General features: G+C 59.7%; 2 protein-coding genes across 5 annotated transcripts in view; both read left to right on the forward strand.

The window, feature by feature from the left end:
* Window positions 1-6,629: 6,629 nt before the first annotated feature.
* PRR5 (proline rich 5) lies at window positions 6,630-51,554 on the forward strand. Of its 4 annotated transcripts, none has more exons than XM_019803441.2 (9): window positions 6,630-6,817; window positions 24,464-24,583; window positions 33,925-34,005; window positions 38,906-38,954; window positions 39,628-39,685; window positions 44,315-44,406; window positions 44,782-44,922; window positions 48,414-48,549; window positions 50,237-51,554. In XM_019803441.2, exons 1-9 carry the CDS (start codon window positions 6,798-6,800, stop codon window positions 50,710-50,712), a joined length of 1,173 nt encoding a protein of 390 aa, XP_019659000.2. In that variant the 5' UTR covers window positions 6,630-6,797; the 3' UTR covers window positions 50,713-51,554. The 4 variants fall into 4 exon arrangements, with proteins under 4 accessions (XP_019659000.2, XP_019659002.2, XP_034499489.1 ...); XM_019803443.2 differs by lacking the exon at window positions 6,630-6,817 and adding an exon at window positions 6,853-6,988; XM_019803442.2 differs by lacking the exons at window positions 6,630-6,817; window positions 24,464-24,583 and adding an exon at window positions 30,712-31,204.
* A 17,286-nt stretch (window positions 51,555-68,840) lies between these two features.
* ARHGAP8 (Rho GTPase activating protein 8) overlaps window positions 68,841-69,351 on the forward strand; it is a 66,241-nt gene continuing 65,730 nt past the window's right edge. The window contains 1 exon segment of the mRNA XM_034643597.1: window positions 68,841-69,196. The gene's annotated coding sequence lies outside the window, so the exon portion shown is untranslated.

A 69,351-nucleotide genomic window follows, 5' to 3' on the forward strand; every position in this document is an offset into this window, starting at 1 on the left:
ATGTGCTGGGAGACCCTTCATTTATATAATCTCACCCTGTGCCCCACGAGTGGGGGTCATCAGCTCCATTTTAGACACAGTCTTAGATAGTGTGATGGGCCTGCCCAAGGTCACACGGTAAGAAGGGGAAAGCCAGGAATACTTCCTGGAGGAGGTGGCATGGCACTGGGTTGGCAGGATGGGACATGTGCCTGAGCCAAAGGGCAGAGGGCTGGTGCTCTTGGCATGCTGAAGAGGAACGTGGGAGCTGTCCACGGGGCAGGGCTGAGCCCAGCCCGCAGCACGCAGCCCAGGGCGGGGCAGAGTATGGGTGAGGCTCAGGGGGCATTTGCTGAGCTGAGCTGCCCCGAAGTCTCAGCGGAACAGTAATTTGCTAGCGGTCTGGGCTCCTGACCCCACCCTGCACCCCACCCAGCCACTTCCTTCTGTCCGGGCAGGAAGGGGTGCTCTGCGGGCTCAGAGGCTGCAGGCACCTTCCTGGGGACTGCTCTGTGAGCAGTGATAAAATATTTATCAGAAACAGCGGCGGCCGGGCTTCCCTGCACAGGGTACAGCCAGGGGCAGCTCCCATCCCTAGACCTGCAGCCTCCCTGAGTCCTGCTGAGTCACGGGGGAGCCCAGTGAGCCACCTGCCTGCGCCCTCCTTGGCCCCTCTGCCCTTTGGCCATGTGGGTGCCTCCTAATGGGTAAGCCATTCAACTGCCCACGGGGCCAGGGCGTCCAGGCAGTTAGTGCTGAGGGCTGCAGAGCTTACCCAGAGGCCAAGGTCACAGGCAGAGGAGGCCAGCAAGCCGGGATCCCCCCTGCACTCACCCCTGCAGGGTCCCACCTCCTTAGTCCTCACGACAGCCAGCAAGGTAGGTAGGTCCTCTTGTACCTCCGTTTACTGGTGGGGATACCAAGGCTCACAGCAGGGGTGTGGCGGGTCGAGTCTCCAGCTGCTAGTGGCTGAGCAGAGATTTGGCCCTCGGCCGTCTGACTCCTGTCCCTGTGAGGCCAAAGTCAGTTCTAGCCCGGAGTCAGGGGCTGGGGTGTCTGTCCGTCCTGAGGCGACCCAGAGCTAGGACTTCGGGTTTGTGCTTTTGATTTTCAGAGTAACAGCAACAACGGAAAAACAGTAGCAGGTGGCTTCTTCCTCCTGCCGTCAGCGGGGGGGAGGAAGAGCAGGGCTTTCGGATTCTTTTGTTCACTCATTCATAAAATATTTTCTGGGTGCACCAGCCATAGGCGAGCATCCGTGGCCCCGTGGACCCAGGGGGAACACTGATGCCACAGTGGGGGGAGCCCACGGAACTGTCAGGACTGGGTTCAGCGCCCGGGCCCACTCACCGCGTACTGACGGGTTGAGTGAGCTCTGAAGGCCGCTCTGCCTCTCTGAGCCTTGGTCTCCAGGTTGTGACTTGGAGATAAACTGAGCTTTCTCGAGAGAAGATCACACCTGTGTCCTTGTTCTCTGTCACCTCTGCAGACCAGCCTGCTGGGCATTCATTAGCCTTTGGACGGGTTCTGGTTTCCAGAGAGGCCCCAGCAGGCTTTATGGTCAGCTCTNGTCTGTCGAGCTGGGCGTCCAGCTGCCTTGTTTCCTGATCTTCCTTCCCCAACACTGCCCCCTCCCCATGGCAGCTCTTCCTCTCCCTTTACACTGCCCCCCTTAATAGAGCAAACAAAGATGGTCATGGGAGGGAGAACCTCATTTTGGGGCCCTGTCCGGTTTCAGCGTGGGGCCCCACCCCTCTGGCCTCTGGCCTGGGCCTCCTGCCACCTTCCTGTGGGGAGCTGGCCCTGCAGAGCCCTGGGTGGGTCGGGGGTGCATCTGGGGTAACAGGTATATCTGAGGGCAGAGACCTCAGGGCTGGAGCACATAGGGTTCTGTGGCCTCAGAACTAGAGAGCCCCCCTCACATCCCTTGAGAGGAGGCCGGCAGTGCAGACTTGCCTGCGTCTGGGTCTGGGCCACTGGCAAAATCAGACCATGTGCTGGACCCTGTTCGCAGGAGCAGGGCCTGACGCTTTCTAAGACTGTTTCCAATGGAGCCAAGGTAGGGAAAAACTTGCTGGGCTCGGGGAGGGTCCCCGGCCTGGGGGTCACTGGGTGTGGTCTTGGCCCTGGCCAGCCAGGCCACTTCCTGTAGGCGGCCTCCATATCCCCATCCTTGCCGCGGGGCAGCCGTGAGATCGTATACAGCTGCGTGGAGTGGCCATCGCTGTCCAGGTGATTAGTGATGCTTTTGGCGAAAGCCTGGCTGGGCTGGAGTTCCCCGGGATTCCAAACAGCGTTCCCTGGATTGCATCTGGAGGGGGAGGAGGGCTCCCTGTGGCCTCACAAACTTCCTGCACCAGGCCCAGCCTGAGAACCCTTCCTGGAGGGGTTAGCTAGGGGCTCTGGGGGTGGGGTCTAGGACCACCAGATTGTCCTCTTCAATGACAGTGCTTGATAAAATGCCAATGCCTGGGGGCTCTTGTCCTGACCTCTGATGGGGGCACCAGGAATCTGTATCTTACAGCTCACCCCCCTCCCCCACCCCGTGCACATACAAATGTGAACACCACTGAGTGGTGGCATTGGATGAGGGCTCAAAATCCCATCCTCCCTCTGGCCCCGTAGGCCGCGGGGTGGACCCAAGAGCAGCCCAACCCAGGGGTGTGGCCTTGCCGTGTCCCTGAGCAAGCCACTCCCCCTCCCTGAGCCCAAGTCCCCATCAGTCAGCAGGTTACGGCCTCCCAAGGGTCTTTCCTGCCAAATGGTCTGGGGTTCTGAGCTGTTTGTTGGACATGTGGCGGGTGGGGGAGGTTCCGGAGTCAGGCAGACCCGGGTCAGTATCACAAGACCCCGCTGGCCAGCTGTGTGGTGCTAGGCAAGCCACTTTGCTTCTCAGAGCCTCCGTTTCTCCATCTGAAAGCTGGCAATCATAGTATTGCCACTCCTTACAGGTAGCCAGGGGATCACACGGCAAGCCTGCCGCGGACGTGGTGTGAGCCATGAGCGTGGTTGGCGCTGTCCGTGTTTCAGCTACCTTAACTCTCTGGTGATGCGACATTCACGTGGGCTTAATTTCTCATCAGCAGGGAAAGTGGATTTGTTTGTTTCTAACGGACGGATTAAAAGGCCTGGGGACGGCTGAGCGGCATCGCCTGGGCAGTCGGGCAGGTTCTCTGGGATCCGGCTGGGCCGCTGCTGCCAGCTCTTCCTCAAGGCGGGCACTGGGAGATGACACGCAGGTCTCCCAGGAGACTCCCGGCAGAGCCAGGAGGGACTGGGGCGAGAAGAAGGAAGGAGACAGCCTGGGGCCCTCTCCCCACCTCTCCGGGTGCCCTGAGTCCTGGGCGTCCGTGGACAGGAACAAAATCATCTTGTGGGACGTCTGTGAGGAGGGCAGGCTCCCAAGATGCCCATAGAAGGACAGGAAAAGCCATTCATGCCTTCATTCATTCCCTCGTTCGTTCTCACCGGCCTTCTCCAGGCAGATGGCAGGGGGCGTCCCCATTGAGGCAAAGAGACCCACACAGGAAGGGAAAGGCCACAGGTGCGATCTGAACGGGGAGCTGTAGGGTCAGACTGTGGGGTCCTTGCTGCTCAGGGTCACACAGCAGGGTCAGGATGTCCTACTTTAGGCTCACCCAGAAGCCTTGGGTGGCCCCGGGGTACGTGCCAGAGAAGACCCAGCCATGCCCCAAGTCTGAGTCAGGAGAGACAGATTCGAGTCTTGGACTGCTATGAAGACGTGGGTTTAGTGAAACAAAAAGGTAACTTCCTGGTGACACCATAACCCTCTTTTTGCCTTTTAACCACATCCCTCTTATCTGTCTCAGAACTGAATCTCAGTGGGGGAGCACCGGTGGGATGAGGGCTTTGAGATCTGTGTGTGAGCACAGTTCTGGTGACTCAGGAATCCCTACGCCTGGCACAGGGCTCCGGGCGGCAGGGAAGAGGAGCCAGTCAGGGCCAGAGAGGGGCCATGAAGGCCAGGGACCCCAGAGTCAGGTGCACCTGCTGTGTGTCCGTGGGAAAGTTGCCTCACCTCTCTGAGCTGCGGTTCTGTCATCTGCATTGGGTCGCTTGGACTACGCTCCAGAGATGATTAAAACCATGGGTTGGAATCCCAGCCGGACCTGTCCCCAGCTGTGCAACACTGGCAAGTCCCTAGACCTCTGCGAGCCTCGGTTTCTTCATCTGCAGTGGTGAGAATGGCAAGCACTTAGCGCATAGGGTTGTGGTGAGGGTCTGGTGGCTCCGCGTAAGGCCCTGAGAGGGACAGTCCCCGTGCAAGACTGGAAGAGTGGCGGTGCTGCCCCCTGCCCTTGCCGTCACCGTGCTCTGGGGCGTGGCCTTCCGCTCAGGCTGGCATCGGCCCCGGAGTCACTGTCAGTATTGCTATCAGCGTTAGCGTCGATGCCCACCTCTGGCGTCGCGAGAGGACTCGATGCCTGGCCCCGGGAAGCCTTCAGCTCATGCTTGTGTCTGTCTGTACCCTCCGGGGCGAACAGTGAGGTCACTGACTGTTGACACCCTGGGAAAAGTTGGGGGAGTGCAGCGACCGGACCTTCTGAAAGATTATCGAGAAAATACATGCAGCTCATTTCGACATGGAGGAGTGCTCTCCTCAGCTCTGGGTCCAGGGCGTGGGCTTATCCCCAGAAAGAAGGGGGGCTGCCATTTCCTGAGAACCTACCGTGTGCCTGGTCCTCCCTGCGGACTTCCCCAGGCACTGTCCCACTTACTCCTCCCAGCCAGCGCAGAGGGTGATCGTGGCCATACCCAATTAACAGATAGGCAAGCTGAGGCTCAGAGAGGCCAAGTGGTTGCCTAGAGCCCAACTGGTTGCCCAGAGACCCAGGCAGCAAGGAACAGGGCTGGGGCTCAAACCTAGGGTGTCCAGCGGGAAGTGTGCGTGCGCCCTTTCCAGCCCACCGCGCTACCTGCCTGAAGGTAAGAGAATGTTACCAAAACACCTCGACATCAGAAGCTACCACAGTGGGCTCCTCTGACCCCGGCGGAAGTCTTGTTCATTTTCTGGAAGGTTCTTAAGGTTTTGCTTTCTGTGCCATCAGCTGAACTGGGTAAAAACCTTCTATGTGTTGCCCAGGCAGTTTCTCCAGCTAAACCAGTCTGCCTGGAGCCCAGAGGAGAACCCAGGAGGAAAGACTGGGGGGAGGGAGGACCCAGGGGGAGGGCGGCCCCCATTCAGCACTAGGAGACCCGCATTCTGGTTCTGGTTCAGCGACATACCTTTGAGTCTGAGGGGTTATTCTCCGTGCCTCAGTTTTCAAATCTGTGAAATGGAAATTTCAATTTCTACCCTGCTTGGTTCCCATGACGGGGAGGGGTAAGGCAAAGCTACAAAATAATAGTCAACACATAGGTAGCCTTTGGGATGCACCCAAAGACAGCTTAGAAGTTTACGTATTTGCCCTCATGTAACCCTCCAAGGCCATGGTGTGATCCCATTGTATGAAAGAGGAAGGCAAGGCACAGAGAGGTCAGTCTCTTGTCCAAGGTCACACAGCTTGTTAGTGTTTAGGTCTGATTAAGATGGACTGAAAGCCAGCCATTGAGGCCACGTATTGATGATGATAAACATGATGCCCCTGCTTGATTATTTCCTGTGACAGGGAGCTCACTACCTTATGAGTCCCTAGGACTCTTAGTCTTGGACTTGAGTAGGTGGTGGTGATGGTCCCTGGCACAGTAGGCTCAGCGTGGAGTGGGAAGGCTGGGAGAAGATCCTGAGCTTGGCTTTGGCCGTGCTGGGAGACCCAACTGTGGAGAGGTGGGGAGCTGTGGTCTCCACCCTGTTACAAAGTGGGGGTAAGAACCCCGTGGCACAGGGCTGCTGGGAGGTGTGAACAAGGAGATGTGATGTCAAGTGTCTGGCAGTGGCAGGGGCTTGAAACAAGATGGTTGTTACTACTGCGTGTTGTTGACGCTGTGCTTAGTATTAGTAGTAGTATTAGTAGTAGTATTAGTATTAGTATTAGTATTATTTAGGTCCTGTGTCCCTAGCAAAATTGTGGACCCCTGCCAACAGGGGCCAGGTGCTGTATGTCCCTGGGTCCCACCCTGAGACATGCTCCATATTTATTGATTGGATGCCTGATGTTCAGCTCCCTCCAAAGAGAATGTCCCCATGTGGGTGATGTGCTGGGAGACCCTTCATTTATATAATCTCACCCTGTGCCCCACGAGTGGGTCATCAGCTCCATTTTAGACACAGTCTTAGATAGTGTGATGGGCCTGCCCAAGGTCACACGGTAAGAAGGGGAAAGCCAGGAATACTTCCTGGAGGAGGTGGCATGGCACTGGGTTGGCAGGATGGGACATGTGCCTGAGCCAAAGGGCAGAGGGCTGGTGCTCTTGGCATGCTGAAGAGGAACGTGGGAGCTGTCCACGGGGCAGGGCTGAGCCCAGCCCGCAGCACGCAGCCCAGGGCGGGGCAGAGTATGGGTGAGGCTCAGGGGGCATTTGCTGAGCTGAGCTGCCCCGAAGTCTCAGCGGAACAGTAATTTGCTAGCGGTCTGGGCTCCTGACCCCACCCTGCACCCCACCCAGCCACTTCCTTCTGTCCGGGCAGGAAGGGGTGCTCTGCGGGCTCAGAGGCTGCAGGCACCTTCCTGGGGACTGCTCTGTGAGCAGTGATAAAATATTTATCAGAAACAGCGGCGGCCGGGCTTCCCTGCACAGGGTACAGCCAGGGGCAGCTCCCATCCCTAGACCTGCAGCCTCCCTGAGTCCTGCTGAGTCACGGGGGAGCCCAGTGAGCCACCTGCCTGCGCCCTCCTTGGCCCCTCTGCCCTTTGGCCATGTGGGTGCCTCCTAATGGGTAAGCCATTCAACTGCCCACGGGGCCAGGGCGTCCAGGCAGTTAGTGCTGAGGGCTGCAGAGCTTACCCAGAGGCCAAGGTCACAGGCAGAGGAGGCCAGCAAGCCGGGATCCCCCCTGCACTCACCCCTGCAGGGTCCCACCTCCTTAGTCCTCACGACAGCCAGCAAGGTAGGTAGGTCCTCTTGTACCTCCGTTTACTGGTGGGGATACCAAGGCTCACAGCAGGGGTGTGGCGGGTCGAGTCTCCAGCTGCTAGTGGCTGAGCAGAGATTTGGCCCTCGGCCGTCTGACTCCTGTCCCTGTGAGGCCAAAGTCAGTTCTAGCCCGGAGTCAGGGGCTGGGGTGTCTGTCCGTCCTGAGGCGACCCAGAGCTAGGACTTCGGGTTTGTGCTTTTGATTTTCAGAGTAACAGCAACAACGGAAAAACAGTAGCAGGTGGCTTCTTCCTCCTGCCGTCAGCGGGGGGGAGGAAGAGCAGGGCTTTCGGATTCTTTTGTTCACTCATTCATAAAATATTTTCTGGGTGCACCAGCCATAGGCGAGCATCCGTGGCCCCGTGGACCCAGGGGGAACACTGATGCCACAGTGGGGGGAGCCCACGGAACTGTCAGGACTGGGTTCAGCGCCCGGGCCCACTCACCGCGTACTGACGGGTTGAGTGAGCTCTGAAGGCCGCTCTGCCTCTCTGAGCCTTGGTCTCCAGGTTGTGACTTGGAGATAAACTGAGCTTTCTCGAGAGAAGATCACACCTGTGTCCTTGTTCTCTGTCACCTCTGCAGACCAGCCTGCTGGGCATTCATTAGCCTTTGGACGGGTTCTGGTTTCCAGAGAGGCCCCAGCAGGCTTTATGGTCAGCTCTCCCAGGGAGGAACCAGAGTTGGTGCCCAGGGGGCTTGCAGATCTGCTGGGCTCAGCAGCGGCTTCTCCCAAGGGGCTCCGAGTTCGGAAGGCAGGCTCGGGTCCTGGAGCCGCACTGGCCGCCAGCAGCTGTAAGAGGGAGCCAGGTCCCATGCAAGCTGTTGATGGGGTACCTGTGGGTGGCCGGGGGTCATCTCCAACCCTCCCAGCCCCTGACCCCATGCTGGATCAGAGCCACTGTTGCCCCTCACCGCCTGCCCATGCACACAGGGCATCTCGCCCGCCTATTTGTTCTCTACCGTTCCCTCCTCTCGGCCTCGCCGTGGTTTCCTCTGCCTGGAACTCTTCCTGTCCTTCTTCACTGGGGGCTTCTGTTGGTTCTTCAAGGCCCCTGCTGGAAGGTGCCCTCCTCCTCCAGGAAGCCTTCTCAGTTGCCCTGTGTCCAACCAGGCAAGATGAGGTGGCCCCTGGAGTCTTTGCTCAGGTATTCGGGGCAGCACTTAGCACCCTGTGCTCATCTGTTCCCTGTCTCTTTCCCTCCAAAGCCTCCAAGGTGGGGCTCTGCCTGATTGATCTCTGGGTTCCCGGGCTCAGCCTGGGGCTGGCATAGACAGAACCCCAGGAGTGTCTATGAATGAACAAGTGAGCAAGCAAGCAAGTGACATCCAGGACCACAGCGGAGTTTTAGAAACACGTGGTAAGGGACAGGAGTAAAGCTAGAAGGTGTGCTCTGTGTGGAAACTCACTGTCTTTCTGGAATAGTCTCTGGGGACGCCGTGTACCTGACCTTCAAAGACAATGGACATTCAGCTGGACAGGAAGGATTCCTGGGGCCCGAGAGAGACCGGCGGGCGGGTGCTTGTTGCAGAGCCCTGGGGGTCAGGAGGGCTGGCCTCCCGGCCTGGGAGCTGTGTGACCGTGAGCAACTCATCCCATCTGTCCGGCCTCACGTCCATCCTGCGAACCCAGCCTTTACTAGTCAGAGGGAAGCAGGCAGGTGGCAGGGCGTGTTCACGGGTGTTCATTCAGTAACTGCACGTGTGTCGAGAGGCATGTGTTCAACTCTGGGAGGCAGTTGCCACAGAGACACAGCTCCTGCCTGCTGGGTCTAGCCCTCCATCGGACTGGCCTGACGCAGTCCGATGAGGGAGGCTGATGGGACACAGGCCCAGACTGTGATGGAGCTGTCACAAAGGGAAGCCCAGGGGAGGCCCCGGCGCAGCCATCAGCCTTGGGGAGCTGGCACCTTGCTGGCGGCTGGGTTTGCTAGGAAAGCAGGTGTGCTAGGCCAGTGGATGCTGCATGGCTGCAGCCCTGGAGGAGGGTGAGGTAGGGTGCTAAGGCCCTGAAGGAGAGGGCTGGAGGGGGTCCTGAGTGATGCGGGGGACGGGGGCGGGGGGCGTGCCACGAGAGCTGCCTCCCCCGAGCCCTGAGCACTCCACCCCGGCCGGTGGAGGCACTCTGCACAAAGGAGCCCCTGAGATCCTTGCCCCGACCTTGCGAGGCAGGCACTGCTATGTCCCCATCTCACAGAATGGGGAAATTGAGGCCAAGTCACAGTAAGTGACAGAGCTGTGCTTTGAATCCAGGTCTGTTTGTCTCCAGAGCCCACCTGGGAATATCCGGCCTTTCCTGCAGCCCCTGCCCCTCCTGGAGCCTCCAGGGCTCCTGCCGGGCGCTCTGCAGAGAGGGGATCAGCAGCTGAAGTCATACAGCATGAGTACGTCGTAAAGCTCACCACCTCGAGTCCTCCCTGGGGCTCGTTCTGCTGTCTGTGGTCAGAGCATCGCCCGGGGTGGCTGGTTAGGGGACGAGGTACAGCACAGGAGGCACCCTGGGGACAGGTGAACCCCCAGAAATGGGAAATGAGTGTGATGTCACAAGGTCCACCAGAAAGAGCTCCGAGCAGCCGTGGGCGCCTGCCACTGACGTCTGCCCACCAAGTCACGGAGGGGGCGGGCCCAGTGCAGGTGAGCCTTCCTCTGCGTTCCCCGAAGGTGCAGAGAACCAGCCAGTGAAGGGAAAGGCCTCTTCTGTGCTGACAGTCCAGGCTGGGGGCCATTGTCTCAGTCTGTCAGCCCCAAGGCCAGGAGTCCAGGAGACTACAGGCCCTGGTGTTGGGGGGTTGCTGAGAATGTCCCTGAGGCAGGTGAGTTTCTTCCCTGCATGTATGCTAACAGGCACCGTAGGCCCCGGGTGGGCAAGAAGGGAGGAGGGAGGAGGAAGAGGCCTGCCCAAGCCCCAGCCAGGGCTCACCATCCTTCCCTTGCTTCACTGGAGAGAGTGAGGGTCCCCTTCCCCCTTTTTCAGCTGGACAGGCAAGGTAGGGGTGGACTGGGCCCACCGGGTGTGGCCTAGGATGCTGGACGCCCAGTGCAGGCTTCCGTCCCCTGTGGATAAAATGGGGACTACTCCCTCCCCCCCAACATTGACTCTTCCTCCCAGAGCAGTTATGATGGCCAAGTAGACACCAAGGCTGGCACGGGGTAAAAGATTTGGCCAAGGTCGGATCCAAATCCAGCACTTAGCTCAGGGCCTGGCACATGCTAGGTTCTCAAGAAATACTCACTGAATGAAAAGGAGGGAAGTATACACAGCCTCTGGCCCTTCCCTCACAGCCCTGGGTCCCCAGTGAAGGGGCTGCTAGCAGCCTGCCCACCTGGGACTGTTGTGAGTGAGTGCTAAGTGGTACTTAAGACCGCGGGAGCCAGCCAAGGAAAGAGTCAGGAACATGTCCTTAATAGTGAGGGATCTCACTCTCAACCTCCAAGCGGCCTGGGCGGTGCTGTCCTCCACATGCAGGTGCATACGCACTGTGGTGGGACTCGTGGAGAAGACATTGCTGAGTGAGGGCACCCTGGACAGGGTTTTGCAGGATGAATAGGAGTTGGCTGACCAGGCTGGGCTTAGAGGAAAGTCTTCCCAGATAGTGTGAAGAAGGGCAGGCATGTGGACATGAACCAGGCCTGGCCTCAAGGACAGCAGCTTTCTCCAGGATGTTGTCCTCCACTTTCATTCATCTGGGAGGCCTCAGGGAGGCTCTTGACTCCCCTCCCTCTCCCCTCAGACATCCCCAGAGCTGACAGCCCGGGCTACCTGCGAGAGGCTGGGAGCTTACCACCTCATCCTCTGGTCTCGTGCCTATGGCGAAGCCCTAGAGACCCCTTCCTGTCACCTGCCCCTCTGGTAGGGGGAAATCGCTGTGGGTTGAGTCAGTACAGGGGAGCAGGGGAGCTTACAGGTGCTGCGAGGCGCCTCGCAGCCTCGGTTCCTGGGCAGAGATATCTTAGCTCCATCCCCACCTTATCCGCCACCCACTCTGGGAACCACAGAGAAAAAGCCAAAGCCTTGTTATGCAACACCAGAAAGCACCAAAAAGACCTAAACAAGGGACTCCAGGGGACCGGGCTGGGTGTCTGAGCAAGGCCGTCCTCCCATGCCCAGGACCCAGAGAAGGGCTCAGGGAGAGCAGGTGGTGGGACGCCATGTCCGCCTCCAGGTCCTGGCTCTGGCCCCTGTCACCCTGGGGTGACCCGTGGACCCACAGGGTTCCCTCTCTGATTGTGCCAGGCAAGTCATCTGGCTGTAGCCCAGAACCCCACCCAGCCCAGGAGCACACCCCTCCAGCCATTGCAGTCCAAGCAGATGAAATGGGTGACAGTAACAGGGACCTGGGCATGCCAGTGAAAGATGGGGAGAGCCCAAGCTCCTGCCATTCCGGAGCAGCCTGGTTTCCAGGCTCAAAGGACTCAGCAGATGAGCAGTGGGGACCAGGGCTGGGGTGACTGCATCATGCCCTTGGGGCCCCAGAGAGCCTGGACTGGAGGCCAGATGGCTGACCTTGCCCACAGACAAGGGGTTCCCAAACTGATGCAGGTCCAGGAGGGCTGGGGTCAGAGGGGCAAGCTGGGGACAGGCCCCGGCACTTTTTGGCTAAGCGAGCCCCATGTGACCCCCACCGCAGTGCTCACAGAGCCCGAGCTATGGGCCCGGCTTCATCTCAGCATCCCAGTGGGAGGGGGCCCCACGTTGCTGGGTGAGGTCACCCTGGGCAGGGTTTTGCCGGATGAACAGGAGTTGACCGATCAAACCAAAAGGCCCCCATACCTCATTTCACATATATGGCCCCTTCCACCATCACCACGACCCTGTGAGGTCCTCTCATCATCCCCCACGTGACATGTGCAAGTTCTCATACTGGTGATGGTGGTACCAGGTGGGAGACTCAAAACAGCAGAACCTGAGGGCCGGCTGGGCTTGCGGGGAGGGGAGCAGAGCTAGCCCGTGGCCTCGAGAGATCTGAACCCCAGGCAGTGGCCTTTCTGAAACCTTCACGCATCCCAAGGCCCGCAGCATGGTGCACACTCTCCCCCCAGCCTCCACATCCCCTGCCTGGTGGGCCTCTCACCCTTCACACGCCCTGTAGGTCTGGTCCGTCCCTGGAATGCCCGTCACCCTCACCTGGCTTCACTCCAAGCCCAGCTCTTAGGGTTCTGGGGACACGGGACAATCCTGGAGGGGGACCCTGTCTGTGTGAGCTCCAGCTGTGACCCCGCATCGGGCAGGTCAGGGGACATCAGGTGCAGTGGGTGAAGGGCACAGGAGGGAGGCCCAAGGGTCACCTCCTGACTGCCTGCATGGCCTTGCGTTTTCCGCTCCAGAGCCTCTCCCAGGGGGCTGCTGGGAGATTACATGGGGCAGGTGGAGTTGCTGAGCAGAAGGCCTGCCCCTGCTGAGGGCACGGCCCACCTGGCCCTGCTGAGGTAGGTTGTATTTCCAGGCTTGCTTAAGATGTCCCAGCTGCTGAGGGCTCTTCAGGACTCCCCAAGGCAATCTCTGTCCTCCACCCACTGCCCCCTCCGCCACTGCCCTCCCGTGACTCGCCAGGGAAGGGGGAACAGGCGGCCTCTGGGCACAGGCTCTGGCACCCAGTAGGTGGGCTCAGACCCCAGCCTTTTCCTTACCTGGGGCGCCCGGGGCCGGCCAGCACTCTCTGAACTGCGGCCTCCTCGCCAGGAGACGGAGCGGGCATTCTGACCGGTAGGGCGGCCCCACGAGGGCGGGAGGTGGGTGCCCAGCACCCAGTAGGACCTCAGCGTCTGCTCCTTTTCCCCACACTTTAGGACAGTCCTGCCTGTGGGTGACCTGTGTGCCCCCCTTGACCGCCTGAGGTCCCGGTCTCCCCATCTATAAAATGGACAGCTGGGCTCTACGTGAATTCCTGGAGCCCTTTGGCCGGGGCTTCCTGTGGGGAAACAGCAGAGTGAGGAGGGCCTGGGGACACAGTGTCAGAGCAGGGTGGCCCGGCACCCTTCCCTGGGGAGCCCGACTCTCATTTCCTCCTGCTTCTACGGTGTTGAAATGGCCGATTTTGTAGGAAAGGAGGCCCAGGGGGTTTTGGTAAATGCTTTTCTCAGACACTCTTTGTCAGTTCCCAAACTTTAACTGTGTTCAGGGACGAGGGCAGCGTAGGAGCCGTAGACACAGGTGTGTGAGGGGGGAGAGTGTAGGAGGGACCCCTTCCCCCCCAGACACCTCTGAGAATAGGATCCTGAGTCTCTCGCTCCCCCTCCCTGCCCCCTCCGGCCCTGGGAAGGGAGTCAGATTGTGGCGGCTGTTCCGTGGGCTACCCCGGGAAACGGCCCACTGCTCCCCCAGCCTGTGTGCCCGCAGGAACATCGCTTCGCCTCCCACAGCTTCACCAGCCTATCTGCGCAGTAGGACTCGTGATTCCTGCATCAGAGGGGATTGCGATGATGTGATTGTGTGTGGACCTCCTCGGGCCTGTGCTTGGCTGTTAGAAAAATGTTCATGAAGTCACACCCGTGGGGTGGCATTGCTATAAGATTATCAAGATTCACCTGGATTGAAAAATACGTAAAGAAAGCATGCCAGGAGGTCCACTATTCCTGTGAGATATGGACTGATTTTTGACTCTGAGCTTCCTAGCAACAAGAGCAAAGAGAAAAAGAGGGTCACTGGCTAGGTGTGAAGCCCCTTAAGATGAAAGCCCAGGTTTTCCTGCTAAGGACACCCGAGGGATGGCCCTCCTAGGGGCCCGCACGAAGGGGTCCCTGTGCAATGTGCTGAGCCGCATCCTCGGTGTTCTTGCGGTCTGGCTAGATCCAAGGACCTGGTGTCTGGAACAAGGTCCCCAGGCTCCTGTAACTGCAGAGGAGAGGGAGAGGGGCGTCCTCAGGGGGCCTGCGAGAGGGACCCAGTGAGGTCCCGTAACCTCGAGATGACTGAAGTGTCCCGGGTCATCGTCAAAATCCACAAGCGTTTCATCTTCATCTGTTAACAGAGCCACGTGCATTCAAGTACAAAAATAACATTTTCCCTCCTCCAAATGTGTCCCCTTGTGCCCACCTAGCCAGGCGCCCAGTAAGCTGGGACCACCGAGCCCCAGGCCCACGCCCAGGACGCTGGCTTCCCAGTAGACGGCCGGCTTTTATAATACTGTGCTCTGCTCTTGTTTTCTTGTATGCCTTTGACTGTGTTAAGCAAATTCACTTAACAGTCTCTCTCCAGTAGTTTCTTGGCTCAAGTTCTTGGGAGTTTTGTCCTGATAGCTATAGTGTGTGCCTCCTTCCCTCCTGGTGGCCTGTTTCCTTGGGCACTGTGTCCTTGAGATCATGAGTTTGTTTCCAGCCAGGGGTTATCTGTGGAGGCCTGGCCTGGCTTGGGGGCCTGCCCCTCCAAGACACCTTTAGGATGGCTCGGGCCGGCAGCCCCAGGCTATCAGCAGTCCGGTCAAGCCGCGTCCTCACAGGTTCCAGGAGACGTGCCTGTGTTTTCGACTCCCTTGAGCTCAGGTAGACACACACCAGTTTTCTTAGTCATCTGTCTTTGCCAGGGGGCAGATCTCTTTCTCGGTTACCCATTTATTAGAGGCACAGCCCCTCGAGAGCCCTGGCTTTGTGTGAGGAGCTCAGTTGCCTCTCCCACCAACGCGTTTGCTCAGTGTTTTCCCTCCTGATTGCTGTTTTTACCCTTCGTCTCAACACCCCAGCTTTTAGTGCATAGCCTTTTCCAGGAATTTTACTGTTATGCTGATGACAGCACAGTGAGCGGAGGGTAAGACTGAAGAATACAGCCATGGGAGCCAGACTGCCTGGGCTTGGATCCCAGCTCGACCAGCACGGGTGTGCTCCGTTTCCTCATCTGTGGAATGGGCACAGCAATGACTGAGGCTGCTGGAAGTGCTAGAGGGCTTTATCCACTAAGGCACAGAGAATGTCCCTCCGCTTGGAATGATTGCGTCTTTCAAGCACTCTTCGGGCCTTCAGTAAAATCAATACTAAATACGAGCTAAGTGTAGGAATAAGACAATCTGAATGATAATATGAGTTTATCATTTTGGCTCCTGGTGATTTTCTTCACTTTCTTACAAGCGCATACAAATGTTATGCATTTAGATGTATCATTTTTTTTATCCAGCCTTTCTAGGAGATATGCGTAGGGAGAGAGCTTTCAGGTTGTGTCATTCTTTAAATCGTCCAGCCTCTTGACCTTCGAGTGGTCAATGCAGAAGATTCCTCATGCCCCCAGCGGTGACTGCTTCTTACAGAGGATTTCCAGACTCTGCAAAGTACCTGTCCCCAAGGCTCCTACTAAATTTCAGGCCATCCTGGGAGTCCGATGGACTCCGGCTTAGTCACAGGCCAGCTCTGTGACTCAGCTTCCCCCCGGTGCAAATCCGCCATCGCTTATCTGAGACCCTCAGGGCCAGATGTGACTTGGGAACTCCTGCTGGATTTTGGAATGATGATTCAACCTGTGGACAACCGGCTGGAGACACCAGGGCGGCGTCCTGGGGACCCTGTCTATACCAGATCTACACTGAGAGGGGTGGAAAAGGACTCTAACTAGCTTCACATCAGGGCGGATCCAGATTTTGTGGCCAGACTCTGCAAAAACTTGAGTTTTCAGGGCTTTCGCCTTTTCTAGGTGCAGACAGGGATCTGCAGCGGGGGAGAGAAACTAGCCTCAGCTCCCCCTGCAGCAAGCAGAAGTGGAGGTTTACAGCCAGGGAGCAGGGCCAGGGTCACTGGGTGGGGAGGAAACCTGTGGGGTAAGGGGCACTCTTGTAACCGATTCTAGGGAATTCTTGCTGAAGGCGGGCCAGGGTGATAAGATACGGAGGGTGGGGGGTTGGGCTAAGCTGACCCAGCAGGATTCCTGCTCAGACTGGATCCTGCATGGACGGAAGGGAAGCCCAAGGTCGGTCCAGCGACCTCGGCTCTGAGCAGCCTGAGCAAAGTCTGGTCAAGAAGGAGGGTCTTTGTCCGTGTCTACCAGGCACTTACCTCGCACCTCTGCACGCCGCAGCCACAGCCTCCGCAAGCGCCCAGTCTGATAGAGGAGGCAGTGCCGGTCAGAGGGAGGACGTCCGGGGGGTTATTGGCTTAGTTAGGTCTGGAGGAGAAAGGCCTGCGTCTCCAGGGTGGGGGCAGCTGGTGATAACGGCTCATATGGAGGAGCGCCCACTGTGTGCCTGGCCCGTTCTGTATCTGTGGACAGACTGTCAGCCTTGGGAATCACCCAGGGAGGAGGGTGTTATTATGGTTCTCCTTTTACAGCTGGGGAAACGAGGCACCGTTAAACAGAAGTCGTCAGCCCGAGGTGGACTGCTGTTCACCGGTGAAGCCCCAGCCCATGCCCTGAATCCAGACACTCTGCCCCCTTAGTATTATTATTATCATCAATATCCCTGGAGAAGAAATTAGTTCGAGGAGAGGGAGGACGGGTGTCCCACGTGGAGGGCAGTGCCTGGAGAAAGGCCCAGGGGTGGGAAGCAGGCAGAAAAGTCTGGAGAACAAGCAGTCACTCTGTCTTCTGCTTGGAGGTTGGTGACAGAGAGGGGCCTGGGCAGTAATGGAAGGAATGGAAGGAATGGAAACTTGTGCCCAGATTGTGGAGGGCCTGGGACACCAAGCTCGAAATGTGGAAATCTTGCAGGCAGAGGGCTTCCTCTGAGCCAGGGGGCCCATCACATCTGGGTAGCACATGAGTGTGCTGTTGGCAAGGTGGATCCCCCAGAGGCTGCGTCTGGGGCAGGGAGGAGTCCTGAGCCTGTAGGGGCTTGAGGGCCCAGAGGGGCGGGCGTGCTGCAAGCACAGGCCTGGGACCTGTGCTTGTGGGCCCAGCAGGGGCTGGGAGGAGGGCAGGGGAGCAGTACCTGCCCAGACTTCAGGTGGGGAAGGGCCTGGCCTCCAGGCAGATGAATTCCGTCCACAGTCCACCATGCTGGAAGCGAGGGACTGGAGTGGGCACCCCAGTGTCCACCCTGGCCCTGCCCTTCACCGGCCTGTGACCCCGTGGGTGACACCAGGATCTGGGACCTCAGGGTCCACCTATAGTGGGGAATGAGGCTGCCCAGTGGGCAGGGGTATGGTGGGGTTATGTGGGCGAGGCACTCAGGAAGGGGCACCTCCCACCCGTATAGGGAGATGGAACCCACCCCCACCCCCCAACCCTTCCAGTGAATCTCAGCACTACTTTCCCCTTCATTAAATTCGTCCCTCGTGGACTTTTCACCACATTCTTGCAGGAGCGGGGGGGGGGTGGCTCATGGAACAGCAATTCCCCCCGCTGGCTGGCTGGACACCCCCTCCCCCGGGAGCAGAGCCCTGCACTTGGCAGAGTCCGGACAACCCAGCGCCACCTCCTTCCTGGGCTCTTCGGGCTTTATTTATGAAGCCAAGAACGCAGGCCAAGCTGGAATGCCAGCGCTTTCTGCATACCCTGCTGAATCAGAATGCCCCCTGGGACCTGCCTGGAGGGGCCATTAATGAGGGGTCACGAAGGAGCAATGAGTGACAGAGCACTTCCTCAGGCCCCCAGTCCTACGCCAAGCCTTCCTGTCCTCTCGGGCTCCCCTTCTAGGTCTTTGTGTTATCAGTGTGAGTTCTGATATCCCAAGTGGTTATTCTTTCCAAGGATTCTTCTAAGAAAAGGCTGCCAGCCAAGGAGGAGCCTGAGGGAGAAATAAAGCTGTCCACCGCACCCCCCCATCTCCTGGGGTTTGTGCGTTCCTACTGGAGAAAGCAGGGGTAAGGGAACGAAGGTGTCTCCAGTTGGCTGGCATTGGGGCCCGACCTGTCCGTGTTTGGATGTCGTAGGGTTCCCGGATGCAGAGTTCAAAGCCAGGGCCTGGGGGCGTGCAGACCCTGTGGGGGGGGGGAGGGGGGAAGGTGATGTGGTCATGTCTTATGTCTGCCTTAACAAAGGATCGCAATTTCTGGAGGGCTTGCAACAGAAATTCATTCTCTTGCAGTGCTGGAGGCCCGAAGTCTGAAATCAAGGTGTCGGCAGGGCTAAGACTCCTTCCTTGTCCCTTCCAGCTTCTGGCGGCTGCCAGCCATTTCATGGCACTCTTTGGCTTCTGGCCACCTCACAGACATCCGCCTGTCTTCACACGGCTGTCCTCCCTGTGTCTCTATCTCCGTGTCTTCACAGGGTTTTCTTATAAGGACATCAGTCATGGCATATAGGGTCCGCCCTCCTCCAGTATGACCTCATCTCAACCTGGTCACATCTCCAGAGACCCTATGTCCAAACGAGGTCACGTGCACAGAGACCAGGAGTTAGCACTTCAACATGGCTTTTTGGGGGACACAACTCTACCCACATCAGGAGAGCAGCTGGATACCCCCCAGACTCAGTCCGGCAGGTAGATTGCTGTGTCTGTATCCACATCGAGTTTGCCGGGCTGGATGGGGCAGGCGGGGTCGTTCTCCCCGGGGGAGGCTGGGAGGGATGGGCACCTGTGTGGCAGTGGCCCCCAGCTCTCCCGACCCTGCCTGCTGCCCGCCTTGCCTCTAGACATGATGTTGATGACGTGCGAGAAACAGCGGTGGCTGCTGTTCATTTTGGGCCTGCTCTGTGCTGGGCGCCCGGCCGACACACGCCACCTCATTAGCAAAGGAGGTCATTGAACGCACCATCATGGAGCCTGGGCAGCCTGGGTTTGAATCCTGCCCTGGCTGTGTGGCCTTGGACCAGTCATTTAACCTTTGGGGTCCCCAGCTGGCTTCCCTATAAACGAGGATGATGCGGGCAACTTCCTCTGTATGGAATTGCTCTGGAAAGTCAGGGTGGGTGCGGTAACAGACCGGCCCCTAGTGAGTACTCTCCAAGCATGGTCTGCAGCCGCCACTCATGATGCCCTCCCGCTCCTGTTGGCAGGCCCGTGGTTCTGTCTCCCCATCCCATTCAACAGAGGAGACAAGGTGCCAGGAGGTTAAGAGGCGGGCAGGGGAGGTGGCCCAGTGGGGAGCAGCCCCAGTTTTGGGGGGCCATGAAGCCTGGAGCCTCTGCTGTGCCCCACTCCTGCTCTGCCTTTACCCTCTCTGTGCCGCAGGCACCTTTTTATAGACCGGAATCGGGGTTATCCAACACCTGCCCGGAAAGGGCCTGGGAGGCTGGTTGTTCAAGACCTCATTTACAGATGGGCAAGTACGGTTTGGAAAGAGGGTCGTGTGACTGCAGGTGTGGGGTTATCGTGTCGGAGACAAGGGACCTGTGCTGCTCGGAACCTCCTCACCCGCCCCTAGAACTGAATCCAGAGCAAGTGGAGGAGTGTTCTGAGAACAGAGGCCGAGACCACCAGCTTGGGGAAGAGCTCAGGATGGGGTCCTGGTGGCAGTGCGATGGGGCTGGGGGCTCAGCTGGTAGAGAGAAGACTGGAGGGGCCCATGAAGATGTTAGGAGGTGTTGGACGGGACGGGAGCTCACTCCATGATGGCAGAGACCCTGTTCTTCTTGTCCCCCACTGTATCCACAACACCTACAACAGTGCCTGGCCTGTAGTGGTGTTCAGTAAACCTGTCTGCAGTGTTTGTTAAAGCACTAGGGAGGCAGACTTTGCCTCACCAGCAGTCCACTGTCCCAGCTCCAGTACTTCGTAGCTGACAACCCTTGAGCAAGCAACTTAACCCCACTCAGCCTCAGTTTCCGCATCTGTGAAATGGGAGTAATGCTAGTTGAGCCTGGCTCTGAGGCCACCGGAGGGACATTTCCTCCAGAGCAGCTCGAGAGTGGGATCCACCCGCCCCAGGCTTGGCGAGCGGGAGTCTCTGTGAGGTCCCGCATTCATGGAAGATGACAGGTGTCACTTCCAATGCCCATCCAACCTGGGATGGTGAGCAGCTGTCCAACCTCGGGACAGTCACTGAGAACAGCTCATTGCAAAGCCTTCAGAGATGACCAACCGAATCATGGGGGATGCTGGACTCCCCCAGCATCACAGCTCCGACTCGGGAATCTCTGCTGTGCCCCCCTAACCGGCAGCCGTTACAGGCCATTGGCCTACAACCTCACCCCCTCGCGGGGCAGGCTTGTGGCCATCCCTGTTCAGCCTGGAGGAGGGAGGAATAATCCGGGCACCCCTCCCATGGCAGTGGCTCCCTGTGCCCGGCACACTGCTAAGCCCCACCCTGGGTGTCCAAGACCCCAGGGTGCCGGAGGCACTTTCCCAGCCCGCTTTGGGGGAAGCACCAGGCTTCGCCACCAGGGGGCAGAAGTGCCCCCCAGAGCGGGCAGTGCCTGGAAGCGGGCAAGGCATGGGCCGGCTGAGGACAGCGCTAGTGACAGTGACAGAGCTGGCGGCTGTCCACCCTTTATCCCCCAAGCTGGCCTAGCCCCAGCTTCTGTTCTGCCACTTGCTGACTGTGACTTCGGGCATGTGCCTCGCCGCCCCCCCACCCCAACCTAGATGAGCCTGGAGGACACAGGACAGCTACAGCGGCCGCCCCCGCACCCTGCTTCCCTGCCGCTCCCTGAGCCCCCTTTGGGCCCGGCCGCTTCGGGGTGGGCTGGCTCCCTGCTTTGGGTGGTATACAGACACTGGCTGGTGTCCCGGAGCTCCAGAACTCTCCCTGGTGAACTCAAAGTCTGGAGGCCTGGGTTGCAGAACTGTCCGTCCCAGGCATCAGGCTGCCCACCTGGGAAGTGAGGCGCTGAGCCAGGCTCAGGGGTTTGCAGACCCCAGGGGACCATGAGAGTCCCCTCAGATGCTCGTTAGTAATCCCCAGGCCCTGCCCCCACAGGTCCTGACTGAGGTTCCCAGCAGGCACTGGGACGGGCATTTTGAACAAACCCCAGGGCGCTTTCTGATGCAAAGTCTCAGTGCCAGGAGCCCATGGACAGGGGCCAGGTCCATTCTGCAGGTCATTGCCGGTCCTGGTGCTTTCCCCGTGAAGACGAAACCTCTGGGCCAGCCCCTCGGCATAGTCATATCACAGGCATCAAGACACCTGGATCGCCATCTCTGGCTACATCTGTGGGGAGCACGTGGCCTCTAAAGGGCTCTATGGTTCTTATTTCCCCCGTCCTTCAAACTCACCCGTGGAGGCTTGGGGCAGGGGAGCGGTGGCAGGCAGGGCTCCAAACCCTCAATCCCGTCCATGTTACAGATGGGCAAACTGAGGCCCTAGGAATCACCTGACTTGGTGGCAGGGCTGGTGGACCCCAGCTCTGGGTACTCAATCGGGGACTCTCTCTCCCGTCCTGGGGTCCCTCTTGGTGACCAGGGCCCTATACCAACTCCGGACACCCCACTGGTGGGTGGGAGGGCGGACTAAAGCTTCGGTCCTGGGGGAGGAAAGGGCTTGGTTGGGGCCTTCTGGCCTGGCACAGATCCAGAGCAGTTTCGGGGACTGGGACCCCAGTCTCCCGATCCCTTTGACAGAGGGCATTTTCTTCCCAAGTCTTGGCGCGGATGGGCCCTGCCCAGGGCCGCCTTTGCAATACAGTCGCTCAATCCCCAACCCCTTATCAGGCCTGGAAGGGCCCATAAATGAGTGGAGGGCCTGGTGGGCGCCCAGAGCCCCTCTGTCTGCCCGTGGGGGCAGCAGCTCAGCAAGGGCTGTCACGTGGGGCCGCAGGCCCAGGAGGCCTGATCATCTGATGCTTCCCGGGAAGCCAGAAATCAGGGTTTCTATGTCAATCTCTCCATTGTAAACCCTTGGCTGCTTACAGTTTTTGTTTTTTGTTTTTTTCCCCACGCTGCAGGCTGTGCGGAACACATTTAGGGGCTTGACTTGGTTTGTGGCCGCCCCGTTGTCGCCTGCTCTGGGGGATCAGGACGGCCTGGTCTCCTTCTGGCCTCTGCGTCAGATTCCAGCCCTGGGCGTTCCTGCTCCCCTGGGCTGTCGAGCCCCACCCCCATATCCCTATACCCCTTGCTGCCTGTCACCTGCCCAAACACACGGCAGCAGCACCTTCATCTGAGTCCCCACTATACCCTGCCTCTGGGCACTTGGGTGTAGACAGATTTTACGGAGGTCCTGAGCCAGGACTAGGGGGCGGTTATGGCCAACTCCTTATCACAGCCTGCATATGGCCCTGAAGTCCCTCCACCATCCCTACCTCCGGAATTTCCTGCTGGCCACTTCTCCCAGAGCCCTGCTGTCCAGCACCGCTCCCAGAGCCCCCTTTCCACCAAAACCCCCTCCCAGTGCTTCCTCTTCTCCCTTCCTCCCTCCTACTCCACTAGACTGCCCTCGCCCCCATGCCACCCGTTTTCGCTTTAATTTCTCAGCCAGAGGGGTCGGCCTCCCTCCCCCATTGTGCTGGCCACTCCTGCCAGCCTGCCCGCCAGCAGCAGAGCCCGTGCTAAGCGCCAGCCACCTGAGTGTGCCGAGCAAACAAAGCCAGCCCTCTCCCCCCGCTTGGGAAACCACCATGCATCGCGTGCCACCCAGGGTCCAACCCCACGGCTCTGCTCCGCCCCATTTAAACCTCTGGTAGCTATGTGGCTCTATCTCTGTCGGTCCAGTGGGGCACCTTCCACAAAGCATTTGCACTCCTATGGCCGAACGTTGTCCCTCCACTCCTGTGGACAGATGTTTATCCGTCCATTCGCCTCAATCTGTACTGCATGCCTACTGCGAGCTGGGCTTGGAAATATAGTACGGAACCCATTGAATAGTCCCTGCCCTCCCGGCTCGTGGCACCAGGATGGAAAAGTCACCAGATGACCAGAGGGCAACCCTGGAGCCTAATGCAGGGTGAAGGCAGCCGGAGGAGGGGGACATGTCTGGCACTGAGACAGGTGTCTGGTTCCCAGCCTGGGCAGGTGGCGCTGCGGGTGGAGGGAGCACACAGGCTCGACAGGTGTTTCTAAAGGGGTGAGAAACCACCAGAGGCGTGGAAGGGGCAGCTCAGTCCTTCCTGGACTGTCGGCTCACACCAGGTCATGCAGGTCTCCGCCTTGGGGATGATGGGCTCTGCGGGAGTCCACGGTCTCTGGTCTCCACTCCATCGATTTTGAGCTCAGGGCCAGGGAGTGTGCCGGTCATGACTCTGCCTCCCCAGGGTGAGGGTCATGTCTGGCACATAGCACGTGCTCAGGAAGTGCCGATTGACTTTAACCAGGCCATGTATCCCTGCGAGGTCATCCACTGCTTGGTTCAACCTTGGCAAACCATCCCGCCTGGGATATTAGGCAGAATGAGCCCCGCTTTGGGGGCCGAGCCAGGCCTCGCCACTGCCTCCTTCAGGCCAATTCCTGTTTCCACACTGTGTCGGACTGAATTAGCTAGCCCCCACCCGTGGCACAGAAGGAACCCCTTTCTCAGGGGGCGGGTGCTTTGGTTCTGCCATTGAGAGGAGGCGGGAGAGGCACACACCCTGCCATAAGGGACCCAGTGGCCTCTGGGCCTCAGTTCCCTGTTCTGTACAACATGGGGGGGGCCTCTGAACATCCATCACCTGCTGAGAGTGTAGGATCAGCCCCTCGTTTCTCCCTGCAGATTTACAAGGGAAGTGTCTATGGGAAGACTGAGGGCTGTGGTGCCCTGTCTGATTTGGGGGGAGGGGGGACAGGGCTGGGGGAGGCTGTCGTGCGTGTCTGTGCCGTGTGCTTAGGACGCCTGGCTTGGCCCAGCTTTCCCATTTGCTGATTGTACGGCGTTGGGCAGGTTATTTCACTTTCTGGGCCTCGTCTACTCAACTGGGAAGTGGGAAGAAGCATTCCTACCTCTGTATCAACTATACCGAAAATATAAAAAATTAAAGAATTCCTACCTCATAGAGGGAGCTTGGCCTGAGACCAAGCATCTAAAAGTGCTGTGTAAAGCCTGGAGAGCCCTGTGGCTGTGTGTGTCCTCCCTTCACTGGGCTTACTCTCCACAACCCCCGGGGTCTTAAGGGACCCATTTGTTTTTATCATCCCTGATACCTGGAGGCGGCTGCTGGTTTCTGCGGTGGCGAGGCCACTCGTGATCCCCTCAGCCCCCAGTCTGGCAAGCCCGCCATGCCAGAGGAGGGTGACTAGTCATGCCCAGGCTGGGCTTAGGTGGGGTGGGGTCCCAGCCCAGTGCCCCAAGGGGGCCGGAGGTCTCCACCAGGTCTTCAAGAGAACCTGGGAGGAGTCTGTGTCCACGTGGCAAGGTCTTGAGGGATCTGTATGGGCACAGCCTTTGTGGGGAATGGCAAGGAGGGGGTGACTTTGGGTGAAGATTGGCAAAGAGGGTCTGGGCAGGGAAAGAAGTCTCTGAGGCGCTGTAAGTGTGGCTGCAGTGGCTGGCTCAGGGCGGACGCTTGGGGTTGGGTTGTGCGTCCCATGCGTGTTTCCTGTGGGCACAGGAGGCCCTTAGAAGACCTGAGGGGTCCAAGCGCGACCCGGAAGGGCACACCGAGGGGGCCGCGGCCAAGGAGGCGCCGTCCCTGCTCCCGCTCACGGCCACGCTCTCCAGGCCACGCCCCCGGGACACGCCCCTTTGCTTGAGGTCCCGCCTCAGCCCGGCATGGCCCCGCCCCTCTCCCGCCCCCGGNCAGGTTGAAGTTCATGAGTTCGCCCAGCCTCAGTGACCTGGGCAAGAGAGAGCCGGCTGCCGCCGGCGCGGACGAGCGGGGCACGCAGCAGCGCCGGGCCTGCGCCAACGCCACCTGGAACAGGTAAGGCCGCGCCCTCCGGGCCCGCCTGCCGGGTCCGGGGCTCCAGAGCGGGGGGAGAGGGAGCCTTCCATCGGGCCCGCAAGCGAGGAACGGAGCCCTGAGAGCCGCGGCACTTCACGCTCGCAAAGAACTTGCTCCGCCGGAGTTGTGCGGGCGGAGAGGGAACTTTAGTGCAACGTGTTTCTAGAGAGGGACGAGACCGCCAACTCAGGGCTCGACCCAGAGCGCCCAGCTGGTGGGCGACGGGGTGGGCCTGGAGCCCGCGTGCTTGCCTCCCACCCTGGGGTCTTCCCACGTCTGCGCCCCGGTACTCATGGCAGTCTGGGAGGTAGGGAGAGCAGGAGTCTTTTTCCCATTTCGCAGATGAGCAAATGAGCCTCAAAGGCGCAGTCGGTGGGTGGCCGCTGCGCTTCCTGTCTCAGAGTAAAGGTCCCTTTGGTCGGAGGGGGGTGGGCGGGTAGTTTCCCCTGAGTGGCCCCTTGTCCTCCCAGCTGTCAGCAGGGGTGCAGCAGCTGCCTGGCATTCCTGAGACGACCCTCCCCCCTGGGGGCCTTTCCCAGACTAGCAGGGGCGTGGGAAGTCCCCCCACCCCCAAGCTTTGTTTGAAGAGCAAGGCTGGGATCCGGAAAAGAGATGGTTTATTTAGTGGGATTCCCCAGCGTGTCTGCTCCTAATTCCTTTTCAAAGTAGACATTTCCACCAAAAGGAAAAAGGAGGGGAGGGGAAGGGAGTGAGAGGCTGTTCAGAGGGGCTGTGGATGCCGTCCCCCCCCCCACACCTGGCAGTGAAGTGTTGCCAGATGCTCCCCTGGCTGCGGTCCTGGCCCCCAGGAACCCTGCTGTCAGTGTGGCCACACACTGATTCTGTTCATGGAGAGTTTCATGAGCACCATAGTGGGCACAGGGCCACCAGCCTGAGACCCTTGTCTGCGCCCTAGGTAGGACCCCATCATCCATGTGCTTACCTTCTGTCCCCTACCAAGTTGCAGACTGCTTGGGGCTGGGTTTGCCTCAGTTTCCCTTTCTGTCAGTGGGCATGTGCATTCCTCCTTACAAGGCTGATGGGGAGACTGAAGGAAGGGGAATCTCTGGGGAATCTCAGTGACCCACTGACTGCACAATGTCCAGTTGATTTCTCCTGTCTCAGAGTTCAGGAGAGAGATGCGGATCCCCCCCCCCCACCCCACTTCTCTGCTTTGGTTTAGTGATAGGAGACAGACAGACTTAGTTCAGTTCCCAGCTCTGCCTCTTCCCTGCTGTGTGGCCTTGAGCAAGTCACTCAGCCTCTCTGGGCCTTAATTTTCATAGCCGAAAATGGGCTGATAAGGGTGTCCACCACAGGGCTGTTGTAGGAATTCAAAGCAAGCACACATAGTCAGACCCTCTGCATAGTGCCCAGCACATAGTAGGCACTCTGGAACTCATAACTCAAGCCCAAACTCATGCCGGGGTGGGCCTGTAGGGATGGGGTTGGTGGGGGCTCACAGGAGTCCGCTGGTTCCTGAGCTCTCACCAACAGCAGCTTTGTGAGCCCCTCTCCCCCAGCCCGGATCTCGTGCTGGGGGTGGCCAGACAGAGGGGAGGGCACTGGCTCAGGGGCTTAGACAGCCACCTGCCCGTGTCCCTGGGGCCAGCTCTGAGTCTCATGGTGCACAGGGAGGTTCCTGCAGAGAGGCCCCCCGTGTCCCTCCACTGCTTTTCGCTTCATGGAATTTAGAACTCCAGCACCTGCCAGACTTCAGAAGAACACGTTTCCTCTCCCCCAGCTTGAGTCTTCCATCCCTTGGGCACCCGGCCGCTCCCACCTGCCGTCTTGTACTCCTGTGCACCCGACCCCTTGGTTCACTTTGCCCAGGGAGGGAGTGATTTCTCTTATCCCCCCTTTGGAGGTGGGGAGGCAGACACAGAGCACCCAGCAGACCTGCCTGTGTCGCTGTCACCATGTAGGACGTGGCAGAGCCCGAGCCCCTGCTGTCTCCTCCCCAGGAGAGGGGCTACTGAGCCAAGGAGAGGCAAAGCGGCTTCCTCTGCCCGTCACTGAGTGGGGGCCGTGCAGGGCGGGGGTCTGCTCCGGTCTCTGCCTGCCTCCCCGCCCCTTCTTGCAGTGCTCCCTGCGGGGCCCCCAGGACAACAGCCCTCACGCAGGACAGCTGCGTCCGTCTTCAGGGTCTTCCGTGCTGCTCTGTGGACTCCTCATTTGGAATCCAGGGCCTTTTATCTGTGCGACCATACTAGTTTCATAGGGCAGCCTAACAAATTGCCAGGAGCTGGGTAGCTTGGAACAACAGGGATGTATTCTCTTGCGGTTCCAGAGGCCAAAGTCCTACAAAACGAAGGTGTCGGCAGGACTGCGCTCCCTCTGAAGACTCTAGGGGGGTATCCTTCTGCCTCTTCCAGCTCCTGGTGGCTTCTTGGCTCGTGGCCGTCTGCCTCCATCTTCACGCGGCCACTCCTGGGTCTCTGTGATCGAATCTTTTTCTCCTTTCTCTTATAAGGACACCAGTCATTGACTCAAGGGTCACCCTCATCCAGAATGATTTTATCTCAAGATCCTTAACTCACTGCATTTGCACAGACCCTGTTTCCAGTAGACACCAATTTCTAGGGGCCTCTTTTCAGCCCCCCACAGGGTCCCGGGGCACATCCCCTCAATTTCCTGTGCCTCTTTCCTCATCTTGACATGGGGCAAAAATACAAAGCTTGCTCTCAGCTCTCATGAGAACGGGATCCGTGCGTTCACTTAGTAATTCGTTGGATTCGTTCGCTCAGTCATTCCTTCGCTCCCTGGCACTGGGCGGCTCCCGGGGCTGAGTCTGGAGAGAGAGCACAGCCTCCTGAGCCTGGAGTTGGGGGAGGGAGTCAGGAGATAAACAGGGACACAAGTAAAGGAATGAGGTCACTGCAGGTCGCGTTTAGTGTCTGGAAGAAGATAAACTGGGACACAGGTGCGTGCTGACTGCGCAGCTGGCCAGCTACGCCTCATTCTTTCCTCCAGAATGTGTGGGAGATGTTTGAGTGAGCGGTGGGTGCCAGGCCCCACCGGCAAAGCTGTCTCCTCGGTCCTTACTTCTCTGCTCAGGTTTGTCCCCAACTTGAGCCAAGCCGAGTGCAGGGTCCCAGACAGGCCAGGGGCCTCCGGAGCCTGCCCTGCTGCTCGCACGTGGAGTCCCCCCTCCCCTCCTCCCTCAAGGGCCCAGATGTGGCAGGTCGTGTCCGGCTCTGTCCATGCATTCCTCCTGGGGGGCCTCTAGCTCTGTGAAGGTCATGCTTTTGAGCTGAGGGGCAAGAGGGAGCTCCCCAAACCTCAGCCCTAACGGCCTGCCCAACACGGGTCCCCCAGGCATATGTTTGGGCCACAGGTTATTAATCGTTTCGGAGTTAGTGTTAACTCTCATTCCTTGCGGGGCCAGAATCGGCCTGAATGCCTGGGGTTTAGAGAGCCCGGCTCCCACCCCACTGTCTAGCTATGGGAGGGGAGGCCCCCCAAGCAGGGTGGAGTGTGGGTCCCTGCGGAGCCAGGCACACTGCCCTGCGTGGGACACTCCCTCCCTCCCCATTGTCTCCCTCCAATGCTGGGATGATTGTCTCGGCTTACAGAGAGGGAAACTGAGGTGGGGGGGATGGACTTGCTCAAGATCCCACACTAATGTCAGGGCCTGGGGGTCTGACCCCAGGTCTGACTTGAGGTCACGGCCCAGGGACCAAGGGAGGTGGGTGGTGGTGGTAAAAACCTGGAGGCCAGAAGCCTTCCTCCTGTGCACGCCCCTGTCTTAGGCACCCAAGAGCTCTGCACTCAGAGTGCTGACCTGCGTCGGGCCCTGACCAAACCCCAGGCCTGACGGCACTCCTGTCATTCCCCAGCAGCCCTCAAGGTGGGGCTCATCGGCCCCATTTTGCAGGGGAGGACACTGAGGCTCGGAGAAGTGGGGGAAATGCCAGGGCCTCCACAGGGAGTCTGGGCAGAAGCTGGGATCTAACCCAGGTCCAACCGCAAGGCCTCTGGGTCTACCAGCACCTCAACGGGATCTCTGAGGGCCCGGAGGAGGTTGGCTGAAGGCCCCAGGGTGATCCGTCGGTTGGGGGTTGGGGTTGGAGGCTGCTGGGGGCCTGTGTTGGCTCCCCCTACCCCACCCCTGCTCCAGGTCCTGAGCCTCTTGCCCCCCCCCCAGGCAGTCTGGGTGTGGTCTGCAGAGTAATGGCCCCCAAAGGTTCCACACCCTGGCCCCCAGAACCTGTGAATATGGTCAAGGAAAAAAGGGACTTCGCAGGGGTGGTTAAGTGAAGGATCTCGAGATGGGGGTCCAGTGTCGTCACAAGGGTCTTCGCGAGAGCGAGGCCCGGGGCTCAGAGGCGGGGGAGGAGGTGACACGATGGAAGCAGTGGTGCCACAGGGCTGCCTGTGAGGATGGAAGAAGGAGCCTGAGCCAAACCGTGGGCGCTTCTAGAAGCTCGGAAAGGCCAGGAGACAGACCCTCCCCTAGAGCCTCCAGGAAGGAGCCAGTCCCACCGACAGCTCGAGTTTAGCCTCATGAAACTGATTGCCAACTCCCGGCCTTCAGAACCGCAAGCAAACACTGCATGAGTGGCATTTGTGACGCTAATATGCCTCCCTTCCCCCACACCACCCTGTGCTCTGGGCCACCGCCTCTCACACCACAGGCCGGGCTCAGGGCCGTGTGCCGCTCTCCCCATCATGGCTCTGGAACCTGCCTCACCACTGGGAAGGGGGACCGTGAAGCCCAGGCGGCCATTCAGGGACGTGGGCACTCCACTGTCCCCTCCGCAGTCAGGACCGGTGGGTCAGGGCCCTTGCCGGGTGCTCAGGGAGGAGCGCAGGTGGGCACGGGCCCCTCCTGCTCGGCCGGGAACCCTGTTAGGGCTGAGGGTTAGTTAGCATCCGAAGCCAGGTGGACTGAAACTGGGGTGTGAGTGGGACCTGTTTGCTGAGGAGCGGATGAAGTTGACACAGGGCTGGAAATGGCATTGTCACCCCATTGATTTACCAGAAGGTCACGTTGGGGCCTGGCCTGGGGGCACGGTTGGCTTCCAGGTTGCCTACCTCCTGTGCCTTTAACCTGGACGTGAAGAGGAAGCCGGTGGGCCCTGCTCCTGGGGCAGCTGGAGCAGAGCCAGGCGGCCCCCCCTTCATCTCTCGGGGCTGGGCATGACCCCCAGGTACCAATGAGGACACTGGGGCTCCATCCAGTCATCCTTGGATAGACAGGGCAGAGGGAGGACTAGAGCCTTGGCTGTCAGGTGGGGTGGCCAGTCCTTGGGGACCCAGTAGAGCCCAGCTCCCCTGCCCTTCCTCGTTCACCTGACCATCCCTGCCCACAGATTGCTGGCCAGAAGCCGGTGAGACACGCCAGGCCTGGACACCAGTGGGAGGGGCCCAAGGAGGTGGCCACCCTACTCAGGGCCTGGGTCGGCCTTCTGGGGTCACCTGATGTCCTCTGAGGCCTCTGGAGGCCATGTCCAAATCAAGGTAGGCACCAGAGAAAGGCAGGGCTCTGCCTCCAGGTCCCTGGCAGGGACCTTACTCTCTCCAGGGGTCCTTGGAGGTATATCAGCCTAACTAACCAGAGGCCTGGCATGGTGTGGGGCCCGACCCTTTCACTCTCTGTTGGGGCTTCCTGTATGGGCAGGTGGGCAACGTTGAGAAAGGTGATGGTGGGCCAGAGGCCCACACCTGGGGTCCCCTTCAGCCCACAACCGCACATGGGCTCCAGCCCAATTCAAGGTGGCCACAGGCAGGTGCCCCCAGGAGCCCTACAGTCTGCCCTCCCTCTCCCAGTTTGGCTAGGCCTCACCCCCTTCCTGGACCATGTACTTTCCAGGGCACCCTGGAGCCTCACCAGGGCTCTGGAACCTTCTTGCCTTCACCCCAGGCCCACCTAGGGCTCAGGCAAGAGACGCTAGACGAGCTCTGCCCTCCTGTCCTCCTGCAGTGGGGAGGGGGACAGGCTCCACGAAGGACTACCCAGTGGGGGAGGGGCCATGGGTCTCACCCGGAAGTGCCCTTGGAGGCCGCCTATGGTTTCCACTGGACCATCTGCCAGTGCCTGTGCTAGGCCTGCCCACCTCTGGTCGGGAGGCCACAGACCGGGGTGCCTGGGGTTTCACTTCTATTTTGGGGGGAAGATAAGTCACATGAGGGCCTCTTGCTTTCCACCCTTCCTCTCCCCAAATGGCTCACAGCAAGGTTTTTTTTCGTTTGCCCAACTTGGACTTGGAACAGAAGGGGAACTGCAGCCCATAGCTGGAGAGGAATGGAAGGAGCGGGGCCCGTCCGGCCAGGGGCAGCGTGGCAAGGCAGTTTCCAAGCCAGCGCCCGGGCGTTAGGCTCGCTGGCTCTGCTGGCTGTCATGCTCGTGTGACTCTGGGCTGTCCCTTGGCTCCCCAGACCCTCATCGTTTCCTTCCGTAGCCTGGGGTGTGACAGGCCCCCTGTGTGATGGTTAGAAGGGAGAGATTGAGAAAACCACAGAGTGGATGGTTGAGCTGTGGTGGGAGCTTCTGGGGACATGTCTCTCCTCAGCGTCTCTGCTGAAGATAGCGCAGCAAGTGTCACCGTGGGGCACACCGCTGCCCGCGCACGCTCTCCTGTGGAAGCCGAGGCACAGGTAGCCAGCGTTCACGCTGGGCAGAGGGGGACGGCGGATCTCAGGGTGACCCCTGGGCTGGGCCAGGGGCTGTCAGGTGCCGGGGTTGAGAGGACTGAAGGGAGGTGATCGGCTCCCTCACTGGTGAGCCTGGGGGTCAGGGACGGGGGCAAAATAGTCAAGCAGGTAGACCTCTCCTCCCCTAAAAGACGACTGAGGACAATTTTTTCCCACAACACAGGTGCGAGGGAGGAAGGACCCGACGTGGAGGGTCTGGGGGAGGGTTTGAAGTCCACGGAGCGGGTGGAGGGCGAGCCTACAGGGGAAGGGACAGCAAGAACAAAGGCCCTGAGGCTGGAGGGGCTGATCCATGTGCCGTCCTGAGGGCCTCGGGGAGGACCTGGTTCAGAGCCGCCTCGCCATCCAGAGCTGCGGGGTGCAGGGTCAGCTCTGGGCTGGGGTCCTTCTAGAAGGCTGACTGGAAGAGGAGGAAGGCCAGGGAGAGGCTGCTGGGAGCAGGGGTGTGTGAAGAGCAGGGGGGGGCAGCCCAGGGCTCGGCCTGCGCTGGCTTCTTCCTACCTCGGGGCCTCCGTCCTTGGTCCCCTCTGGGCCTCAGTAGCGGCTGAGGCCCGGGGCCCCAGGGGGGGACCAGGACAGCCGTGCCCCTCCAGCCCCCCAGCAGTCCCCACAGGGCTGGGAGCCAGCTTGCAGCTGCTGGAGGACCACTGGCCTCCCGGCGGATTTTTCTCTTTTTTGGCTGTAGATGGGGAACGGCCTTCCAGTGACACGGTAGTGGGGCTGGGTCACCAGGGACTCCCGACAGGTGAGCGTGGCTCCGGCCGGGCACTCCATCCCCGCCGCAGCCCAGGGTGTGCGCAGGCACACTCAGGAGCCCCTTTCACAGGCGAGAAACAGAAGTGGGGAGACGTGTATCTTGAACCCGCAAATCCGTGGCGTTCTGACACCAGACCCGGAGCGGTTGGGCACCCCAGGTCATGTGACCGGTGACCAGCAGGGTCTCGGCGAGCACTTGCTGAGAAGCTGATAACTCACAGTGGAGCTGGTCTCGGCCTCTGGCCTGGCCGGGACCAGCCGTGGACCTTGGATATGGCCCCTGCATGGCTCACACCCCCGGGGGGTGCAGGGCCCTGCCCCAGCCCTGCCCGGAGCCGGCTGCATGGGGAGAGGGGGCAGCTGTTGCGTGAGGAGCTCTGTGCCCTCCCACAGGGGACCTGGCCTCTGTGAGCCTCTGTCTCCCCATTTGCGAAGCGGGGGGCCAGTCTGCCTTACTGGGCAGGGTAGAGCTAATGCTGGCAGACAAGGGCACCAGGAGCTTGGTGGCTGCTGTCTGGTCTGTGATGGGAAGGGCAGCGTGTGGCCCGCTGTCCCCTCCATGCTGAGAATGACGGCAGCGGGTCTGTGAACTTTAGGGCAGTGACTGGGTCCTAGGTGGTGGGCGGTGGAGCCACCCAGCCCTGGTTCTCCTCCTCAGGAGTGTGTGGCCAGGAGAGGGTGGGGTGCCAGTAGGAAAGTGAATCAGCAAAGCGCCAGGATAGGAGTCTCCCTGGGGAAGGGAGGGGTTCAGGAGGGCTTCTTGGAGGAAGTGGCTTCTGAGCTGAGTCTAGTATGAATAGCTGCTTGCCTGATAGGGAGGAGAAGGGCCTCCCAGGCAGAAGGGGCAGTGGGTGCAGAGACCCAGAAGTGTGGTAGCTCTGGGAGGTCCAGCACTCTGAGACTCTGGTGTGGGATGCCCCGGAATGCAGGGAGCGGCCATTCCTGACAAGCCTCGAATGCCACGTCTAGGCCTTGGGCTCTGCGTGCAGGGCAGTGGATGCCTCGCAAGACCCTGGTCAGGGAAGTGACTCGGGGCAGTGAGGAGGCAGGCTGGTGCAATCAGGTCCAGGCATGCAAGGAGGAGCCCTGGCTAGAAGAGAGGGGAGGGGTGCAGTGGAGCTCCAGGAGCTAGAAATGGATCAGACCTCAGGGTTGATTGGCTTTGGAGGGTGAGGGAGAGTCAAGGATGAGTTTTCCCCAAATGCTTACAAACTTCTCCTTCAACAACAGGACTCTGTGCTCTTGGGGCTTATAGACAGTGATAGAAGCAAGTTAATCAAAACACACAGAAACATGTGGTTACACAGTGATAAGTCTGTAAAAGCTGGCAACAACATGTGATCTGAAGGGAGCAGATAATGGAAGTGGGAGAGGACCAACCAGCAGAAAGGGCACATGCAAAGGCCCTGTGGCTGGAGGCTGCTTCCCCAGTGGGGCACATAACACGAGCGGTCAGTGCTCAGGGACACCAGGAGTCAGGAGGGGCTGGCTCAGGGGCACCTGGAAGCCCATGGTGAGTGTCGGGCTGGGATACGTTACAGGGTGGGAGAGGTGATTAAAGGGTACCCTTGGGACTGGAGGGTTCAGGAACACAGGAGGGGGAGCAGCGTGGGTGCAGGCCACAGAAGACATCCTGGAGAGGTGACTCAGAGGTGACTGAGGCCCAGGGCTCAGGGGATGCTGGATCTTGAGGTCACATGGGAACTGAGTCTCTGGTGTGGACAGGGTCCCCTGAGGATAGCTGACCCCTGCTCTCCAGGGCCTGCCTTATAAGAGAAAAGACAGGTATGTGCTTCTGGCCAGGCCCACATCTGTTCCTCCAGCGATGCAGGGTGGGCTGCTCCGGAGAGGGCAGACAGGGAGGGCTGGTGGGGCCTCGATGACACTCCTCTTTCTCCCACCCGCAGCATCCACAACGGGGTCATTGCCGTCTTCCAGCGCAAGGGGCTGCCCGACCAGGAGCTCTATAGCCTCAACGAAGGCGTGCGGTGAGTGGCCACGTGTCCTGTCCTGTCCTGGACCTGTGAGTGGCAGGGAAGGCTGTGCCAGGGTGGGAGGCTGCAGCCAGGCCCTGCTGCCCCAGCCACTCCCGAGATGTCATTCTTACAGCCGCGGTGGGCAGTGACCCCTGGTCCACTGCGTGGACCTTGACCGCGGGCCCTGGTCTTGTGGCTGTCAGACCTGGTGGATCTCGAGGCCCCCCCCCCCACCCCGAGGACTTTCTTCAGGGGAAGCAGGGTGGGACTTGGACAGGGGCTCGAGATAACGCCCACATTCCCCGCTGGTGTTGAACATCATGAAGGATATTACTCTGTTAAAGAGGAAGGACCCACCTGCCTAATGACGGGAGTGTCGTTCCCGGAAAGGCAGTTCCAGCCTGGCGAACGCCCCTCATTTCCTGTGGATGGCCAAGCAGTGAGCACTGGTGAGGGAGCCCAGGACAGACCAGCCCCTCCAAGCTGCCGTTGTGAACGGGGCGCCATCCATCACTCGGAATCAGCAAGGCCAGCCCCATTAGTCCTGCTTTGCAGTGGGGGAGGCCAAAGCTCAGAGAGGTCAAGATACTTACCGAGGGTCACACAGCTGCCTCAAGGAGGCATTTCCTACCTCTGTGCTGTTCCCTGCCCGCCCTGGCCCGCACTACCCTCTCCCTGTGTCAGTATCTGGGAAAAGTAGGCAGCCCATCTCCTCATCAGCTCAAGATAGGAATAAAGGATAATGGGGACGGGGATCGTTTTCATACAGGGCACCACGGCCCAGCGTGGCAGGGCTGACAGGGGCCTTACAGACAGGTAAACTGAGGCCCAAGGAGGGAAAGGGGCAGCTGAAGTCACAGAGCGGGAGCTTGTTGCCTCTCCCAGGTCCTGTTTCTCTCAGGCTCTTTGGCTTCCCGTTTCACGGGTGAGGCAACTGAGGCAGAGAGCGCATGCTGCGTGTGCTCACAGGGCTGGTCAGTGGAGCCGGGACTCGGCTCCCGGACCCCAGGGCCTGTGGGTCCCTTGGGACCGCCCCCTGCCCAGCCCCCCACCCTCTCTTCCTCATCACGTGGCCGTGTTAAATCAAGTGAATTTAATTATGAGTGATACCCATTGCTGGTCATTAGCTTTGATCCCACGAGAGAGCCCAGAGCCAGGAGCCACTGATGGTGCTGTCACCCGAATGTTCCCCTTGGTTCTCGGGGCCGGGTGATGAGATGGGTTGGGGGCCACTGCTCGGCCGGGCCCAGGCAAGGCCAAGTCCAGGGACGTGAATAGTCACAGGACCCATGTCTGGCCATCACCCTTTCTTCCCCCCGTTTTTATGTATATACATTTGTGCATACGTTACATATAATTCACTCCTAAATTGTACAGTTCAGTGGTTTTTAGCACATTCCTCACCCCTCTTTGATTCCAGAACGTTCATTCCCACCTACTCCCCCTCCCCCATAAAAGCCCATCCCCATTAACAGTCACTCCCCATCCCTTATTCTCCCAGCCGCTGACAAATGCCAATAAGTGTCTGTCTCTGTAGATTTTCCTTTTCTGGATGCTTCGCATACATGGAATCACGCAGCATGCGTGCGGCCGTCTGTGTCTGGCTTCTTCCATGTAGTCTGACACCTTCAGGGGTCATCCGCGTCAGAGCCTGTGCCGGCCCTTCATTCCTTCTCATGGCCAGATAATATTCCACCCTAGGGAAACCTCATTCCATGTATCGTTCACCTGCTGATTGATGGCTGGGCCGCCGCCCCCTCGGGGCTGTAACGCGGCCGTGAACGTGCAGTGCAGGGCGACGTGCAGATGTGCAGACGTGTGGCTTCGTGTCTCCTGGGGCCACACCCGGGGTGGGTGGCTGTTCCACAGTGTCAGAGGACCGCCCCACTGCTCTGCACAGCAGCTGCGACACCTCCCTTCCCACTAGCATCTCAGCGGCCGGTCCCCCCACCTTCTTCCCGGACTTGCTACTTCTGGGGTTTGTGTTCTAACAGCACTTGTGGGGCTGAAGTGCCGTCTCGTGGCTGGGGCTTGCAGTTTCCTGATGACTAATGACAGGAACATCTCTTCACGGGCTCGTTGGCCATCTGTGTATCATCTTTGGGGAAATGTCTACTCGGCCCATTTTTAAATGGGATGATTTCTCTCTTGTTGAGTTGCAGGAGTTCTTTATATTGTCTGGATCTAGGCCATTAGCAGGTTCTGATGTGCACAGCTGCTCTCCCATCCGTGGGTTGTCCTCTCACGCTCCTGCTCTCTGAAGCCTGAAGGGTTGATGTTGGTGATGTCCAGGCTGCCGGTCTGGCCTCTCTCTCTTGACCCGTTCCTTCGACCACCTTCTCCTAAGGCCCCAAAACGTGCACACTTCGCATAATAGTTTTTCCAGATAGAGACTAAGTCACTCTGGGTTGTGAGGACACCTCTCCAGGCAGACGTCTGCCCCAGCATTCGCTAGAACAGCTCCAGGTCTGCTCGGGGCAGGAGCTTGGCCACCTGCTCTGCGCCTGAGCGGCCCCTCCGCTGCCTGCTGGGCTCTGGCTGGGGTGCAGGTCGTCTGGCCCTGCCCCAGCTCCAGCCCGGTGTCCCACTGGCCCTGTGGCTCCCGGGAGCCAGCAGACCCATCTGGACAGGGTGGCCCTGGCCTTGGCCTCTGTCCCTCCCCCCCCCCGCCCCTTTCTGTGGCCGTCTCTCTCCCCTCAGATGACACCCGGCTGTTCGCCCTGCAGTGCCTTTTCCAGGGGGTGTCCCGGGTGCATGGGCTGCCTGGAGGCTCCCTAAGGGTACGGGAGCAACCTAACCAGCAGGTCCCTCAGGGATGTCACCACTCGCACCCCAGGGCCTCAGTCTCCACATCTGCGGATTGAGCGTGGCTGTGCTACGGAACCTGGGAGAGCCGGTGGACACAGCACAAATGGGGGGATGCTTGGCCGGCCATGCCCCTCGCCCTTGCTCAGGGGCTCATGTAGTGAGTTAAGAGGAAGTGTCAGGAGGTGTGGGGAGCCCCTGGGCAGCCAGCAGTGGGGCAGAGGGTCCGCTTGGCCCTGAAGGAGATGTTCATTCATTCATTCTTTCATTCATTCATGTTCATACTCACTGTCACTAACCACGGGCCAGAGAGAGGGTGAGGAGGGCTTTACTGAGCACCTGCTGTATACACCAAGGGTGAGCCGTGATCTGACTTGACACCCCAGAGCCTCCCGCCCTACTTTCTGGTGTGTCTTGGGCCCCAGATGAGGGTACTGGAGCTCAGGCAGGGGAGGGGACTTGCCCGGCGGCACACAGTGGCCCGGCGGCACACAGTGGCCCAGCGGCATTGGGACTGGCCCTCTGGCCCTTGATGGGCTGAGGAGCTCACCCAGGCTCAGCCTTGACCTAAGAGAAGACCCTCCCTCCTTGCCCTTTGCTGTCTGGCCTTGCCCAGAGTGGCCCCTTGGGTCATGTATGTGGTGACCTTGAGATAGACACTGAGCCTGGACATAGGGGTCACACAGGAGCTAAGGTCACATTTGGTCCTTGGAAACCCAGACGATTGGGAGAAGGTGGAGGGACTGTAGCAGGGGGATGACCACAGGGGGCCACTGGCTTCACACCCCGTCGCTGTCTCAGGTGGAGCTCAGCCTGGTGAATGTCACCACCGTTAACCTCACAGTTACGTAGGGATAGCATCAGGCTGTGACATGGGATTGATCCTGTGCTAAGAGAAACTGCCAGCTGGGGGTGGGGGACAGGGTCCTGGGGCTGCCACCAGACAGTCGCAGTTACTCTGACCCTCGGGGTCCTTATCCATCCCATCCGGGGACCCCAGGACCACCCACCAGGCTGTCGTGAGCTTCGGTCTGTGACTGGCGTGGTGTGGCCGTGGCCCTGGAGCTGCTCAGGAAACATGTCCCTCCACGTGTTCCCCCCACACACACATCTTCACTGCACCTTCCAGATCCTGCCCTCGGCCCCAGGTTCCAGGGATGCCTGCTGGTTAGCTGCTGGGGTGCTGGACCTCACACAGACCACCTGCCTTCTGTCTCTCTGTCCCAGTGGGGACAGCCAGTCCTTGGGGGGAGGGTCCCGCTTTCAGCTCCCCAGGAAGATAGCGTGTAACCACCCCTAAAAGGCCTTTGAGAACCAGGGCACCCACTTAGCGGTATGGGGGGTGGTGAGTTCAGCACGCGTGTGCGTGCACACACACACACACACACACACACACACACACACACACACACAGCTCCAAGGCTGACAGAGATGCCCGAGGAGGTCGGGTGTTGGGCTGAACGTTGACGCTGCCCGAGTGTTTCAGGCACTGCTTGGTCTGGCCCGGGACGCCCACCGCTCCCTCAGCCCCCAGAGGTGTGCAGTGCAACGAGCTGTCCACATGAGTACAAGGGATGAGGTTCAGACCCTAACTTGGTGTGTGGTGTGTCCTGTGTGGCCTTGGACAGGTCACTGGACCTCTCTGAGCCTCACCTGTAGACGGGAACCGTAAGGAGCAGCTGCTGCTGGGTTGGTGGAGAGACGGAGTGCGGGAGAGCCAGAGAGCCGAGGGGAGCCCCCAAAGCTGGGAGGATGGAAGGGGAGGGAGCTGTGCTGCTGGCTGGGGGGCGGGGAAGAAGGGAGGCAGCTGAGGGTTGGAGGCCCAGCACCCCCCGTGTCTCCGAGAACGCGACAGACGCCTGTGGCCCTCGCTCTGGCTCTGGGGACGCTTCAGCTTCCTCTTACGTGAAATGGCGGGATCCTGCGGAGCCCCGTGGAGGCCCGGGGTCCCCCCCAGTGCTCCCCCCACGCCGGACTGGCCGGGCATGCCCACCCTTCCCGCCGGGCTGAGCAGTCCGCCTCCCACTGCCCTGGTGACCCCCCCGTCAGCACCGCATGGTCTCGGGCGCCTGCTGTCCCTCACTCCCTTGTCCCCTCCCGCCCACAGGCAGCTGCTGAAGACGGAGCTGGGGTCCTTCTTCACGGAATACCTGCAGGTGGGTGGTCCAAGCTGGCCAGAAGGGCCGGGGGTCACCTACTCGTGGTGGCTACATGGAGCCACCCGGCCGGCGGAGGGGCCTCAGTGCGTACGGGGTCAGGGCTGGGGTAACTCCGTGCAGTGCACCCACTTAAAGTGTACAGTTTGGGGGCGTTCAGTGTCCTCATACCACTGATTCATGTGTCCGTGCACGCTTCACTCTTTTTTGCAGCCACGTAATATTCTGCCGCCCAGAGACACCCCACGTGGGTCCACCCGCCCATGGTGGCCGCTGGGCTGCTTCCACCTTTTGGCTGGTGGTGGTGGCGCTGAGACCACAGGGTGGCATTCTCAGCCAAGAGCCAGGGGCAGCATGACCCTGCACTTTGGGCATCAAGTTACTAACATGGTTCACACGCCAGGACTTGAGGCTGCTCTTGCTTAAAAGGCCTTTCTTCATCGTGGGCTGCGAAGGTGGCCACCTGCCCTACTCGGCTTGTCCCTGAGGGCCTGTTGCTGTCCTCCCAGGGCCAGCTGAGGTTCAAGCTCTGTCGGGAGCAGGCTGGGGGCAGGGGGCATGGGTGAGTCCCCTCCGCCTGGGCCTCGGCTGCCAGCTTGGGGGGGGCTCCTGGGGGCCTTGCCTGCCCAGGCACCCCCGGGGCAGTAACGGCTGGCCTGTGTGTGCTTTTCAGAACCAGCTGCTGACGAAAGGCATGGTGATCCTGCGGGACAAGATCCGCTTCTATGAGGGTAAGTGTGGCAGCCCGGCAACTGGGACCGAATGCTGGGCCACGCCGCGTGCCAGTGACCTGCTGGGAGGGTGGCCCTGCCAACCTTGCCTGTGTCCCCAGGGCTGTGGGTGGGAGGGCAGCAGGGGCAGCAAGACCAAGATCTGACCCCAGGAGGGGACCTTAATGGGGAGAGCATCTGCCCCCCAACCCCGCAACTTGCTGGAGCCCAAGAGGGCTGAGAAATCAGGGAAAAGCCCTTGCCTCCCCTCACTGTCCCCGGGGCCTACTGGTGCCAGTGAACCCCATCCCAGCAGCCTGGGAGAACTCCCGACAGGATCTTTGGGGAACTAGCTTAGGCCATTCCTGATATTCCTGAAGGAGGTGGCAGGAACAGGGGGCTGCCACCTGGCTGGGAGGAGCTGTCCCATCAGAGTTTGGGGCCTGAGCCGGGCACTGGACCTTCCAGACGAGTTTTCTCTTTTGATGCTCATACCCACCCGTGAGGCCTTCGGGTCCCTGTAATGATGGCAGGCGATTTGTCCTCAGCCACACCGTGAGTAGAGGGCAGGGTGCGTTCTAGCCCAGGCCAGCCTGACCCCAGCGCACATGCCCTTGGCCCTGCTGGAGGCCCAGGAGCTCCAGCGCGCCTCTGCCTGGCCCGGGCCTCGGCAAGTAGGGAAGGGTCCTGGAGGGCTCCTCCCTCCTCCTGGCACCCTCCGGCTCCCGTGTCCCTGGGCCAGGGGCAGCAACCGAAGCGTTGTCTCCTTGTGGGAGTGAATTGGCAGAGAGATCAGGTTACGGGCGGACCCTACTCAAACCACAGTGCCTTTGCCAAGGCCTGTTTCGTGCCGCGCCCTGTGCCGAGTTCAGGCTCCATGAACATTGTTGAGCGTCTGCTGTGCGCCAGGCACTGGGCACTTGCTTACTGTCCGCCAGACCGTCCTGAGTGTTTTTCAGCTACTAACTCATTGGCTCTCCCAGCACCCTGCACAGGAGAGATCATGCAGCCACTGCACGTGCAGGGAAACTGAGGCACCCGGGCCCCCCAGCTCTGTGGCAGCCTCGTTCCAGTGCTACGTCAGTTCTTTCTTCAGTCTTTACTCTGATCCACAAAGAAGGGGCGTTAGCCCATTCCCCAGAGGAGGACACTGAGGCCAGGGGCTGAGTGTGCTGTGGATGAGCTCAGAGCTGCATGTCCCCTGCTGTTTCCACCCCTGCTTATATGGGGTGGAAGCTCTGAGGCGGGAGCCTGGCTAGGGCCACCAGAGCCACTGTCGAGGGGAGGGAGAGGCACAGACCGCCAGAAATCGAGGCTGGCTTCCTGGAGGAGGCGGCAGCTGAGTCAGCAGTCAGGGCGGTGAGGATCTGGCACCTGGCGGAGATGCCCTCCCACGGCCCTCTCCTTACTCGGCACATTCCAGCGGTGCCTCTGCCTCCACCGGCTCCAGCCCAGGGGAGCTGGGAGCTTCAGAGAAGAGAAGCTTTGTGCGGCTTAGTAGAGCCCTGCCTGCAGCGGCCGTGTCCACCAGGCCACCTGGCAGGGAGCGCCAGCCCCGTCCAGCCTCCTCGGGCCTCAGGGACAGGCACGGAGCCCCGGTCTGGGGGCCACAGGGCCTGGCCTCCAGTTCCCATCCAGCCACAGACCTCAGCGTCCGTGTCCGCGTCTTCGCACCATGGGGTTCAGTGGGCTCCACCCATGTGCGCACTGCAGGTCCGGCCCCAGCTAACCTCTGGGGGCCTGGAGATGGGGGAGATCCGGGCCTGCCTAGCAGGGACTGACAGTCCAGTCGGGGACATAGACGTGGACCGGACAGTGACAGTTCAGTGTGATGAATGTCAGGGTGAAGGGAAGCCCCAGGGAAGGAAGGGTTACTTCCATCTTGGCAGTCAGGGAGGACTCCATGGAAGCAGTGGCCCTTGAGTCAGGCCTCAGAATGCAGTCTGTCCGGGAAGACATTTGGCCTCCTTCAGTCCATGCCAGGGGGACAGTCGCCGACACCACACCCTGAGGGGCCGGCTTTGGAGCCTGTCCCATCCACCTCTGGGGCCGGTTTGGCTCCCGGGGCAGCTCTCCCTTGAGACCGCTCCCTGTGGCCGGCCACGTCCTCACCTGTGCCTCTGCTGGAGAGCAGTGGGTAGCCTCATGTGGGCCGGCCCCAGGACCTTGCCGCCCACCCCCCTCCAGCCCAGCCCCCAGCCCCCAGCCCGGCCTTGGACTTCAGCTCCTGAGCACAGCGATTTGTGGAAATAGGAGGCCTGGAGTCTACCCCCCGGGCCGCGCCTACGGCTGTGGTTCCGTGGTCTCCGACCCTGGCTTCCAGGGGTGGGTTCCGGCTGCCGCCTGGACGACTCCTCAGTGGTCAGACACCCGAGGACTCCAGGGAGGAGCTCGGGGGCTCCTGCGGGCTCAGGCCCTGGGCTCGGCCCTCTCTTGTCCGTCAGGAATCCCAGCCTTTTACAGGCCATCCGGCCAGACTCCCCAGTGGCCTTCACACACTGGCCCGCGGGCCTGACTCCGTCGGGCCGTCCTCCTGGCCGGCTCGCTGCCTCTGAGCCCCTGCTGGGTCTTTTCCACTGCCCTGTCGTCATCGTGGGGCTGAGACCCGAGCCAAGATCAGCCTGGTGTGCTCACGTCTCCCGAGCCCTCTGCGCTTGTACTGAACAGAGGAGGACAGACGGACCCACCCGCCAGGGGAGAACCTGAGGCCGAGCCTCAGCACGGACGCGGCCCACATGGGCCCACTGGTGGCCATGCCCACGGCCGACAGTGAGCGTTGCTATATGGCAGTCTTCCACCCAGTGCCCGTGAGGACGTTCACACCCATCTTACAGAGCATCACACTGAGGCTCTGGTTGCTGGACTCCGCGGGGGTCCCGCAGCAAAGCAGAGCGGGGCTCCAGCACCATGCTGCCTGACGCTGTCACCCCTGACGGCCGTGCCGCCCCCCTCGCCAGCAGCCCCAGACCACAGGCCCCAGTGGAGAACTTGGCCAGTGGGCGAGGCCGTGCTTCCTGGCCTCTCAGTCAGCGTGCCACTCTGACAGGGCCTCGAGGCTGTGTTTTACAACATCTGCTTTCCACAGCATTTCCACCCCGTGGGCTGGAGAGCAGCCTGCGGATGCCGGCCTGGCCCGGGCCCAGAGCCACCCCACGGCCTGCCCGGGGAACTGAGCCGCCTTTCTTCTTCCCGGGGACGGCGGGGGCCTGAAGGGACCTTTGTACAGGCAGAACTCCGCGGGCGGCGGCACCCACCCATCCTGGGTTCTGCAGAGCTAGGTGTGGGCCCCCGGGGAGGGTCGGGAGCTGGCTGCCGGGCAGAGTGCCCTAGTGCCAGCAGATCTGCCACGCACAGAGGCCACAGCATCTCACCGCCAGCTGGGCTGCATGGGCTTCCTGGGGCCGCCCCCGCCAGGCTCCCCTCCCAGACCCTCCACACCTACACAGATTTGGGGCCTTAAGGGGCAGGGAAAGTGTGGGGCCCAGAACCCAAAGAAAGTAAGAAGAGGCAAAGGCCTTTGGCTTCCTGGTTCCCATGGAAACCTCGAGCGGTCCCACACGAGCAGTGTAGTCTGGGAGGCCAGCCAGCATGTGGCACTTACCTTCCTCACCCAGAAACCCCCAGCACACCCCGTTTTTCTCCAGCCGTTCAGTAGTCTGACTTCAGGTGGGGTCCCACTGAGCAGCAGAGGCCTTGGTGACACATACCGGGACCTGCTTATCCGGACCTTGCAGCTTTCTGTTCATTCCAGGCAGAAGGACTGAGGGATCTGCACTCTGCATTTCCTGGGGGAGCCCAGACCCATCTCGGGGACACCTCATCTGTCCTCATCCCTCAGGGGCTGCCCGTCCTGCGGATGCCATGCTCCTTCCCCAGGGCTGGCAGAAATGCCCAGTACTTGACCAAATGTCTGCTTTCCACACATCTACTTGCGTGGTTCCCACACTGAGAATGTCCATCAACCTGGCAAACAGCCTCCTAAATCAGCTTGGATAGCACCTCCTCCAGGAAGCCCTCCTGCCTGATCCTCTCCACTTGTTCTGCTTCCCTCCCCTAGCCGGGGCATGCTATTCTTGGACGTGGTCTCCCTGGCTCCCCAGATCCCACCTCAGGCAGCCCGGGGTGGCAGGGGCCAGGGCCCTGGAGGGAAAGGACCTGAACCTCTCAGAGGCTGCGTCTCTTGGTCTGCCCACTGAGGTCATCCCTTCAGTGGGCAGATCATTGTGCTCACAGCGGCCATTCAGGGTCCTGCTTCCCTGTCCTGTGATGGGTCTGGGGATCTTGGAGGCTCCGCTGGGTCCCCAGTGCCCAGTGTAGGTGCTCTGCAAACACCTGCATGGGTGGACGGATCCCCTTTCTGCTGGGGGTCACCGTGGGTTCGGAGGAGACAGGGCTGTGTGCAGCAGCTGTCGTCGGAGGCAGCGGGGCGTTCCTGTGTGGGTCTGGTGGGGCTGAAGGAATGGGAACCAGCGGCCAGTGCTTCCCAGCGCTCCCGCTGCCCCAGGCCCTGTGCTGTGTGCTCTCGACCCGGGGGCAGGGGGGTGCCTCCAGGGCCCGGAGCCCGGCCCTCAGCTCCCATGTCCCCCTGCGGACGGGAGAGAGGACTCCAGCCTGGGAGGGCTGAGCAGTGACGGCTCCCTGTGCCCACAGGACAGAAACTGCTGGACTCGCTGGCAGAGACGTGGGACTTCTTCTTCAGTGACGTGCTGCCCACGCTACAGGCCATTTTCTACCCGGTGCAGGTGAATGAATGGCCCTTGCAGCCGTGGGACTGCCTGTCCCAGCCTTGCTGCAGGCTGCCCTGACCTGGGGATGGGCACGTCCCTGGCCCTCTCAGAACCGCCTTCCCACCCACAATCTGGAACCAAGGACAGTCCCCTCCCACAGGCCCTCTAAAGCCCTGAGCAGCACATAGTAGGCCCTGTCCAGCACACAGTAGGGGCTTGGTGTGTGACAGTAACTCTTTCCCTGCCTGAGGAAGCTGACTGGGGCCTCTCCTCGGAACAGGGGTCATCCAGGGAGGAGGACAGGGCAGAAGGGGGCCCGGGGGATGCGGAGGGATGGAGGGGTTTCACATGACGGCAGCTGGGGGCGGGCGCGGCCTCATGTGTCTGCAGGGCAAGGAGCCGTCGGTGCGCCAGCTGGCCCTGCTGCACTTCCGGAACGCCATCACCCTGAGCGTGAAGCTGGAGGACGCGCTGGCCCGCACGCATGCCCGCGTGCCCCCCGCCGTCGTACAGATGCTGCTTGTGCTGCAGGTGCGTGGGGCCCCCAGGAGGCCACTGCGCGCTCCTGCGGCGGGAACATCCCTGCACGCGAGGCCAGGCTCCCCAGAGGCAGAGCCTGAGACGCAGATCTGGGTCCTTGGGACTTGTCAATGGGGAGACTCTCGGGAGAAACTTCTCGGGAGTTCCAGAGAAGGCGGGCCTCAGCCTCATCCCATGGGGAGCCCAGGAGTGTGAACCGGTCCGGAGGTGTCCCTTGTGGGTGGGGCTGTGCCTTCACACCCCGCACTAGTCAGTCATCGGGGTTGTAGGCCACCTCCCCACAGTGGTTCCAGAGGCTTCTGGTGCAATGGCTTTCACCCGCCAGAGCAACTTTGGGAAGGGGGCAGCTGCAAGCTGTTGGCAGCCTCACTCCCAGCAGCCGCGGGTGAGTGGCCTGCCCAAGACGGCGGGGGATCTGATGGGTCACCCACAGCCTTTACCGCAAACGGGGCCTTTTGCCAACTGCTCCATCCCAAGCCCTGTGAGGGGCACAGCACCCCATAGTCTGCAAGCTTGTCCCACTGTGACAGGACAAAGGTAGGTACTGTTAGCCCCCCCCCATTTTACAGGTGGGAAATAGAGTCCTCATTTACCCAGAGTTAATGAGGCCTGGCCTCACCCACGTCTGACAGCCTCCAAAATCCTGTTCATTGTTCTGCATTTCTCGTGCACGTGGGTATCCTAAATGGGGGTCTGTGAGGTTGGTCCTAGGGTCCAGGGCAGCCAGTGAAGATTCCAGAGCAAGGAAGGGGCTGATGAATATACGTCTGAGGGTCAAGGGACTGCACTGGGCAGGAGCTGGTGGTCGTCCTGGCCACCAAGGAGGATACCGGGCTGACACTGGGATTTGGAAGGATTTTAGGTGAGATCTGGCTGGGTCGAAGCAGGGGACCTCGAAGGACTTTGTGTGTCTCAGCCTCTTTCCTCATCTGTGTGACAGAGTGAAACTTCCTGCCTGCGGGGCAGGTTCAAGGATAATGGGGAGAAATCAGATGTAAAGCCTTCTGTGGTGCTTCTGGGAACCCGCAGCGGCTGGACGGGGATTTAGAGCCAAGGGGGTCCCACCACGATCCCACGAATGGCACCGAGGTGGGTGGCCAGACTGGGCTGCTGCTGCCCCCTGGTGGCCTCTCTGCCTCACACAGCTTCCTCCGCTTGGCCCTGTTGCCCCGAGACTTGCCCTCCTGCCCCTTTGCTGTTGCCTCACTCCCCACCAGGCCTGTACTTTGAGTGCGCTTGTCGCCACTGTTTTCGAGTCCCGGGTGGATCTAAAGTCCCAGCTGCTGGTTAGCATGTGTTGAGGGCCTACCGTGCGCCCTGTGCTCCACCAGCGGAGTGACCGTTCTCCCGGGGCCCCGGGGAAGCCAGGGGAGCAGCTACGCACCTGTGTGCTCACCAGTAATGCGGCCCCTGGGCCCCATTCTCTCGCTGTGCCGTGGGGGGCAGAGGCAGACATCCTCTACAAGTCTGGGGACTGAAACAGCGTGAAGTCACGGAACACCCAGCCGAGCGGAAGCATCGTGCTTGTCCGTGTCACTGTCGCTGGGGCTGGAGGCACTTGCAGGGCATGTGCGGTCTGTCGTGATGGCTCCTCTGTCATTCCTGATGTTAGGAATCCGTGTCCTCTCCCTGACAGTCAGCCTGGCTGCGGCTTAGTGATGTTACCGGTCTTTTCCAGAAGCCAGCTTTCGGTTGCGTTAATTTTCTCTAAGGATGTCTTGTTTCAGTCTCAGTGAGTTCTGTTCTTACTATTTCTCTCCTGCTCTTTGGACTTCCTTTGCTCTTATTTTTCTAGTTTGCTGAGGTGGGAGCTTAGATTATTGGCTTTCAGGCTTTCCCTTTACTAATAGATCCATTTGATGCTACGGTTTCCCTCAAAGCACGGTTTTCAGCGTATCCCATCCGTGTGGGTCTGTTTTCATGCAAAGCATTTTAAGATATTTGTTAAGATTTTCTTTTTGGGGGCCCCTTGGGTGGCTCAGTCAGTGAAGATCTGCCTTCGGCTCAGGTCGTGATCCCAGGGTCCTGGGATCGAGCCCCACATCCGGGTCCTTGCTCAGCGGGGAGCCTGCTTCTCCCTCTGCCTGCTGCTCCCCCTGCTTGTGCTCTGTCTCTCTGTCAAGTAAATAAATAAAATCTTTAAAAAAGAAAGGATTTCCTTTTTGACCTCTAGGTTATTTCGAAGTGAGTTGTTCGATCTCCATGTTGGGGCTCTCCCAGTTATCGTCGGGGTCCCGATTCCTGGTTTCCTGCCGCTGTGGTCTGAGAGCAGGCACTGTATGACTTCTGTCTTTTTAAATTCGCGAAGCTGTGTTTTGCGGCCCAGAACGCGGTCCGACTTGGCAGGCGTTCCACGTGAGCTGCAGGTGTGTGGTCCGCTGTCCCCGGGGGAAGCGGTCTGACGGTGATGAGATCCAGTCGGTTGACAGGAGTGTGGAGTGCGGCGTGTCCCTCGAGTTTCTGCCTGCTGGGCTGTCCCGCGAGTGGGTTAACGGTCCCTCCCGCAGTTCTAGCAGCTTCGCCTCACGTGGTCTGGCCCTCTGTCATAGGTGCAGACACATGAGGGGTTGTTACGTCGCCCCAGAGAATTGAGCTCTGTATCGTTACATGGTGACCTTCTTGACCCCCGATGACGTTGCTTGGGCTGAAGTCCAGCCTGTCTGACATTAACCTAGCTTCTCCCGCTTGGCTGGGACTGGGGTCAGCGTGGCACGGCTCTCTCAACCCTTTTCTTGTAATTTATTTATTTATTTATTTATTTATTTATTTATTTACTATTTTAGAAGGGGGGGCAAAGAGAGAGAGAGAATCCTAAGCAGGCTCTATGCCCAGCATGGAGCCCGAGGCGGAGCTCGATCCCATGACCCTGAGATCATGACCTGAGCCAAAATCAGGAGTCGGTCCCTTAACCGACTGACCCACTGGGGCGCCCCTGAACCCTTTGCTTGTAGTCTGTGTGTGTCTTTCCAGTTAAGTGGGTTTCTCATGGACGGCGTGGTGGGGGCTCTCGGGCTGTCGTAGCTGCCATTTAACATTCTGAGGGCATCTCGTGCCGTGAGCATCTGGCAGCCCGTCGAGGAGGGATGTCTTCCCCTCATTCCTTGAGACATCCTTTGTTCAGTGAGCGCTCACGAAGGGCCTACTGTGTGCCAGCCCTCTGCTGGGGGTGCTGGGGGTACAGAGCTTGCCCCCCGTCGGCGAGACCAAGGCTGATCAGCGAGACCAAGTGGGTGGCTGCCTTCCTCAGAGTTTGGCTCTGACGGAACCAGAGGACGTAGAGACCCCTCAGAGCTCCGTACGGGGAGGCTCAGGGAGCAGGTGGGCAGGGCCTGGCAGGTGCAGCAGTGTGGAGGAGATGAGGGGCAGGGGCAGGGGACCCCAGGGGAGGCCGTTAGTGGTGACCGTTGAGCTCAGCCTGGCTGGGCCAGGGAGGCAAGGAACAGGCTGTCTAGTGACCACGCGCCTCTCTCCCTCTCTTGCAGGGAGTGCATGAGTCCCGGGGCGTGACCAAGGACTACTTGCGCCTAGAGACACTGATCCAGAAGGTGGTGTCGCCCTACCTGGGCACCTACGGCCTCTACTCCAGCGAGGGCCCCTTCACACATTCCTGCATCCTGGGTAGGGCTTGACTGGGCCTTGGGCGGGGAGCTGGGTCACCTCTGGCCCCATCCACCTCTGCTCAGGGTCCAGGCCTCCCAGTGAATAGATGGCCACAACCGGATCCCACTGGGGATTTGCTTTTCAGTCATGCAGCAGACGTGGCCCGGCTGTGTGCTGGGCCCTGGACACGCAGGGCCTGGGGTCCCTCCTTTAAGAACTGAAGGGGACCTATCAGACAGCACACATGGTAATGCGATGACTCCCTGAGAGCCCCACAGAGGCTTGTGTGTTCCCAGTGAGGTCACATCTGTGTTCAATCCTAAAAGGCAAGAGTTGGCCAGCCGAGGACACAGCATGTGCAAAGGCCCAGAGCCCAAGAAACCTAGCCCAACCTTATTTGGGGAATTGCATGGGAGGGGAAAGAGGGGAGGTGGTCATGCCTGGGCATCCTGGGGCTGCCAGGCAGAAGCCAGCCACATTGCCCCTTTAACAGATGGCCCATTGGTTCATTCACCTCTGTAAACTGAGCACCTACTGTGTGCCTGCCCCTGTTCTTGGCCATGGGGGATCAGCAGAGACCAAGCCCCACCCACACGGGCTCTCATGGCCAGGGAATGCAGACCAATGAGTAAATAATCCCCAGATGAGTCTCCAGGGGGACCCATACCCAAGTGATATGAGGGCCTTGCAGGGGAGGCCAGACTGGAAGTGACTGGTGAGCTGAAGGAGGAGCCAGGCCTGGGGAGAAATGCACAGAGAACATCCTGGACTAGGGGGCCAGAGGCACAAGGGCCACCTGGGAGTGCCCACCTGCCTGCTGCTATAAAGCCCAGACACCAGGCAGGCCCCTGCAGCCGGAGGCGAACCATACGGAGTCTGGCGACGGACTGCAGGCCCCCCGCCTTCTGTCTCCTGCTCTGGAAAGGCCCCTGAGCCACTCTCTGTGCTCAGCCCTGTCACATGGTGGTCACTCTGTGGAACTGCAGGGCTCTGAGTGGGAGCCTGAAATCTGAGCCCCCACCCGGTCCAGCCCGGTCCAGCCACCACGGCCATCCTCTCCTGCCCCCCCGGGGCACCCGCCACGCTCCGAATAAATCCCCGGCCCCGGCCTCACGTGAAAAGACCCTTTGTCATCCTGCCCCCGTGCTGGCACTTAACCACTGCCTGACCTGTGGCCCACCCATGTGGGTTTGTCATCCTCCCCGTGCACCCTGGAACTCCAGGTCCGAAGCGGGAGGAACCATGTCTGCCTGGGAAAGTGCTGGCACATAGGAAGTGTCGTGGGTTTTCTTGGGGAAACTGAGGCATGTGCACATTTGAACCAAGCAGTTGATTTGAGCACCCCTCCCCCCAAGCCCAGCTCCTGCCCATTCCGGGTGAGGCTGGGACCAAGGAAGGAAGGAAGAAGTCACATAGGGACAGACCCAGTGTCAGAGCTGAGGTGGGAACCTGCGTGCCTCTCCCTCACTTGCAGGGGTGTGGGGGGCCGGGCCAAGGATCTGCACCAGTTGGGCTTTTCTCTGTAGCTGCCCTTTTGTGCGGAGCTAAGCGCACAGTAGGTGCTGGCTAGCCTCTGGCCCCAGGAAGGGCCGGGAACACACAGGCACATGGGTGCCTAGGTTTGCCAAGTGGCCACCTCCCACCCTGGCCCCTGCCCCCCACCCCCCCGCACCGTGCCTGACACCTTGTCTGTCTGTCTCTACAGAGAAGCACTTTCTGCGCCGCTCCCGCTCCGGGGATATCCTGGCCAAGAACCCAGTGGTGCGCTCCAAGAGCTACAACACCCCACTGCTGAACCCCGTGGCAGAGCACGAGGCCGAGGGAGCAGCAGCCGGCGGCCCCGGCATCCGCAGGCACTCGGTCTCGGAAATGACGTCCTGCCCCGAGCCCCAGGGCTTCTCCGACACGCCTGGCCAGGCTCCCCCTGGGGCCTTCAGACCCTCTGCGGGTCCCCAGTCGGGGCCCTGCCCCAGCAGACTGTATCCCCCCGCCCAGCCCCCCGAGCCTGGCCTGGGCACAGCCCGCAGCTCCCCGCCCTCCTCCAGTCCAGAGAACCTGGTGGACCAGATCTTGGAATCCGTGGACTCGGATTCGGAAGGGATCTTCATTGACTTCGGCCGGGGCCGGGGCTCGGGCACAACCGAGTTTGAGGGGGCCGGGGGTCGGCAGAGCATCATGTGAGGGCCTCAAGTTTTTACTGACCCCGTGTGTGTGCCTGTGGGGTGCGTGTGTGCAAGAATTTTTTTACTCTGTCCTGTCCGGTCGGCTGTGGGCCCCAGCCATGTTGCCATTCCTGAGTCTTTGTTGGAAAAAGCATCACCACCTGAGCCCCTGGCCCCGCTCCATTGGCCGCTGCACCTGCCTCATGCGGGTCACCAGGAGCACTGGTCCACCCTGTGTGCACGGAACAGACCTGGCCACCACCCCCCGCCCCGGCCTGCCCCAGCCCGCCAGCGTCCACACCCACGGAGACTGAATCCTGTGGCTCAGCCAGGCCTCCAGAATGATTCCCAGAGCAGTGGGGGTTGGTAGCAGACCCGCCTTCCCCCTTCCCGCTCACCTCAGGCCACAGCGTGACCCATGTGCGCGTGTCCCACACCCTCCGCACAGCCTGTCCTCACTTTGCTCGGGGCGGCCGTGGGCAGGAAGAGGCTGGAATAAAGCTGTCTGCCCGGATCCCGAGCTCGTGTCTGCGACACCAGGCCCAGACATCTTTCCCTGGTGTTCACCCTCCGATTTCCTCTTGCCTCGCTGGGGCCTCCCCTCCCCGCTCCCAGGAAGGGCGGGCTCCTAGAGTCCAGTTTGTCTGTCCTGTCCTGACAGTGGGGCCCAGAGGCCCCAGAAGGCAGAGCTGGGAAGCTGGGTAGCCTCTCAGGAGTGGTCGGAACCACGTAGGGGAGGGGCACACTCAAAGGGTCAGGGGTCAGCGTGGCCCTCAGCGGGAGAAGGGCATGTGAGGTTTCTTCTGGGCTGGAGGAGGGATGTTCTTTGCACCCGATTAAAAGCCGACCCTCTGACTCCCAGGTGCTCAGCTCTCGTGCAGTTAAGTTTCTGTTGGAGGTGGGGGGAGAGTGCCCTGTAAGCAAATGAAAGGATAGACCAGCCCCCTGGGAGCAGGCCTAACCAAAGGGGGGCTGATGCCTCACCCGATGCCAAATCACAGGGGCCACCAGCCCACGGGGATCTGTCGGAAGAGCCGCCTGCGTGGATGAGGTTCTCCTGTCTGCTAGGGGACCGGAGCCAGGAGCCCTGCTTCAGTTCACGATGCACACGTGGGGTGGGGTGGGGCGGTAGAGCCGGAGGGAGCTCGGTCTTGGCGTTTGTGACGTGGGAATGTACTGACTTCACGAGCTCCGTGGCCGCTCGGCACTCGGAAGGGGCTCCAGGAACAGGCCGGTGGGGCCCAGGTAGGGCTCAGCTGGGCAGCGGAGAGAGCAAGTGTAAGTGACCTCAGCCTCCGGGGAACTGGGCCTAGGGGCTGGAATTGGGCCGGAAGCCTGTCCCCGGTCTGAGAATCAACAAGAATGGCCATTCGGCTGGGCTGATGGGGCTGAGATCCCTAAGCAGCCCTCCTTGGCTCCCAGCTCCTTCATGGAACCCAGGATAAGCCTGGGACCAGGTAACGGGGTGGGGAAAGGGGGGTGGGACCATTATCAGCAGGGTCCCGTCAAGGCTGAAGGGCCAGGCAAAGGGCAGAAATGGCAGGGACCCGTCTGGGCTCTGCCCTCATTGGGGTGCTGGGCCCTCTGTTATGTCCCCACCTCCTAGTGTGAAGAGCTAGGAGATCTGGCATCCCAGGCCCCTGGGACTCCAATGGCCTTTGTGGGGACTCCTGCGCTCTTCCCCAAATCCTGCCCTGGGTGGAGGGTGGCCCCATACGCCAGTCAGTGGGGCCTCACCTGTGACGGGGAGGCTGAAGCCCCAGGAGGGTGGGTGCCAAGCCTGGGTCCCAAAGAAGCCGAGGGGCTGCTTCCGCTGGGACTGCCCCCAACCCCTGCCCCACGCTCCTTAAAGGAGCAGCTCATCATCTGGGCTAGGAGCAGGTCTACATGTTCCACCCAGCCTTGGTGAGACATGTTTACGATAATCTGCATCAAAACATCTTGTTACAAATTGGTAAATTACATGTGAAAAAGCAGGACCAGGGATTACATAAATCAGGATAAAGGACCTAATGTGGTAGGCCCCCCAAACCCACGGAACATTTCACGCACAGATGTGTGGGCCTTGGCCACCAGTGTCCCCTCCAAGAACCAAACTTCCTTACAATGAAGGTCACATCCCTGATCAGGTCTCACTTTGGCCACCAGGGAGCTCAGGCCAAGCCCCGAGCTGGCTGTGGCCAGTGCAGGCCTATGGTTCTGTGTCGGCCCCAGGGGCCTGTGGTCCTCCCACCCCACACCCCCTGCCTCCAGCCTCTCCACCTGTCCCCTTCACGGGACTTGTCACTGAAAGTGCAGGCGTGCAAACGGGTCGTGGGGCCAGAACCTTCTGCAGGGGTTCCAGTAGTGGAGAAACCACTACGTACATCTGCAACCCCATAGCCTGGAGGAGAGCTGAGCCCTGGGAGACACGCTCGGATTGAGGAGTCCGTGATTAGTCCGCCCTCCACGAGGAGGCCGCCTGTCCTGGCCCCACCGAGCCCCCAGCCACAGGTCAAGCAGTCCGTTGAATGAGTGACATCATTGGTTAATGGTCGATCTGCCCACGGCATCCAGGGAACCTTCTCCAATGGAGTGCTGCCTATGCAGTTCCGGGGCTGGGGTGTGAGAAACCATCTTACTGTTCCTGTCTTTGTCTGTTGTAGGTTCTCCGGAGATCCTCCCCTCCTGCCTCTCAGGTGTGGGGTCTCAGGCCCAGCCCACACCTGCCGATGCGGACTCTGCATTTCAGCCAGATCCCGGCGGATCCGTGTGCCGGAAGCCCTCTCGTTCCGAGGCAGGTGCTCCTAAAGTCTGAAAGGAAAAGTCCTGCTAAATAGTCAAAGTCGCCAAAATCCCACCCAAAAGCAGGCCGGGGAGCGTCGCGGCTGTGGGAATGGGACACCTGCTCTGCCCGGCGACCTCAGGGGATGAAGAGGATGGTGATGGGGTTGCAGGGGCCACAGAGGGCCCCGCAGTGGGAAGATCTGGTGGAAAACCAAAAAATAGTCTTTAAAAATTCATCTGGAGAAACCCCTGTCCGCGCGACAGAGCGGGGGTCCCACACTCCGTCCCAGGGGGTCTTGACGTGGTCTGTGTGACTCCTTCGGGCACCTGAGAAGCCCAGGGACACTTCCTTAGAATAGTGTTTTTGCAATAAAATACGTAACGTCACAAAGGAAGCCAACTCTGTTGAAACCACGACGTCCGGCCCGCCTTTAAAGCGTGTGAATGGTGGTGTCTGCACGTCTCCACGGACGGATTAACAGCCAGACAGCATGCGGGTCCCGTGCTCACCGGGACATCAGAGGAGTCAGGAGCAGAGATGACATTTCGGGGTCTCAGCATGGCCTGGGTGTGACGTGAGCCTCTGATCTCTGCTGGGGACAAACCTTGGGGGCTGCTCGTGGCGCTGGGCTTCGTTGATGGCGCTCTTCACGGGAGGGAACGAACAGAGCTGCCGTTGCTCGTCCACGAGTTTTCGGCGCCCGAGTTTCATCCGCCGGCAGCTCAGCGAGTCCGAGGAGCGGTGCTCCAGACCTTACAGCTCACCTCTGAGGGCAGAGGGACTCTAGAGCGCTCTCCCCTGGGAAACCCCGCCATGGGGCCTCGGACGCCCAAGGCAAATTGTTCAAGGCACTGCCGGGCTTCCTCGGTGGGGCCTGGGTGGGTGGGCCTGCCGGCCTCCCCTTCCACCGGAGTCGCTGGGACCCAACACTTCAGAAAGTGACGGGTCCTCCACCTGTCACCCTAGACGCCGCCTCGCCCTCTTGCCTGTTCCACGGCCTCTGTTAATCCGTCTGGGCTGCCTGTGTCCCCAACTGCACCTCCGGCCAGCCAGGTCAGCGCTGGGCCACCGGAGGGGCTGCCCTCCCATTGCCTGCCCAGAGCCCCCCACGGCTGCCTGGTGCCCAGGGCGGGAGTGCCCCGCTTTGTGGCCTGGGGTGGAAGGCCCTTCGTGGGGAGGCCTCTGTAGGCTGCCTCTGGCTGCTGGCTCCCCACGCTCGACTCCCTCCTCCGTGGATGTGCAACACGCACACCCATGCACGCATAGGCACACGTGTGCGCACACTCACCTCCATGAGGCCCGCTGCTGCTTCCTCCCTCCACCTCCACCCCCCTTCTCTGCCTTCCCTGAGCCTGGACCTGTCTGCCTGAGTACGAGAGGCTCCCCGTTCCCTGTGGGGGAACCTGGCCCACCTCCCCCAGGCCCCACCCGCACCTAAGGCCTGTGACATTCCTACCGTGAGCTAACCCGGCTGAAGACATAGGGAGCTCCATGGCCTGGGCTGCCCGCCTCGCTTGCACCCCTGGAATCCAGGAGGGGTGAGAGTAAAATGAGGGTCCCCTCCCGTAGAGGACACAGGACGGGAACAGTGGGCGACTGGAGCCCAGGCCCCAGAGCAGGACTCATTCCTGCATCGCATTCTCCCTGAACATGCCCAGTGCACCAAAGCCTTCGGGACAGGGGGGCTTTCACGGACCTCCCCTGGGGGAAGGGGGCCTGCGGGGGAGCATTTCCACCCTCACCGCCCCGCACGCACCCCTGCATTCCCCGTTAGACTTCAGGTTCCCCTCCGGCTCATGCTCATCGATGCAGAGACAATTCTGTGTGTGTGTGTGTCTGTCCCTGCCTGTCTCTGTCTCTACCTCTCTATCTCTGTCTCTCTGTCTCTGTCTCTCCGTCTCTGTCCTGCCAATGGCACGCAACCATCCTGGTCCCACCCCTTCATCGTCTCCCTCTTTTCTGGCAGAAAAATTCAGCTCAGTGCCTTGGTCTCAGACTTTCATACCCGGCCTGTCATCTTTCTTAACAAACCAAGGTCCTTTCAGCCACCAGGACACACCTACTTCCGGAGGCAGGAGAACTGGGCGTGGGCAAAGTCATCTCTGGGGGCCAGGAGAGAATTTTAGCGCAGCAGCTCTCCTGGCTCCCAGGGACGTCACACTCTTGCTCTGGGCCAGCAGGTGCATGTCACCCTCCCGTCCCCGTCCCCGTCCCCGTCCCCGGGGCTGGCTGCTACCACCCATCCTATTTCACAGGTGGCAAGGCACAGGCTCCAAGAGGTGTGAGGCCGGCGGTGGTCCCTCAGCTGTGAGGGTGGCGGTGCCAGAGCTCGGTTCTGGCTCTGTCCCACTGCAGAGCTCTGGTGGCCGCCAGCCTGAGCATTTGGGGATGGGGACGTGGGACCCGTGGCTAGGGACCTGCGCCCCCACATCCGGGGCCTGGCTTGGGGAGGCCCTGTCCAGCAGGTGTCTGCTGGATAAGCTGAATGGCACAGGAGCCCCTTGGAAGAAAGAAGGCCAGGCCAGAGGGAGCCTTGGTTCTTTTCTTGGAAAAGGTAGACAGAAATCCTACAGTATTTTTAGCCCCTCTCCACACTCCCCCTCGTTTCCTTCATGTCGTCCCAGACTTCCGTTCAAAATGGCACTGGCATTTCTGCCTGGATTCGTTTTAGGATGGAGCACTCCACGAACACTTGGGTTCCCTGCTGGGGGGTGGGAACACCCGCGTGCGGGACTGGCACGGCCTCCAAACTTGACAGGCGAACAGGCACACACCGCCAACACGTCCCAGTCTGCTCAGGAGCCTCGCTCTGCGGTCTGGCCCTGAGCAGCTTGCAGAGAGGGCCTCCCTCCCCAGGGTCCCCGCTTCCTCCCCCAGCACTCCACGGGCATACTCAGCCCTGGGATCTGTCCTGGGTCCCGGTCTGTCCCCAGGGTTCACTCAGCATCCCGAGCATGTCCAGGGCCACTCTCTGCCCTCCTTGCCCCCAGAGGAGCCCCTAGCCCCGTGGGTCAGCCCCTCCTTCCCCCTGGCCCTGCCTGTAGCTGGGCTGGGCCTTCCTGGAGCTCGGTCTGGACGGGCCTGGCAGGGACCTGGAGAAGTGGGATACACCCTTTGGGGCCTCAAGTCAAGCCCCCCCGGGGGGTCTGCTCCTCGGTCTCTTCAAACCTCGGGTGGGCGGGTGTGCCCAGCCCGCCAAGCTGTCCGCTGTGATTGCTGCCGCCCGTTGCTGCTCCTGGCAGCAGGGACAGATGATGCAGGACCCAGTGGGTGGGAGAAGGCCACACCACGAGCCCTCGTCCTGCCCAGGAGGGGCAGAGGCAACCGCCCCTCTCAGGGTTACACTCAGATTTCATCACTGCCCCATCCCACCGAGGACCTGTGCTCCCAAGGATACAGGTCCCACATGTGCACACACAACAGCCAACATTCTCCCCTCCCCCCTGCAGGAGTTCCAGAATCAACGTCCCATGTGCCTGGAAGCAGCCATCCTGAGACCCTGGGAGGCCCCTGATCTTCCGTGCGAAGAATCCATCCGGGTTCCCCTGGCCACCTCTTGGTCAGGGGCTGGGAGCTGACTCAGGTGTCCTCCTGGCACAGGAGGCCCCCCACCCCTCACCCTCCCAGCTGCCACTACAGCCTCAGGGAGAGAAGGGAATGCTTGAGGCAGGCAGGGCCACTCATCCACTCGCCCCCACTGCTGAAACTCCTCTCCTTCTCTCTGCGTCTCCGTGGCCTCCCCAGGCTGTGTGCGCCCTGCCCGCCTCCAGCCCTGGGCTCCAGATGCAGGGCCTCGCCGCGGGAAGGTTCTCCGGCTTGTCCCCGCCTTGCTATGGGCGCCTTCGCCAAGGTCTGGGCTATTCTGTCTCAGCTCTCAGCCACGCACTCAGGCATTCACATACACACGCACATGCCTACGGACACCTGCACGCACGTGCACTCACAGTCACACACTCACGTGGCTCTGGGAGAGAGGCCCCCTCCGCCCTCCCCAGAGACCCTCTGCCCAGTGCCATCTCAACAGAGGGGTAGAGGAATGGCCGTTCAAGGCATCTGCCTGCGTTCACTGAGGCTCTGTGCCTTCGTCAGGTCCGGCCACGGAACAGATATCACAGGCGGGGGGCCTGAAGCAGCAGACATCCATCTCCCACACTTTTGGAGGCTGGAGGCCCGAGATCCGGGGGCCCACACTGCTGGGTTTCTCTAAGGACTCTCTTCCTGGCTTGAGACGGTCACCTTCTCACTGTATCCTCGGGTGGTGGACAGAGAGCTCCTCCGTGTCTCTCCTTCAGGACACTGGGGCCAGGGCCCCGCCCGATGCCCTCAGTTAGCCTTAGCTACTCCCTTGGAGCCCCCATCACCAAGTATAGTCATCCTGGTGGTTCGGGCTTCAACATACAAGTTTTCAGCGGACATGTTACCCTCCATAGCACCCTGGTGGGGGTGATGGGTCCGTTCCCCAGGCAGCAAGACCCCCAAGCCCATCCCAGGAGTCAGAGGAGGGTCACCATGGGGCCATGAGCCCAGCCCGGTCACGGGAGCTCTGCCCACACTGTGGCACTTGGGGAAACTGGGGTGTCTCACTGTAGCCTTCCTAGTGCCTTTGGCTGCCTGCACCCCTTCTGAGAGTTAACATTTGCTTTGGGGTGTGTGTGTGCGTGCACCCCACCACAGCCACCACTAGCAGGAGACCTCAGTGGGGATGGCCTTGGCCCACGAGGCGTCCTCCGAAGTGCCCACTTTGCTCTCTGTGATGTCAGTCTCTAGAAGGACTAACTCCTGCTTTTAGGAAGGAACCGCTGGGCGCTGGGTGGCCAGAGGCCCAGGAATCACAGGAGGGAGGAGACCTGTGCTCTGGAGGGAGAGAGAGGAGGGGTTCCCTCCGGTCGTGGAGCCTCCTGAAGCCGAGGGTGCCCCCAGCGAAGGAGGGGAACACAGGATAAGGGAGAAAGGCTGGGAGAGCCGTGTGTGCCTCCAAAGACCGGACTCATCTGTGACTGCCCATTTGACTGTGAAAGTAGTATTTGGCCTACGACTTAAAAGAAAGGCTGCCGGGTATAAACCCAGAATGGCTGGAGGTGGGGACTTGAAATGATATCTGCACGCTGATAGCAGCATGATTCACAGTAGCCTGAAGGTGGGAACAACCCCGTGTCCAAACCAAATGTACCCCATCTGCACAACGGAACACCGTTCAGTCCTACAGAGGAAGGCGATCCTGACACCTGCCACAACGTGGATGAACCTTGAGGACGTTCTGCTCAGTGAAATACGCCAGGCACAGAAGGACAAAGGCTGTAGGATTCTGTTATATGAAGCCCCTAGAGTCGTCAGAGTCATAGAGACAAAAAGTAGAAAGCCGGGCGCCAGGGGCCTGGGGAGGGGAATGGGGTGCTAGAGTCTAATGGGGACGGTTTCAGCTTTGCAAGATGAAAAGAGTTCTGCCCACTCACACCATGCAGTGTGAATGTACTCCACACTCAGAAAGGGTTCGGAGGGACGGAGGGAGGACGGAAGGGGGAAAGGGGGAAGAAAAGAAGAAAGACCTCACCTCTGCTCTCCGCCTCCTGAGCACTTGTAAAGCCCACACTTCTTTGTCTCCCTGTGCCAGGCGGGGCCACATGACCAGCTCTGGCAAATGAGTTCTATGCAGAAGGGATGTGGGGCCCTTCGGGGCTGCCAGGTGAGGACTTTCCAGAGTTCATTTCCCCTCTTCATGGTCATTGGCAGCATTCCTGATGGGACCGCTCTGCAAGGTGACGTCTTGGGGGCTGCAGACATACGGTGTGAATGAGGAGTAGACCTAAGTGTGTGGGAGCCCCTGAGACTGGGGGATGTTTGTTACTGTGGCATAACCTGGCTTGACCTGACTGATACACTCCTCTTTCCCAAATACTCTAGAGGAAAGTGGTTCGTGAACGGGGAGAAGGCTGAGTGGGATACGCTGTTTTGTGTGTTTACGTGTATTGCGAGCCCCTCTGGGTAGACCCGGCACTCTGGGTTCTCACCCTGCATTGGTTGCTACCTCACTGTGTGACATTAGGCAAGTCCTCCATCCTCAGCTTTTGGCATCGGTAGCAAAGAGTTTTCCAAATATCAAATTCCGTGACCTTGATGATATTTCTGCTCTTGTCCATGCGAATGTAGGATTGTGAGCTCCCAGACAGCGGCATCCCTGATTAAACAGCTCCGTGCAGATGACAATGCGTTGGGCAGACAAGTACTTAATGGGTTTTGACCTGAAAGTGATAATGGCTTAATAATAAATGGATGGTCTTACCCCAAGAACGCTTTTCTTCATTGAATGATGTGTTTGCTTAGAGCTCAGAACTGCTTTAACAGGCTGTAAAAAGCTATAAAAATGTAAAGTATCATCCACATCATCACAGGAAGAATTTCTCATGCCGACATTTCTCTTTTCACTATGGGGATTTATGTCAGCCTGTGTTCGGCGGGGGAAGAGGAACGTAAGACAGGAGGGTGTGGAATCAGGCAGGGTTCTCATTGGCAAGCAGCCGAAGCGGATTCTGGCTGATTATACAGAAGGAGTTCGTTTAAGGATGTTGGGAGATCCCAGAGTTGTCAGGAGGTGGGAGAGCCAAAACTGAGGTACTGTTCCCTTCCAGGAACGGTGCCTAACCCACCCCAAAGGACAGACCTGATGGGAAAATAGCCGCTGCAGCAGTCCCTGCACTGGGACACCCCCACTGTGCTGAGATGCCCCAGCCGCACAGAGATACAGTGATTGCACAAGATGCTCCCACTGCACAGGGATGCTCCCACTGCACAGAGATGCTCCCACTGCACAGAGATGCTCCCACAGCACAGAGATGTTCCCACTGCACAGAGATGCTCCCACTGGCAAAGGGATGCTCCCACTGCACAGGGATGCTCCCACTGCACAGAGATGCTCCCACTGCACAGGGATGCTCCCACTGCACAGAGATGCTCCCACTGCACAGGGATGCTCCCACTGCACAGGGATGCTCCCACATCACAGAGATACTCCCACTGCACAGGGATGCTCCCACTGCACAGGGATGCTCCCACTGCACAGAGATGTTCCACTGCTCAGGGATGCTCCCACTACACAGGGATGCTCCCACTGCACAGGGATGCTCTCACTGCACAGAGGTGCTCCCATTGCACAGGGATGCTCCCACTGCAAAGAGATGCTCCCACTGCACAGAGATGTTCCCACTGCACAGAGATGCTCCCACTGCACAGAGATGCTCCCACAGCACAGAGATGTTCCCACTGCACAGAGATGCTCCCACTGCAAAGGGATGCTCCCACTGCACAGGGATGCTCCCACTGCACAGAGATGCTCCCACTGCACAGGGATGCTCCCACTGCACAGAGATGTTCCCACTGCACAGAGATGCTCCCACTGCACAGAGATGCTCCCACAGCACAGAGATGTTCCCACTGCACAGAGATGCTCCCACTGCAAAGGGATGCTCCCACTGCACAGGGATGCTCCCACTGCACAGAGATGCTCCCACTGCACAGGGATGCTCCCACTGCACAGAGATGTTCCCACTGCACAGAGATGCTCCCACTGCACAGAGATGCTCCCACAGCACAGAGATGTTCCCACTGCACAGAGATGCTCCCACTGCAAAGGGATGCTCCCACTGCACAGGGATGCTCCCACTGCACAGAGATGCTCCCACTGCACAGGGATGCTCCCACTGCACAGAGATGTTCCCACTGCACAGAGATGCTCCCACTGCACAGAGATGCTCCCACAGCACAGAGATGTTCCCACTGCACAGAGATGCTCCCACTGCAAAGGGATGCTCCCACTGCACAGGGATGCTCCCACTGCACAGAGATGCTCCCACTGCACAGGGATGCTCCCACTGCACAGAGATGTTCCCACTGCACAGAGATGCTCCCACAGCACAGAGATGTTCCCACTGCACAGAGATGCTCCCACTGCAAAGGGATGCTCCCACTGCACAGGGATGCTCCCACTGCACAGAGATGCTCCCACTGCACAGGGATGCTCCCACTGCACAGAGATGTTCCCACTGCACAGAGATGCTCCCACAGCACAGAGATGTTCCCACTGCACAGAGATGCTCCCACTGCAAAGGGATGCTCCCACTGCACAGGGATGCTCCCACTGCACAGAGATGCTCCCACTGCACAGGGATGCTCCCACTGCACAGAGATGTTCCCACTGCACAGAGATGCTCCCACAGCACAGAGATGTTCCCACTGCACAGAGATGCTCCCACTGCAAAGGGATGCTCCCACTGCACAGGGATGCTCCCACTGCACAGAGATGCTCCCACTGCACAGGGATGCTCCCACTGCACAGAGATGTTCCCACTGCACAGAGATGCTCCCACAGCACAGAGATGTTCCCACTGCACAGAGATGCTCCCACTGCAAAGGGATGCTCCCACTGCACAGGGATGCTCCCACTGCACAGAGATGCTCCCACTGCACAGGGATGCTCCCACTGCACAGAGATGTTCCCACTGCACAGAGATGCTCCCACAGCACAGAGATGTTCCCACTGCACAGAGATGCTCCCACTGCAAAGGGATGCTCCCACTGCACAGGGATGCTCCCACTGCACAGAGATGCTCCCACTGCACAGGGATGCTCCCACTGCACAGAGATGTTCCCACTGCACAGAGATGCTCCCACAGCACAGAGATGTTCCCACTGCACAGAGATGCTCCCACTGCAAAGGGATGCTCCCACTGCACAGGGATGCTCCCACTGCACAGAGATGCTCCCACTGCACAGGGATGCTCCCACTGCACAGAGATGTTCCCACTGCACAGAGATGCTCCCACAGCACAGAGATGTTCCCACTGCACAGAGATGCTCCCACTGCAAAGGGATGCTCCCACTGCACAGGGATGCTCCCACTGCACAGAGATGCTCCCACTGCACAGGGATGCTCCCACTGCACAGAGATGTTCCCACTGCACAGAGATGCTCCCACAGCACAGAGATGTTCCCACTGCACAGAGATGCTCCCACTGCAAAGGGATGCTCCCACTGCACAGGGATGCTCCCACTGCACAGAGATGCTCCCACTGCACAGGGATGCTCCCACTGCACAGAGATGTTCCCACTGCACAGAGATGCTCCCACAGCACAGAGATGTTCCCACTGCACAGAGATGCTCCCACTGCAAAGGGATGCTCCCACTGCACAGGGATGCTCCCACTGCACAGAGATGCTCCCACTGCACAGGGATGCTCCCACTGCACAGAGATGTTCCCACTGCACAGAGATGCTCCCACAGCACAGAGATGTTCCCACTGCACAGAGATGCTCCCACTGCAAAGGGATGCTCCCACTGCACAGGGATGCTCCCACTGCACAGAGATGCTCCCACTGCACAGGGATGCTCCCACTGCACAGAGATGTTCCCACTGCACAGAGATGCTCCCACAGCACAGAGATGTTCCCACTGCACAGAGATGCTCCCACTGCAAAGGGATGCTCCCACTGCACAGGGATGCTCCCACTGCACAGAGATGCTCCCACTGCACAGGGATGCTCCCACTGCACAGAGATGTTCCCACTGCACAGAGATGCTCCCACAGCACAGAGATGTTCCCACTGCACAGAGATGCTCCCACTGCAAAGGGATGCTCCCACTGCACAGGGATGCTCCCACTGCACAGAGATGCTCCCACTGCACAGGGATGCTCCCACTGCACAGAGATGTTCCCACTGCACAGAGATGCTCCCACAGCACAGAGATGTTCCCACTGCACAGAGATGCTCCCACTGCAAAGGGATGCTCCCACTGCACAGGGATGCTCCCACTGCACAGAGATGCTCCCACTGCACAGGGATGCTCCCACTGCACAGAGATGTTCCCACTGCACAGAGATGCTCCCACAGCACAGAGATGTTCCCACTGCACAGAGATGCTCCCACTGCAAAGGGATGCTCCCACTGCACAGGGATGCTCCCACTGCACAGAGATGCTCCCACTGCACAGGGATGCTCCCACTGCACAGAGATGTTCCCACTGCACAGAGATGCTCCCACAGCACAGAGATGTTCCCACTGCACAGAGATGCTCCCACTGCAAAGGGATGCTCCCACTGCACAGGGATGCTCCCACTGCACAGAGATGCTCCCACTGCACAGGGATGCTCCCACTGCACAGAGATGTTCCCACTGCACAGAGATGCTCCCACAGCACAGAGATGTTCCCACTGCACAGAGATGCTCCCACTGCAAAGGGATGCTCCCACTGCACAGGGATGCTCCCACTGCACAGAGATGCTCCCACTGCACAGGGATGCTCCCACTGCACAGAGATGTTCCCACTGCACAGAGATGCTCCCACAGCACAGAGATGTTCCCACTGCACAGAGATGCTCCCACTGCAAAGGGATGCTCCCACTGCACAGGGATGCTCCCACTGCACAGAGATGCTCCCACTGCACAGGGATGCTCCCACTGCACAGGGATGCTCCCACTGCACAGAGATGCTCCCACTGCACAGGGATGCTCCCACTGCACAGAGATGCTCCCACTGCACAGAGATGCTCCCACAGCACAGAGATGTTCCCACTGCACAGAGATGCTCCCACTGCAAAGGGATGCTCCCACTGCACAGGGATGCTCCCACTGCACAGAGATGCTCCCACTGCACAGGGATGCTCCCACTGCACAGAGATGTTCCCACTGCACAGAGATGCTCCCACAGCACAGAGATGTTCCCACTGCACAGAGATGCTCCCACTGCAAAGGGATGCTCCCACTGCACAGGGATGCTCCCACTGCACAGAGATGCTCCCACTGCACAGGGATGCTCCCACTGCACAGAGATGTTCCCACTGCACAGAGATGCTCCCACAGCACAGAGATGTTCCCACTGCACAGAGATGCTCCCACTGCAAAGGGATGCTCCCACTGCACAGGGATGCTCCCACTGCACAGAGATGCTCCCACTGCACAGGGATGCTCCCACTGCACAGAGATGTTCCCACTGCACAGAGATGCTCCCACAGCACAGAGATGTTCCCACTGCACAGAGATGCTCCCACTGCAAAGGGATGCTCCCACTGCACAGGGATGCTCCCACTGCACAGAGATGCTCCCACTGCACAGGGATGCTCCCACTGCACAGAGATGTTCCCACTGCACAGAGATGCTCCCACAGCACAGAGATGTTCCCACTGCACAGAGATGCTCCCACTGCAAAGGGATGCTCCCACTGCACAGGGATGCTCCCACTGCACAGAGATGCTCCCACTGCACAGGGATGCTCCCACTGCACAGAGATGTTCCCACTGCACAGAGATGCTCCCACAGCACAGAGATGTTCCCACTGCACAGAGATGCTCCCACTGCAAAGGGATGCTCCCACTGCACAGGGATGCTCCCACTGCACAGAGATGCTCCCACTGCACAGGGATGCTCCCACTGCACAGAGATGTTCCCACTGCACAGAGATGCTCCCACAGCACAGAGATGTTCCCACTGCACAGAGATGCTCCCACTGCAAAGGGATGCTCCCACTGCACAGGGATGCTCCCACTGCACAGAGATGCTCCCACTGCACAGGGATGCTCCCACTGCACAGAGATGTTCCCACTGCACAGAGATGCTCCCACAGCACAGAGATGTTCCCACTGCACAGAGATGCTCCCACTGCAAAGGGATGCTCCCACTGCACAGGGATGCTCCCACTGCACAGAGATGCTCCCACTGCACAGGGATGCTCCCACTGCACAGAGATGTTCCCACTGCACAGAGATGCTCCCACAGCACAGAGATGTTCCCACTGCACAGAGATGCTCCCACTGCAAAGGGATGCTCCCACTGCACAGGGATGCTCCCACTGCACAGAGATGCTCCCACTGCACAGGGATGCTCCCACTGCACAGAGATGTTCCCACTGCACAGAGATGCTCCCACAGCACAGAGATGTTCCCACTGCACAGAGATGCTCCCACTGCAAAGGGATGCTCCCACTGCACAGGGATGCTCCCACTGCACAGAGATGCTCCCACTGCACAGGGATGCTCCCACTGCACAGAGATGTTCCCACTGCACAGAGATGCTCCCACAGCACAGAGATGTTCCCACTGCACAGAGATGCTCCCACTGCAAAGGGATGCTCCCACTGCACAGGGATGCTCCCACTGCACAGAGATGCTCCCACTGCACAGGGATGCTCCCACTGCACAGAGATGTTCCCACTGCACAGAGATGCTCCCACAGCACAGAGATGTTCCCACTGCACAGAGATGCTCCCACTGCAAAGGGATGCTCCCACTGCACAGGGATGCTCCCACTGCACAGAGATGCTCCCACTGCACAGGGATGCTCCCACTGCACAGAGATGTTCCCACTGCACAGAGATGCTCCCACAGCACAGAGATGTTCCCACTGCACAGAGATGCTCCCACTGCAAAGGGATGCTCCCACTGCACAGGGATGCTCCCACTGCACAGAGATGCTCCCACTGCACAGGGATGCTCCCACTGCACAGAGATGTTCCCACTGCACAGAGATGCTCCCACAGCACAGAGATGTTCCCACTGCACAGAGATGCTCCCACTGCAAAGGGATGCTCCCACTGCACAGGGATGCTCCCACTGCACAGAGATGCTCCCACTGCACAGGGATGCTCCCACTGCACAGAGATGTTCCCACTGCACAGAGATGCTCCCACAGCACAGAGATGTTCCCACTGCACAGAGATGCTCCCACTGCAAAGGGATGCTCCCACTGCACAGGGATGCTCCCACTGCACAGAGATGCTCCCACTGCACAGGGATGCTCCCACTGCACAGAGATGTTCCCACTGCACAGAGATGCTCCCACAGCACAGAGATGTTCCCACTGCACAGAGATGCTCCCACTGCAAAGGGATGCTCCCACTGCACAGGGATGCTCCCACTGCACAGAGATGCTCCCACTGCACAGGGATGCTCCCACTGCACAGAGATGTTCCCACTGCACAGAGATGCTCCCACAGCACAGAGATGTTCCCACTGCACAGAGATGCTCCCACTGCAAAGGGATGCTCCCACTGCACAGGGATGCTCCCACTGCACAGAGATGCTCCCACTGCACAGGGATGCTCCCACTGCACAGAGATGTTCCCACTGCACAGAGATGCTCCCACAGCACAGAGATGTTCCCACTGCACAGAGATGCTCCCACTGCAAAGGGATGCTCCCACTGCACAGGGATGCTCCCACTGCACAGAGATGCTCCCACTGCACAGGGATGCTCCCACTGCACAGAGATGTTCCCACTGCACAGAGATGCTCCCACAGCACAGAGATGTTCCCACTGCACAGAGATGCTCCCACTGCAAAGGGATGCTCCCACTGCACAGGGATGCTCCCACTGCACAGAGATGCTCCCACTGCACAGGGATGCTCCCACTGCACAGAGATGTTCCCACTGCACAGAGATGCTCCCACAGCACAGAGATGTTCCCACTGCACAGAGATGCTCCCACTGCAAAGGGATGCTCCCACTGCACAGGGATGCTCCCACTGCACAGAGATGCTCCCACTGCACAGGGATGCTCCCACTGCACAGAGATGTTCCCACTGCACAGAGATGCTCCCACAGCACAGAGATGTTCCCACTGCACAGAGATGCTCCCACTGCAAAGGGATGCTCCCACTGCACAGGGATGCTCCCACTGCACAGAGATGCTCCCACTGCACAGGGATGCTCCCACTGCACAGAGATGTTCCCACTGCACAGAGATGCTCCCACAGCACAGAGATGTTCCCACTGCACAGAGATGCTCCCACTGCAAAGGGATGCTCCCACTGCACAGGGATGCTCCCACTGCACAGAGATGCTCCCACTGCACAGGGATGCTCCCACTGCACAGGGATGGTACCACTGCACAGAGATGCTCCCACTGCACAGGGATGCTCCCACATCACAGAGATACTCCCACTGCACAGGGATGCTCCCACTGCACAGGGATGCTCCCACTGCACAGAGATGCTCCCACTGCACAGGGATGCTCCCACTGCACAGGGATGCTCCCACTGCTCAGGGATGCTCCCACTGCACAGGGATGCTCCCACTGCACAGAGATGCTCCCACAGCTCAGGGATGCTCCCACTGCACAGAGATGCTCCCACTGCACAGGGATGCTCCCACTGCACAGAGATGTTCCACTGCTCAGGGATGCTCCCACTACACAGGGATGCTCCCACTGCACAGGGATGCTCTCACTGCACAGAGGTGCTCCCATTGCACAGGGATGCTCCCACTGCAAAGAGATGCTCCAGTTGCACTGGACTGAACCCACAGCTGCCACCAGAATTGATACCAGTCATGCCCCGGGTACTTGTAGTCACTGCAGCCTCCCCCACCCCCTACACTACACATTGCCCAGCTGCCCTTTCCACTGTAATACATTCCAGGACTGGTTCCTCCCTAAGCGCGAACATCACAATGGTGGAGCCTAAGTTCCTGTCTGGGCACTCCTTGCCAAGGAGGCTGGGTAAACCCGTTGTCTGGCCACCTTGCGCAGAGAGACTAGGAAGAGTGGGAATCCCAGTGTAACAGAGGCGTGTGAAAGGTGCCCGGGGCCAAAAGGCCCAGCCAGTGTCCCACCCTGATGTCAAATAGGGCATCAAGAGTGTGGCCTGCTCAGTTGCAAATCAAAAGGATTTCAATAATTAGGTCCAAATGATCCCAGAAAACACGGTGGGGGGTGCACATGGGTTTTCTGCAGTTCGCAGTGAGTGCTAACAGCCAGATGCATTTGCTCTGAAATGCTAGGAGGGTGGGTGGGACACCTGCCCTGAGCTGGCCTGACAGCTGCAGGGAAGGCCCTGGCCTCGCTGGGTCTCAGGGCCGGCCCCTGAGCGAGAGGAGTAGATCCCTTTAGGCTCAGTCCAGCTGCCGCGCCCACACTCAGCAGGGAAATTCTGGTTTCGAGGTTTTAATAAGGTTCAAAGCAGAGCAAGTCTTGGCTCAAGCAGCTGGCAGGAAGAGTTAATTTGCGAGAAAACAAATGTGCAGCCGAAGACCTTGGACCAAAGGATCTTTATTTCCTCCTTCCTTCAAGCTCTCCAACCCCCAGTGCTTATTAATGTGGAATTTGCTTCTTGGGGGAGAGCCAGTTCTCCGACTCCATAAACATTTGTACGAGCAAATTTAATAAAGCCGGGAATAATGCCATTCAGATGTAATTCCTTCGGTTCGCATTATTATTCTTTGTCCTCTATTGCAAGGCATTTGAAATGCACGGCGTTACAGCAACAAAAGGAAATGAGTAACTTGTGGCTTGCTGATTACACGCACTTGGGGAAAACAGAAGAAAGAACCTAACCGGGACCCGCCTGGGGTTTGCTGTTCCTTTCTGTTTCTCTTTCCTTTTACCATGAATGGCGGAACACATCTGCATTGTTTCCCCGGTAATCGTTCTGTATTATTCTTTATTGTACATATTTTATTATTACTAAGCTATAGTTGTGGAATCTGTATGAGATTTTCACAAACGCAAATGCGGGGAGGGGGGCATGCCCCTTCCATGTCTTAATACCGCGAAATTAGGGGGCCAGCCGCACACCCACTGGAGGATATTTTCTCTCACTTCTGTCCCAAGTTGCTTTTTAAAACAGAAAACCTGCACATTGTCCCGCTTCCGTGGGAGGCCGATCTTGCATTGATACTGAAAGAAGACGTTTGCCTCCCAGAAAGGGAAAGAGGAGCAGCCTAAAGCACGAGACAGACGAACCGGATCAAGTGTGTGAGTCGCTGGCTTGAGTCAAGTCCTTGACATCATTGTCGTGTTTCGAGAGCAAAGTAGTTGGTGTGGAAAAAACGCCCATTTCTGCTCCTTCCAGAAGCTCAGACATGCGTGTGGGTGACAAGCGAGTGCCGCAGTGCCCTCTTCGCTACCTG

The sequence above is a fragment of the Ailuropoda melanoleuca genome, chromosome 15 (genome assembly GCF_002007445.2).
Source record: "Ailuropoda melanoleuca isolate Jingjing chromosome 15, ASM200744v2, whole genome shotgun sequence".
Classification (NCBI taxonomy): domain Eukaryota; kingdom Metazoa; phylum Chordata; class Mammalia; order Carnivora; family Ursidae; genus Ailuropoda; species Ailuropoda melanoleuca.

Coding starts and splice junctions, on each gene's coding strand:
- PRR5 (XM_019803441.2), top strand. CDS start 6,798: ATGTGGGTGCCTCCTAATGG. Junction 24,584..33,924: donor GCCAACGCCACCTGGAACAG/GTAAGGCCGCGC, acceptor TCCCACCCGCAG/CATCCACAACGGGGTCATTG. Junction 38,955..39,627: donor TCTTCACGGAATACCTGCAG/GTGGGTGGTCCA, acceptor TGTGCTTTTCAG/AACCAGCTGCTGACGAAAGG.